The sequence below is a fragment of the Chlamydotis macqueenii genome, chromosome 12 (assembly GCF_036417535.1).
Source record: "Chlamydotis macqueenii isolate bChlMac1 chromosome 12, bChlMac1.mat, whole genome shotgun sequence".
NCBI classification, from domain to species: Eukaryota; Metazoa; Chordata; class Aves; order Otidiformes; family Otididae; genus Chlamydotis; species Chlamydotis macqueenii.
Window position 1 is genome coordinate 13,262,159 of NC_141567.1, and position 70,982 is coordinate 13,333,140.

The 70,982-nt window shown below is 46.1% G+C and overlaps 1 protein-coding gene across 5 annotated transcripts; it reads left to right on the top strand.

The window, feature by feature from the left end:
- Positions 1-5,526: 5,526 nt before the first annotated feature.
- On the top strand, positions 5,527-52,678 carry MAPK6 (mitogen-activated protein kinase 6). 5 transcript variants are annotated; one of them, XM_086757050.1, is made up of 6 exons: positions 5,527-5,643; positions 43,509-44,722; positions 45,455-45,599; positions 48,677-48,841; positions 49,500-49,701; positions 50,302-52,678. In XM_086757050.1, exons 2-6 carry the CDS (start codon positions 44,168-44,170, stop codon positions 51,398-51,400), a joined length of 2,166 nt encoding a protein of 721 aa, XP_086613176.1. In that variant the 5' UTR covers positions 5,527-5,643; positions 43,509-44,167; the 3' UTR covers positions 51,401-52,678. The 5 variants fall into 5 exon arrangements, with proteins under 5 accessions (XP_086613176.1, XP_086613175.1, XP_086613173.1 ...); XM_086757049.1 differs by lacking the exon at positions 5,527-5,643 and adding an exon at positions 21,635-21,772; XM_086757047.1 differs by lacking the exon at positions 5,527-5,643 and adding an exon at positions 37,870-38,003.
- Positions 52,679-70,982: the final 18,304 nt, after the last annotated feature.

Below are 70,982 nucleotides of genomic sequence, written 5' to 3' on the forward strand. Positions count from 1 at the left end.
GCAGGGAATGCGGTCTTCACAGTGTGTGCAAAGCATTGAATTCCTTCACCTGAGAAACGAGGCTAACGATGCTTCCTGCCTTGCATGCAAGTCTTTATCATGTGCGGAGGCCACGTGGGAAGAGCACTATACCAATGTCAGGTATGAAACCTGCGGGAGCAGGTCAACAGCAGAAGAAATAATGGCTGGTTTCTTTCATTCCAGCACTCCGCTTGTTTCTGAACTACTCGAGTGCTGTAGAGGTGGACGGGAGCTCAGCCAAGCATTGCACTTGAGTAGCAGCTTGTGTTTACGGTGTAAGGCTGGAGCTGGTGAGCATGTGTGCCCATGAGGAGCATGCGTGTTTGTGTGTGTGCACGCCTGAGCTGACAGCACTCCCGGCACACACAGCAGATGCTCCCTGCATGTACAGCCGCGCAAGCCTGGTGGCTGCATCCTGGAGAGCAAACAGAGAGCAGCCGGTGTTTTGCCTTGTGACTGTATCAGTGTGGCTGCTGGCATTTTCAGGTCTGTTTTAAAGCATGGCAGAGGGTTGGTGCTGTATACAAGAAGAATTTGATATTGTTGCCAGCAGGCTCCTGCGCTGAGCTCCTCAGGGCCGTGAGAATTTATGCAGCCAACATTGTCTCTTGTGTGAGTCTTGTGGATGATAGAAATAAGGCCCAAAGCAGGGATGTGGTTTGCCTTTCATCTCTCAGAGCCTCCTTAACCACATGCACAGGCAGCTTTATCAGCTCTTGAGACTCCATCATCTCACAATACTTGGTACCTTGGCAAAGAAATAGCTGTTTGATGCACAATATTTCAGCGAAACCCAAGTATATTTTTTAAGGGAGATGAGGAAGGGGGGATGTTTCTAGCTCCTGTGCTTGCAGAAAGAAAATGTGAGGGGGTGATAATCTCTTTTTTATGCTGAGCATTGGTTTTAAGTTCAGGTCTGTGCAAAGTTTCACACTGGTCCTGCTGCCTCTTGAAAAGCACCTAATTCAGCGTATTCCACTCCCAGGCATCATACAAGACTAATGAACAGCAAGGAAATTACTGCTGAAAGAAGAGCCCTTCATTAGGCTTGTCTGGCAAGCCAAGGAAAAGTGCTTTACCTGCCTTGTAGGCTGGCTGCAGGGTAGAGAAGTATGATGGGAGAAGGGATGACCGTGCTGGGGAGAGGTAAGAGCGACAGAACTGCCACTCTATGTTCCCGTATAATCACCCTCAGTTTAGGCAACCAGCAGCATGCCTGCAGCAAGGTTTGTCTGCGTGGGGCTCAGCGCAGTCGCCACGAGGTGAGACGCTGCTCGCCCGTGCGTTTGCTCTCTTTGTCTTTACCTGGGTGCTTGGAGTTGGCCTCAGCTCCCAGCAAAGGCCCCAAAGCCCTTTCAAGGTGGCTGGATTGAGTGCTTCTACCATTCTCCCCATGAGAGGATCTGAGCACCTCGGCTCTGAGGGAGTGCTGAGGTTTAAGCATTATGCCAGTGCTCCAGTTTGTAATTTCACAGCATTTTATAAATAGCAGGAAATATGGTTGTTTTCAGTGTGCTTTTCTAAAACCCTGATTACTCACCCTGCAGCACAGCATCTTCTACAGTTAAGGCCGTCTATAATTTCTAGCCTTGATTGTGACCTGGCTGGAGTCAGACCCCTCTGAGCACTGCAGGGCATACTGGAAGGATGCTTCAGCACAGGTCTGCTTCTGCCTGGATCTGATGCGCAGGGGAGCTGAAAGCTCTCTGTGCAGATTGCTCATTGAAATGCAAACCTCATCCCAGTAAAGCTTCTGTCTGCCAGCCTCCCCTTTGACAAACTGATAATCCATGATAATAGAGAATTTTATCTCCATTCTTAAACATAGTCAAGCATGATTATTAGTGTCTTCCTATTGCACCATAAACAACACGGAGCCCTCAGCTTTTCTGAAAGCAGACGGCATGCAAGTTACATCTGTACTGTGGGTGAGCTGCGCATTTGCTGCTTCTGCAGTCAGCCAACAAACCCCTCCAGATTTCCGAGGCCAGACTGTTGCTGCTGGCAGCTTATCTCCTTACTCTTGGGGTGAAAAGCTGGGCCTGTTGAAATCAGTGGCAAAGTCCTGCTCATTTTACTTGAGTCAGAATTTCTCACTTGATGTCTTCATTTCTGAGTGAGCAGAGGAAAAAGTCCTTTCTTCTGTGCGTGCCTTTTTTGGAGCGCAGGCTGTGTAGATGTTCTGGTTTTGGTCAAGCAGAAGGCATGCAAGGTGTTAGAGGTCCTGCAGTCCTGCCCTGCCCTGAGCGAGCTGTGCTTGGGAAGGCAGGAGCGGGAGGACTAGGTCTGTCTGTGCCCCCCGCACATGGCACACAGCTTACCAACCTGAATATGCTACCTGGTATTCACCCTGTCAGGATGGAGACACATCTCAACAACACAGCCTGAAGAATTCTGGTTAGGGTATAGGCTAGGAACTTCTCTTTTTGGGTCCTTTGGTAACTTGTGTGAACTCCTCATCTGATTGGGCAGAGTTTGCTTAGTGCTGCTAGAAACAAAGCTGTAATTCTCTTTGCCAAGCATGAGCTTCCCTACAGGCAGCCTTGACTTGTTCGTAAGTATGAGTGTAGAGTGCTGCTCTTGTGTGTAGTGGAAGTATGAGGTTTGGTGCCACCTTCCCGGCGGCTGCAGTAGGCAGTGACACAGCTGAGAGGTCCACAACAGAGTCTGATGGGAAATCCAGCAGCTGCAGCCCCACCATACACGTGTGTATGGTTAATTTTGAATCAGAAAAAGCCCTGCAACTAGCAGTTCAACCATGATTTCTGACCAAGTATAGATTGAATAACCACTATGCTAGATCTAATTGGGAACAGAAACATATCTAATTCTCATCTCTGTTGTTCCTAAGGATGCAGTAATGCAATGTGCATTGCAAGATGCCGTTGCAAGCACCTTGCTGCTTTCCAGCGAATACTCTGACCTGCCAACTGGCTGCTTCCAACTTCTGTGAACAGAGCAAAGTCACGGGAGCCAACTGCCCCAAAGGGCAAAGACCCCATGCCTCGCCTCTCAGGCACTGCAGCAGAATTGGCTTTTCTTTCGCAGTTCCTGAAACCTGCTCTGATTTGCTGTCTAAAGAGCAGTTACACAAGCCTTTATCTCATCTGCTATTTTTTGCTGAAAACCTCAACTGCACCTGGAGTTTTTTTTGGTTGGATTTTTTTTCCCCCTTTATCTCCTAGAGACTTTGACGCACCTGGCCTGTTGTTCTTAGGGCACCACCTTGATCACAGAGCACCTTACAGATAATTCTGGTTGTGTTGTTTTGAGGAATTTCCTTCCTTTCTTTTTGTGTAAACGTCAGTAGAGCTCTGCTGAAACACTGATTGAACCTCTAGCCTGGTATGAGATTTTGCTTTTGGATAAATCCTTTTAAAGTGTCTTTTCTTGTGTTCTAGAAGTGCTCATAAACAAAATCCCAAGTAAGGTGGAGGTAGAAGAAATTTATCAGTGAGTAACTGTGCTTGTGGTGACGTGGGGCTTGCTGGTTTTGACCTGAACGCTGCCCCAGTGCCTACACACCTGTGCTGCACCTCTGTAGAGCTGACGTGTGCTTGAGTCACCATTAAAAGCTGCTTCTGGCACAGCCTTTGTTAAACTTGATCAAACAAGGGAAAAATAGAGGTACAGGGTAGAGGCTGGCTTCTCTGCCAGAGACATTGCCAGGCTCTAAACTGCAACTGCAGACATTTTCTGACAGATGTCTGCAGAGGAAGGGCTTGGGAACCCTGCATACCAGTACCACAGAATGTGAAACTGCTGCTTCATGTTTTCTATTTTTCATTTGTACACCGTTAACATAAGCAGCGCCCTGTGGAGACAGCTCAGTTTGCAAAGTCGGCAGGAGGGTTCCCAGCTCTCCCCTCCGTGCTCGAGGGCCTGGTCTCTTCACCCCTCTTCAGCTCCTGCCGGAGGCTGGGCCTGCGCTGGCAGAGATCTGCAGGAGCTCAGCCAGGGAAACCTGGGGCTTTCTGTGCCTGTTCCTGGGAACTGGCGCGGGGCCGTGCTGGCTGTCGGTGCCAGGCTCCAAATGCAGGTGAAATGTTGGCTGTGAATCAGAAGGCAAGAGTGAATGCTAAGCAAAATGGTCGCTAGCTCCTCTGTAGGACAGCTTGTTCAGCAACTGGAACGGCAAGGTCTGATCTCTTGCCTCCAACCTCCCTGCTCAGGACAGAAGGCACGCTCTGTTCCCGCTCCCGCCGGGCAGGCAGGGGTCTCCCCCGGCCGGGCAGGGCAGGCAGGGGAGCTCCTGGGAGCTGCTCCAGGCCTGTTGCAACCCCATGGAGCAGCACGGCATGAGGGCCCCATGCTTTCAGGCTGAGGATATGAGGAGAATGGATTTTGGTTGGCATCCTTCCTCGCCAAGGGACTTGATTTAGCGGTTGCAAGTTATGATGGGCTTAGCTGTCAGCGGTGGAAAACTCCTCAGGAAGCAACAGGCTCCCACACAGAGCATTTCCTCCTCATCCAGCCAGGTCTGAGCTCCCTGGGACCAGTAGCCTCCTGGGGCCCTGCCTGCCCAGGCTCAGCAAGGCTGCCCACGCAGCCCCCGGTGCTAAGCAGGACCGGTATCTTCCACGCCGCTCCCCTGGGAGCAGCAGCTGCTCCCGTTGCTCCTTGCCCGCTATCCCAGAGAGGTGGTGGGATGCAGCAGAGCCCCTCCAACGCCTTCAGGCCTGCTGCTGTGAGGGAGCGCAGGGACGGGGCTGCTTTGCCAGCTCTGCCCTTGCCGTGGCACAGCCTCCTCTGGCAGGGCGTGCAGAGAGGTGGGCCTTGGTAGGGGCCTCACGCTCCCTCTCTCCCTGTGCATGGCCACAGGCATTGCCCCATACGTTTGGGCACTCGCAGTTGCCTAGCGAGCTTTCCCCAAGCCTCCTCCTCTTCTCAGAGCAGCCGGCTGTGTCCCCAGCCAGCTCCTGGTGCCTAGCTCTGTGCTGTCAGGTTCATATTTTACCCAGGGCTATTCACTTGCATGCCAGTTCTGCTTATCATCTGGCTTAGTAGCATGGCTGCTTTTTGGGGTATAAAAATCTTCCATCTTGAAATTTTATCAGGCAGTTTCCCCCACCTGATGTACTATAGTCTTTCCCCTCACTAAAAGCCACTGCTGCTTCAAGAATTCAAGGGGTGGTACATTTGCCCTCCAGACATGGTTGCGTGGGGGAAACAGAAGCAACCATGAACATTCATAGGACGGGAACGATAGAAATAAAGGATCAGCCTCCTCAGGGTCTCCTCTGGGCCCACAATAACAGCATGCAAACAGCCTTGCAGAAAGTAGTCCTCACCTGGGGTCGTGGTTTGGGTCTGAGCCCAACGCTGCACTCAGGTGTCATGGTAGGCTTTGGTGATGGGAAGGTAATGCCTGGGATCCCAGAGTACACAGAGGAAAAAGACCTGAAAACAAGCTCAGCTGAAGGCCTCATTTTGATATCTTCTTTTAATTTTTGTTTTCTTAGCAAAACTGATACTCGAAGCTATGGGACACACCAGCTCTCAGTCAGTTGTGGCTTGATGCAGTTCACACAAACTCATCTGGTCTTTGGCTGCAAGTGAAGTCTCTTTGTGCTACCAGAAGTGATTGCACCCCCGATATTTACAGCAACGTGCACCCACCAGGTAAGAAACTCAACTAACATTGGATCGTAGGAAAATCTTTGAGGTATTTCATTTTTGTGGGAAAAATGGAGAAGTGCACTTTCCCTGTCCTTTCATCTTTCACAATGGCCTGTGTTAAGCTGCTGTCTGAAGGAGCAGGGCTGGACAGGACTCTAGAGAGACAGTTTCTGTTGCTCCTCACTCAGCCAGAGGCATTGGCATTGAGCAACCCTGGGCACACCTTCTCCCCCAACCTGAACACACTGCCTGTGCGTGTGTCAGCACCCAACCGCAGCAGAGCCCTGCCACCGGCCCCGTGGTGCCACCGGCCCCATGGCCCTGGCAAGACAGCCCCCAGCAGAAGCGGGAGCAGCGGCGTTGAGCCCCTGCCTGGCTCACGGAACTGGGGATGTAAATCCAGCAGCTGCTCCAGCACTCAGGCAATCAAACCCTTAACACTGGGGCTGGATCCAATGCGAAGCGTCTGCTGGAGTGGTGCTAGACACAGCGTTAGCTGGAAGCAGAAGCTCCCTTTGCAGTGAAATATGGGTATTCACGTGTGTCTGTGTGTGCACTCGCATGCCCAAGACACCAAATTGGTTCATTTATATTTGGATTACCATCTATTTTCATGCATTTAAACATTGCCAGCTGTGTTAATGATGGCTGCGGCACATCAACCGCTTCTGTTCTCTCCCAGACTTGTTATTTTTCCCATTGGTTGTTCTATCTATTTTACAAGAGTGCTACAGTGCAGTTTCTTTCACACAAACAGTCTCAGGTAGGAAATTGTAGTGTAGACTATATATTTTCAGCATTACTTAATTTGGACTGGCAGGATCCCAGGTTTGCTAGAGCAGAGAGAGACGGCATAGCTGGGATCAGCTAGCTACAGAGGCTGAGGCAGACTGAAAAAAAAAAGTATATTATCATATTTGGGAGATTTTAAAAATATATGCCTCCCCTCCAGTATTCCAGACTATTGAGCTTTATCAGTTTTACTGCAAACTACAAATATTTTTTTTTGTGCAATGACAGCTCTTTAGTTAGAACTTGGAAGCAATAGCATCTGCTGATTATAGCATGGTCCAGCATGTTCATATTGCTCAGTTTTATTTCCAGCTCTGCAACTAAATTGTTGCTTGCCTCAAGGCAAGTGACTTCACTTCTCAGTGTCTTTGCTTCCACAAATGGGATTAAAACCTCTGCTGGAGATCCCCAGACAGAACCTGCTCAAAAGGCACAGTCTTGGGTTACTTTTCCATCCCGTGCATGTTTGGTTATGCATGTATCAGTCCACTGGATGAGGGTATGGGATTTGCCTTGTCCAGGCATACCCGGTGAGTTACTCCAGGTTTGAGCAATGGAAATTTTATAAGCTTCAGTTAATTGGCTGGGCAAGAAACAACAGCTTTGCAGTAATGAGTCCTCACTTGCATGGAATGCCATTTAGTGTCTGATCTCTCCTTGCCAAGGAGAGATATTAAAATCTGTCTATCCAGAGTGCATTTCTATAGTGATGAAAAAGGGGAAAAACCTTCTCAGTTTGAAGAGATCCTCAGTTTTGTTAGTAAAAGGGTTTGTTTCCCTATTATATTCTAGTGATTATGGAAAAAATGAACAAAGCAGTTCAGAGAGAGACAGCACGGCTAATTCTGCTGTCTGCAATCTTTCTCCCCCACCTTGGTGTGGATACCGGTGCAGATGAAGGAAGATGACAGTGGCTGCTGTGATGCCTCTCTTTAAACACTTCATTTTGGGATTGCCAGTTTGAACAACAGGAACAGACTATTTATCCTTACAGGCAAAGGTAGCAGAGTGCTGTGCATTCCCATACCAAGTCACTGCAGTCCCTTTCATTAGGGACTTCAAATGCAGGCAACGGAAGATCATTTTAAAGTAGCCCCAGTCACTAGATTAAACTGGGACTAAGTCAGAAAGGAAATACCCAAGGAAACGGACGTCAGATCAGTACTGGGAAGTGGCAGAAAGGACAGTACATTAGTGTTACATAGGCTCTTCTGGCAAGTGGTTGTGTAAATCACAACAAGGAAGTTGCAATTTTTTTCTAGTCTTACTTAAAAATGTTCCCAAAATCTGTGAGTACAGCGTCACGGAACGCCTGATATTTTGTAATGCCGCAAACGCTGACCTTAAAAGACACCAGAAATCTCTCTGGGAGTTTTATCCATTTGCAGTGGAAACACAAGCTCTTTAATAGTAAGAATGTTTCAATAACTTTCCGGGATTTTTTTCCACTTTGGCAGAGCTGCTCCCTGACAGATTGCAAAAGAGAGGAATTCAGTAGTAACAGCTTGATCCTGCAGGATGCTAAAACCTTTCTGCCCAGGGCCATGTGCCCTCAGCCCCTACCCAGAGCAGCGCAGCATCTCAAAGGATTACTCAACTTTTTGCAATGTGGAGCCTTTCTCACCCACTTGGCCTTGCCACTGACTTTTCTATTTCTGTGGAAATGAGGCAAAACTGGTGCCATTCTCTGAGGGGGCTCATTAGCCTTTCTGTCTAGGATAGGGCTCGGTATTGTTGCAGAAAAGCTGCAGAGCGATGATACGACTTGAAAATTTATGCCTGATTTTTCTCTGTCTTAGAAAAGCAGCATCTCGATGCTAGATTTAGTAACAACGGCAGCGTAACTGAATTGTTTATTACGTTGTATTAAGGTTATGTAGAGGAAATGTCAAAGCAAATGTCTTCCTCCTCCCATTTCTAAAACTAAGTATAGACTCCAGATGAGTGTTTATTCTAATAGAATTTAACAGTTTAGGAAGGGGTGATATTTTTTATTTGATTAAACAGAAAAAAAAATGATATCTCTGCTATGGCTGGCATGATCAACGCTAATTAAACCCCTTGTTCAGACATAAAATACCCACTATTGCATAAAGAGTCCCTGGGCTCTCCCCCTACAGCACTAATAGAGTCAATGGTAAAGTTCTTACCAGCTTCAGCAGGCCAAAGGGGTTTCACGCTGTTCTGGCCCTTCCTGGTATTTGCTGCCTTGCAGAGCAGTGCATTGCAGAATCCTCTGTGGTTCAAAAGAAGGCAGAAAATATGTTTTCCCTCTCTTCACCCTGGCCTTTCCTTGTCAGAACAAGGGAGAAAAGCAGGAGGCTGAAGCAAAACAAACATGAGCAGGACAAATGTCATGTATTTGGTTACTTTGGGGGCAATTTAGCTGGAGTGAACTGCTTACTGCTTTTAACACAGCTGTGCTAGTCTGTATAAGAGGAGGACGTCCCCACTTCCCACCAAGCACCCTCAGGCCGCTGCCGCTCTGCACTGGGCAGGGCTCCGCCCTGCACAAAGTGATGCTTTCCCCAGAAACAGACCCAAACTGCTGCATTGTGTTGTAGCTGGGAATGGCGATTTTGCTCTTTAGCCAGTCCAGCACCCAGAAATCCCACCTCCTTGCAGCACAGCACATCGATCGTTGCTTTGGCACTGGTGCCAAATTCACTTCTGCCAGAGCACAGCCAAGGGGAGAGCAGAAGACCAACTTCCTCCCTTTCCAGGTTTGGAAGTCCCATATCTTACGCTATAAGGGCTCCCTAGAAAAGCCTATGCTGCAGGCAGAAAGGATGGCCAGACCATCGCGGGTGAAAACCCTGCAGCGATAGGGAAGTGTTGACTCCCTTGGCAAGGACACATTAACTGACGTTGTTTGTGTTCCCAGTTTGTAATCAGACAGGACACCTCCAGTCACCTGCTGCAGGGATTTTAAACTGATCAGAGTGGTACTTTTCAGCTGCTGGAATGGTAATTTTTTTTTTAATTGCTCCAACTTGATTGCACACAATCATCTGCCCTTCAAGGAGAAAATGCAAGGAAGGATGTTTTAACACTGAGGTTAACCTCTTCTAATTACTCCTCTAGGCCTACTTTGCAAACTTCCTATGTCACCAGTGTTGAAACTCAGATGAGCATTTATCTGAATGGAAGCTGCTTTTGCTGTCCTTCACTAACCTCTCAGTCATTAACTACAGAAATTAATGTAAGGTTTCAGCTCATATATATATAAAAAATAGATATATAATACAATGTTGGATTACAATCCACTGAAATAGATGTGTAACTAAGTGGGTCACATCCTACAGTACTATCGTTCCTGTGAGGATTTTTAAAACATAAAGCCGTATGTAAGTAACTTCAAATGTAAGCCTTGCTTTGTTTTGTTTTGTTTTGTTTTTTTCCTTAATAAAAAGCTTCTCAGAAACATACCACAAAGCCTGGCTTTGAAGCCGTTGATCTGATGGGGCACAATGCTGCACTGGTTTGGTGAGCCAAGGGGCTGGGAACCCCTGGCTCGGGTGCTCCCGAGGACCTGCTGTCCTCACTGCGGGGTTTCCTGCTCCCCCGGCACTCGTTTCCTGCCTCTGAGAAGCAGAGCTTGTTCCTTCCCATCTCCCCACAGCAGCATGACCTTGCGTGTTTATTTTGAAAAGCTGTCTGCAAAACTCTTTAGAGTTGTTCTCTCATGTAAGGGGAAAAATTAAAATCAAGTGAACAGTCACCTCTAAAAAAAAACCCAAAGCAAGTGATTTTGCTTTGTGTAGCGGGGTGCACAAGCTCCTGCATCTGCAAAGGATAATGGTTGCACATTTTTCCAGCATAAAGTGACTTACAGCTTAAATTTGTCCCACAAGTCCCTAAGGCCAGGCCTACATTAGAAGCTTATGATAATAAGGAAATGCTGGTTAAAGAAAAGATTTCTTTTATGCCATTTCTGTATCATTAAAATCCCATTGTAGGTGTATTATTAAATCAACATGTTTTTTCTCCTGTTTACAGGAAATTTTACTTACTGAACTGGGACATGCTCTGCCAGCAAAAGTACCCTTACTAGGAAAGTTTGTCATTTTTACTGTATTGAGAAAACCTGGTGCTAGAGACAGTGCGGGTATGTCAAGACTCTTTTTTTCAGTCTAGACTGTGTCTTCAGACCAGAGATTTAAGAGTATTTTGGATAGTAGGTAGTTGCCAGACTGCCTTTAGCAGCCTGACTCCTGGGGACCAAAGCCCGTTGGCTGTCAGTGTCACTTCTGACAAGGTGACCGCCTGTTTGTCGGTCTTGCAGATGAAAAACTAATTCTGTTACAGACAGGATATGCAGTCTTTCCTACAGAAATATGAGCATCAAAAGCGCGGGGGAAAAAAAGATATATTTCACTTACATGTACTGCTTAAGTGAATAGCATAAGTGAGGTATCAAAGCAATTTTTGAGTGGAGAATCTGAGTATTCCTTTGATTCTGATTCAGCAAACTCTTTAAGCATATGCTTATCTCTGCTATGGATCTGTCTGGTTAAAAAACAAAAGAGAGAACTGAAGTTTAGTAGCCAAATCTCCAATGCTGATTTAAGGCTTTTCTTCCCTCTGTGGTTTTCTTCTGTCTGTGGTTTATAGGGAAAAAAGAAGAAAAAAAAAAATGCAGAGAGAAGCTTCTGCCCTGAATGGCAGCCGAAAGGTACAGAACGACCTTTTATCCAGGGAGGAGAGCAGCAAATCCAAAACACAGGAACAAAATGTTGTTCCCACATTCTCCAAGGCTTGCAATGGTGTTTGTCAAGCGAGGTTTGTCAAGCCGTGGTCCCACTCAGGCACTCAGGAGAACTATTCCTGACATCGCGGTCCCATCCAAGTGTCCTATGTTTTTAGCATTGCTGAGTTTATAACAGATAAAGAGAACAGGCTGCTAAAACGAGTAAGTGAAGTAGGCTCCCAAATTGGATTACAATAGAGAGGGAAGGCACAAGGTCATGGCTCGAGCATGAGCAGACTGCCAGGTGCTCAACCCACAGAGCTGCCACAAAGCCAGGGGAGCAGAAAGCTCGTCAAGCACCCAAGCAAGCATTGGAACGGTTCACGGTCCTTATTCCCAGTGGGCAGCAAACAGATGTGGTAGTTAAGGCAAAGAACCTTATTATCACGTACAGGGATTTACGTTCAGAAATGCTGGCAGCTCAGGAACAGGTTTGATGGTTCAGGTGATAGCTATGCAGACCTGCTGGGCTGCACTGGGAATGGTCTGCTGCTTGGACAAGCAGGGCTGGGCTCCTGACTTGCCCATTCTTTCTCTGCCTTAGTCCTTCCCCCTGGAGCCCCCAGCTGCTGTTTTCCCTCACCAGCCTGAAACCCTGTGCCTTGCCTACATGACAGATTTGAATTTTGAGCAAACTTGTGCTAAAGTAGTTATTTTGGGCGGAGATTCTGTAAAAGCCTGTGGTTTCAGCAGTTTTGCTTTGAGTTTTGGGTGGAAACCTGCACTCAAAGTGAGGTTCACATGCTGCAAAAGAACCAGTGTTCATACAAACTTCTGAAAGTTAAAGTTTCAGATTCATTCAGCCCCTGAACACCCTCTTTTCAGTTCCCAGGGCACTGGAGCAGAAAGGTGTCTCAGCAAGAGCCAAGAGGCAGTGTGCATCTTTCTGCTTCTCACCCTTCTTCCTCCCCAGCCTTGTCTCCAGGAGGTTTTATCTGAGAGGCTTCTGATCGGCGTCTGGCTGGATCATTCCACCAGCAAGGGCACCATAACCTTGTCCACCGTGCGTGGCAGTGAGACCCTGCAGCACATGCTGCCTGGTAATGCATTGACTGTCCACCCTCGCAGCGTGGCCCTGGCTGAGGAGATGGGGGTGACGGACCTGCTGCTCAGCCTGTGGAGGTTGGTGGTGGAGGAGAGAGGCAAGGCAGAGTGGAGGTGATCCTGCCAGAGGGGTTCAAATCTAAGGGCCTGCTGCAAACCAGGGCAATTGAATGGCTGAGTGCTTTAACAGCAAAAAGAGTGAGAGCCTGGTATTTCAGTTCCAAACTTCCTCTGATTGTTGGAGCCGTGAGTGGTAAAGGAGGACATTTGAGAAACACGGGAACAGTCAACTCTCTTTAGTGGGGATGATGATATGGAGTGGTAGCACAGCCTGCAGCAGTCTTGCTGCTTATCTGTATGGTCCTGCAGACTTTTTGACCCTTTTAGTTGTGTGTGTTGAATATAGTGGTTGAACCTCAGAGACTCTTGACCTGCTTCTCTTTGGCTGTAGACCTGTTGCTGGTTCCCAGGTAGTTACTGGTCCTGCTGTGTGGGCAGAGCTATCTGGGCTCCTATCAAGCCTAGATTTTGAGAGGGCTGTGTATCATTGAGTTCAATCTTTCTTTAAATGCTAAGCTACTGGCAGGTCACAGATGTAGCTTTCTTTCCCTTCCCTTGTCCTGTAAGCCTGGTTGGATGCCCTCACTGCATGCTGGAGGATTTCTCCGTGTCCCGTGAAGGACAAGGTTGTGGCTGTGCACTTTATGCTACGACAAGTCAGTATCTTTTGTAAGTGCCTGGGCTGAAGTTTGTGAGTAAGGAAAGAAGGGACGCAAATGCAGGCGGTGGGCTCCAGCCCTCCCTCCCTTCTCTGCCTTCCCAGCCCCAAGGGAGAAGCAGTACTGTCTCAGGACTCAGTGCGTCACCTGAATTCCTGTAATATCTCTGTTCTGCAATGGGTGAAACGAAGAGCCAACTATTAATACTACAAAATGTTGGCAAAGCCTGTCTAGTTTGAGATCCAAATGTGTGACATGTTTCTAATTGTCATTGCGTGTGTCCATCCCTAAAGCCATCCCTTCTCCAATACACAAATGGAGCATCTAGAGGAAAGGAGCTCAGTGACTTCTCAAACTGAGGACAGACACTGCTCCATTTGGCCTCCTCCAGCATGCTCTCCGTGCTGGAACTGGAAGTGCTCTGGCTGTGCTCTGGCATGCTTCCACGTACTCTGGACTCCGATCTAAGCTTGTTATGGCAGAGTTTTCTCTGTGGATCTGTGCAGTGCTGGTTTCACTGCTGCCCTACTGAAAGAAGAGCTGTTTGGCAGCTTAAACACTACCACTTTGCTTGCAATATGCCCTTGTGACCTGCTCAGAAGATACAGGCTTAATAAGGCAGGATCACAGGTACTTACAGTCCCACCTGTGCAGTGGGAAGGAAGCGGTGCCTCTTTAAATGGGAAGCTGTCTGGGATACAGGAAATCTGCTCCGGCACAGGCAGCACTGGAAGGCCGTGGCAGTATATAAGAGCCGTATGTAACCGGGAGCATTATTAAGTATGTTTCTTGTCCCCGGGACAAAATGAGGAAATGAGCCCCATTCATCTTTGCGATCAGTGAGATTTTGTCTGAGCAAGTGGGGTAGGACTCAAGATGTTGACTAACCTTATGGCAAAAACAAAGATTAAAATTAAAAAGTGTAATGCTATACCAGCTCTGCCTGTAGTGAACTCAGTAGATGGGGACAAAAGGCTTTAAAAGTAGGATATTAAAAGCAAATCTGTGACTAGGTGGTTCTGGAGAGATTTAATTGAGGGATATCTAAACTGTTTATCCTTTCCCAGGGGTAAGAAGAGTCATGAATAAACCGATGTGTGCTTTGATTGACAGTTAATGGCTGCATTCATTTCTGTCCCTTATCTCTCCACGAGAAAGGGTTATTGAACACGGCCCTATCCAGCCTGGGTGTATGAATGTATTAAACAGTTTCCATTTGAACTTGATATACTGATCCAAGAGTATACAGGTACATATATATACCTGAGTATACAGGTACATGCCACTAGCGATAGCATCTGGTTCAAAAAGGGAAAAATACAGCATCATTTTGGCTACTGTGATAATCACTGAGGGTGGCCATGGTTTCCCTGAGAATAGCTGCCGTTTCATTTTACTGGAAGAACATTTGTGTAAAGGATTTTATGGCACTTTAAGCTGCCTGATCCTCATGAACAATACAACCTCTATTCCGTATTTTCCCTTCCTTCTTTCCCTTCCCTCTTTCCCCTGTTCCCCCTCCCTGTAACTGTAGTTTTGTTCTAGAGTTTGCGCTCCTGAGAGGGGTTTTACTACCTTCACCAGCCTTAGGCACTTCATTTACAGGGTCAAGACTGAGCCAGCTACAGCAAGGATGTGGCAGGAATATTTCCATGGTTGGAGTGGTGTGTCTGTGGTGGATGTTATGCTTCTAGCCTCTGAATGTACACATCCAAACCTTCTGGGTCAAGTCAGTAGGCAGCAGGGTGAATTGTTTCTTATGGATTTACCTCTCCAGGTTGGGCATGTACAGCAGGCACTAACACCACCTATTACATGCAACCATCTACCTTCACAGAACTTGTAGGACTGTACAAGGTTGGTCGTGTCTATGCTGCCCTGTTACAGCTTCCTCCCAGCTGTGACCTTAAGGTTAAATAATTTGCCGTACAGGTTGCTGAGATGACTTTAGCTGGGCCAGGGAAGGGCTGTAAGGGAGGCTGAGCAGGTAAAGCAGGTAGAGCAGAGAGTTGGGTTTCTCAAGAAATATCTCAGCTTGCTTTAGCATTTCTGCTGAAAGTACGAGAGCTTCCAGTGCTGAAGGCAAAATAGCAAGAGTTCAGCCACAAGCTCTGGAGGGAAATGCCAGCCAAGAGAGTATGCCATAGATAGCTCCACTGACAACTCCTTCATGCTGAGCTGGCAAAAGGCTGAGGACTCACAGAGTGGCTGGCGCCCGGCAGGCAGAGCAGTCCACACAGGGGGCAGTGCCCGGGCCCAGGTGCCAAACCTGCAGTGTTATCAGCTGTGGTGGTGGTGGTGGTGGGTGCTCCACGCTAAAGCACCTGGCCTGGCAGTAGCAGGTCTCACAAGCAGAGGTGCTAACTGGACATCAAGACAGCCAAGGGCCAAATGGCTTTTACTTTGGATTTCTTCTGCTGATTGGTACTGGACACTCTTAATAAGCATGCAAATGGACAGCCCAAAACTTGAGTCTCATGTCCAGAAGCACAGGGCAGCTTAGAGCCCTTTGTTACCTTGTCCTTGGCAGAGCTTGGCCAGGACACGGCGTGTGCTTTGTTCCCTGTGTCCCTCAGGAGCCACCCAGGGACCCTGGGAGCACAAGCTCCAAAGAGAAGCCAAGGCACAAAGGGGAGCGAGGGACCTGCCCGTGCCAGGCTTGGCCAGGCCCGGTGAAGGCGTGGGGCCCTCTGGGAAGCCGTGGACTCTGAGCTGCGTGAGCTTGTTCCTGTAGATTGACCTCATCTCTCCTTGGCTGTCCTGGTGGTGCTGTGACTAGTGTGTGCAGGTTGCAGGCAGAGGGCTGACTTCTGAGTAAGAGTGGGTTTTTTGTTTGTTTGCTTTGGCTTTTTTCTTTCTCCCAGTGCAATATTGTCAAGTCTGGGCCAGCTAGCAGGGCTGGAACAGCCTTTCTGTGGGAGGCCGTGTGGCATACTTGTGCTAAAGGAAAAGTGGAGTTTGGTTTGGTTTTTAATGAAAAGAAAAATATTTTCCTTTTTTTTTTCTGGATCACTGCTCTTTGTGAGAACATTAAACTGGCTTACTTTTTCCTTACCCAGACTTTTCCACAAAGCACTCTTCTATACTGGTCTCTTAACAACTTCCTTTGCTTGAGTGAAGTATCCTAATTACAAAATAGCTCTGGGCTGCTGGCTCAAGCTTGGCAAAGCCATGCAGCCCTCCTGAGATGGATACCGGTGCAGGGCAATGCCACCGGGTGTGAAGCTTCTCTGGAGATGAGGCAGGGATGGGGATCTGGTGCTTTGCTTGGTTTGCACCCCAGGAGCAGGGCCTAAACAAGGCTGTCTTTTCTGGTCTTGCTAGCAAGAGTGAATAGTGTGGTGTTGGCTTGTCAGCACAGCCAGGCTGCATATTATGACAGGTGCAGAAGAGAGAAGTGTGGGTGTGGAGAAACTACTCAGTGGAGGTGTGAGGTTGGAAGGAGTAGATAGGGAAGAGCCAGAGGCCTAGGTGTCAGTTAGGATGCTCGAGAGGTGGCTCCTGTCCATGTGCTGCTCTGGCATCATGCATGACCTTCTTCTGGGCAAACCCTCTCTGGTGGTGTTAGAGTGAGGAGGGGTCTCCCAGAGCATCTCACCTGAAACCCTCAGGAATTTACCACAAGGTCCTAGAGCTCCATGGAACGATAGTCCTGGTGTCTCAGTGTCACAGTTCCTGCCTGGCAGCGATGGGTACAAATTTGTGTGCTGTCTCACTGCAGGCACAACCAAATGTGTAGTGGCATGCAAGTATGTGCCACCCATGTCACTCAGCCTCAGAGACCTCTGAGGTGACAGCAGTGCTACTGGACTTGCTGTTGCTGCCCAACAATGCTACCAACTGCTGGGCATGGCTGTGCTCTGTCAGGGACACATCATGGTGGGGTGGCCCCTGTGGTCCGATAGCCATCTGGTTCTGCAGCAGGCATCTGCCCTCACTCCCCTTGGCAGTGTATTTCTCCTCCTCCTCCCCAGCTCTTGGAGCTACAGCTCTTCTAACTGTGCTGGAGCCTCAAGATCCCTGGGGGAAGGCAGGCAGGGTGCCTTACATTAGGCAGCACCACTGCCAGGCTGTGGGGGGGTGGGTGTGTGTCCGGGAAATCGAGCATCCTTGGATGAAGAAGAGGAGGTCCTGGCATTACCTGCCCCCTCTCACTGTATATAATGGCCAGTAGAAACCAGGAAGAAATGAAAGTTGCTCTTTTCCCATCTGCTTCTTTAAATGTAAGTGCCGTGTAACTCAACCCCGAACCTCAAGGAGGTGTGCTGAAAATACCAGAGTCCACAGCGAGGTCACTCATGGGTCATGAAGCAGCAAAACACGGTCTCTGCCACCATGGGGCAGGGAAGGAGGTTAATGTTTCACGGTGTAGTTAGCTGAGCAGAGTAGCTCTGTCAGTGTTTCACTTGGTAGAAATTATTTATTGACAAGGAGAGTTCCAGACTGTCCCAAGAAAAAATCCTTGGGAAATTGTTGGGATTTCTTCCAAGTTAAGAGGAGCTATTTGGATCATGAGTTGAAAACTGACCCAGGGATGCACACTCCCGTCAATCAGTTACAGTTAGGAAAGGAAAGATTAAAAAACTCTTAGGCAGAGCCAAGCACTTAAAAGGCAGAAGTCTTTGCATCAATTCCAGTGGTAAAATACCAAGCCTTGTGATTTCCTGGACCAAGTGCAGAGAAACGAAAAATATGAATAGACCAAATACGGAGATCCTCATTACAGAAAAGGGCCACTTGAGAGTACCTAAGATCTGGCCTTTCGTCAGGGCCACACAATAATTGAGGGAGCTCTCATTGCAGTCCTCAGCCATAGCCTTGTATTTAGCATCCTCAACAGCCTTCTTTTTCCTCATGTGACAGCTTTCTTTTTGTTTCCATCCCAATTTAAAAAAAAAAGGAGACGAAACTACCTGCTCTATTTTTAATCCTATTTGTCTGTAGATAAACTGCATGTTAGATGATTCACAGATCTTTATCACTTCATAAAGTTTAGACTATAAAAAGCCTACCCCTCTTTTTTGACTGATAAACAACTATGTAAGCCTTGCTGCTATTACTCAAAATCTAAGTTAGACACAGCACTTCTGAGAGCATTTCTTAGTTCCTCAAGTGGGCCATATGGCTTTTGCAGAGCCAGAGGGGAGTTTGTCCACTTGTGTGGCCTTCAGAAAGCACGACTGCCATTTTCTTCCAGAAAGACCAATCCTGGGCATGGGCACAGACTGTGTTTGACCATGCCAGGGGCTACCTACCGTGCCACAGATACCTTTAAACCCAAGTGCTGCTAATTAAATCAGAATTTGCATGTCATGAGGTTTTGGGGTTTTTGGTGCCAACATGGCTTTTCACACTGATCCCTCTATTGCAAGTGCAGCAGCCAGCCTTGCGTGAACTCTTCTATGCCCGTGGGTTGCTGTATGGCTATGGTGGGGGCCTGATGCTTGGTTATAAGAGGAATGAATGAATGGTGTGGTATCTCCTGAGTTAGGACTTAGGTTACTTCTCTTGAAACAAGACTTGCCAATGTCTCTCCAACTGCCACTGACCAATCTTTGAATTTTGTACTCGATCCTTCTGTAACTGGCACGTCTTCTCCAAGGTGAATGGAGGCTACCCCCCAATCCACAGGAGAGGAATTTCAGCACAAAAGTGCACCCAAGGGGACTTGAGAAATTAGCGATAGCTTCCTTGGGCAGGATTTCCTTGTTCATTTTTTAGAAACAAAAGAATTGGGTGAATTTGTTTTTGTTTTTGGTTTTTTTTTTCCTTTTAAACTGAGAGCATAGGCTGCAATGGCATAGCATTTGGGCAGACATTGGACAAAGCCTGAAAAAGCCTTGACCTCAAAGGTACTTGTCAACAGAGGCTGGAGCCCCTTCTGAATGAATACCATGGATCTGGATTCAACTAGCCACTTCTTCTGTCACTGGAGAAGAACAAATCTGAGCCTGGGCTTCTGGGCCTCCTCAGACTTTGTACATTGATCTAGTTGCCACCAAGCTCAGCTAGAAATTGATGGTTGCCAATAAAGACAGTATAAAAACTGTTGCAATGGGGTATTTTATGGAAGCTATTAAATCTGTCAGCTGAGCCAATCTGTACCCGAAAATGTTTATCTTCTGTCACACATTCACCTTCAATTAACAGTTCAGTGGTTGCAAAGACTTTTTAACCTTTGACTGCAGTTTTTCTTCTGATTTAAAATGATACATTAGCTTTCTCTCCTTGTTAATGTGTATGACTAGGCTTCATGCAGTTGCTTTTTAAAATGCAGACCAAAAGGAAGGTGGCAATAGCAGTGAGACCTTTTCAGGCTACTGAAGATAAATGGGAAAACTGGGTCTGCTTTACAGATTATTTTAGCAATTGTATATGAATGCTTTGAAATCTGGACAACTGCTTGCAGAAGGAGGATCTGGGTTCTGAAATAGTATGTGTGTATATAGTGTGGAGGAGGATGTACAAGGAGGAAGGGAGAGAGTTTGACTTACCTTAAATCATGTTTGCTACTACTAGTAGAGAGAGAAGCAAATCTTTTGCATTCCAGTGGAGCAGACCCTACCCTTTCACATAGAAAGAGAGGTTTGGTACTTTAGGGACTCTTCTGCTTCTTCCAGCATTTCTCCTCAACTCTTTTGTGGCCAGCGACACAACTCAGCATCCAACCTGGTTCAAAACTGAGCCCTCCAATTGCTGAGATACTAGTGAGGGTGCAGTTTTGGGAGTGCAGTCTTCAGCCTCACAGTAATTGGATTATATTTGTTGGGGCTGGAGCTGTCACCAGAGGCTGACACCAAAGCTCAAGGAACTGGAGAATGGCTTCTGCCTCTGCATGTGACTGGGAACATGTGAGTCCCAGCTGGGAGTGCTAAAGGGGTAGGTAGCTAATTCCAGCCTTGGGTATCTGTCCTACCCATGAGGCAGCCACGGTGGTGGAGCCGAAGGGAGGGCTCTGCCAGGGATTAAAGCCAGTGTGGCAGGTCTGTTCTTCCAGCACTCCCAAAATCCAAGGAGAAGGAGCCCAACCTCTCCTTCATTAGTGTAATTACTAATACAGAGAGGAGGTCATCCTCCTGCAGACCCCTGTCTTCTATTCTTGTGAGCAGTCTATGATCAATACTCCCATTCCTCCAACACGCCCAGGAGTCTGATTTTGCTTTATGTACAAACTTTTGTAGCAAGTTATGAGACCAGTTTTAAATGGTCACTCTACTGGGACACTGACAATGGATATGGAGAAGATCTGGCAAGTGGTATTTTCTGCAATGTATTAATTACACAAATCCTGTTGTACATGATGCAGCAAATAAGACCTCCATATCAGTCAGCTAAAAATAATATAAACATTAACTCAGGCTGTTTGCAAACTTGATCTTGAACGATTAGGCTAATGAAATGAAGGGAAGGGGAGAATGTCTCTGCTTGAACAGGAAAAAAAAAAGCAAATTTCTGATGAAGAATTTACCTTGGTGTACTGAGAACTGATGTTACTGCATGACTTTGGCATCACTTAATAGTTGTACTTTGTACCTTGTATTTTCATGCCAAGCACTAAGCTGAACGCTTCTCTGTGGATTTGTTCTGTTACAGCCCATTCTGGAGTCTGTGCCTGTGTTTCTGGTTAAATGGTTACTTATTTCCTTTATAGAGTTATATAGCAAACAAGAGGATGCTCGGCCAGGGATGTCATAGTAACACTCTTTCTGCTACCAAGGAGGAGTTGTACAGAATTAAAACGAAAATCCCAACCCCCCCAGAAACTCGCATGTGAGAGGTGTGTTTATATTGAATTGTTGGATAAAGTTGTGCAATTCTGTATGCAACCAACCGTGATCAGGCTGCCTCTCCTGCCAGGGATGCCACCCACATCTGTCTGTGTTATGCCTGCATCAGCTGTTTCCTCCGGCCCTCCACCTTGTGCTGAGCCTGCTGTTGCTGGGTGTTGCTGCTCTACCTCCTGAAGCTCCCCCAGGCCCCCTGGGGCTGAGGCTCTGCTCCCCGCAACACCCACTCCCGCAGGCTCCTGCTCCTCCTCAGGTGCCACAGGTCTCCTGAGCCTGCCCATGCCAGAGACCCTGATGGGCCAAGATGATGGAACAAGCCTGGAGGGGGACGTAGGCCCTGAGTAAAGAAATTATTTTTATTAACATGTCTGTAGATAAATGGCAAAGTACAGCAGCGATTCAGCACGTCCCTGCGAGGAACTGCCAGGCAAGGCTCCCACGGGCAGCTCTTTGCAGGAAGGGTAGAAGCTTGCTGGAAATGTACTGAAATCCAGGAAACACCATGTACAGACCTAGAGGACTGGTTGTTGGATCAATTTATTCATTAGGTAATGGCTTCTTCTGAGAGTAGAAACAGAATTTAACTTTCAGTAGTAAAACCAGGATAATTTCTAGACTTCTTCAGGGACCTGTTTTCCCACTTTTATTCATGAGGTAATGAAAACAAACCTTCCCACTCCATAGCTCCTAATGCTCTTTCTGTATTGGTGGCCTATTTTTCTGCTTAAGGACAGGGAGGGACTGTTGAGTCACACACAATCTTGTGCCCTCCTCCTTCTCTCATTTAAATATTAATATGATGAATTATTACTAGAGTAACAGCTGTGCACTGCTCATATCACAGCAACATAACCTTCCCTCCTCATCGGATCACAGCTATTCCTGACTCGCGTTTTCTGGTCGACCTTCTCACTTCTGGATGACTTTTAAGAAATTACTTTGTTAGTTCTGGTGTGGTGTCATTAAGATAATTGTTTGTTCTGTTTTTTCTGCTTAAATATTAATGATACTGAGGAAGTCAAAAGATAGCTTCAGTAATGGTAAGTTAAATGTCTGTGTGTATTCTCCTATGAGATCTGTTTGTTCAGAGAGAAAGAAATATAAAGGATTAAGATCAATCTTTCTAACTAACACTTAGAAACATCTCCCTCTCTTTGACAGTTACCAAAATAATAATATTTTGTCTTCTATATAAACAAAAGCATTATATATTAGGCAGCTAGTGTCTCTAGAGAATTCAGAGGAATACCTAACATTGTACCTAGACGTACTAAAGTGTTGCATTCTCTGTAGATAAAGTACTATTAAGAGAGACTGCAAATAAAATAATGAGACAACTCTGTAAAGACTGCTGGAAATAAATATTTGGCATCACATAAAGAAGGGGAGGGAATTTGAAGGAGAGATAAAACACCGTGAGTTAGCTCAATACGATTGGAAATACCAAGGTAAAGCATTCCCAGGCAGATTTGGAAATGTTAGCAGATGTGAAGTTTTGTGGGTAAAGGTCCTCCTCTGCTGAGCACCTTTTGCATGGTTCTTGTGTTTGTGCATGCGTGCGTGTGTGTGTGTGGTTTACAAACCCACAGGTTTTTTTCTCCTTGAAAATGTCACTTCTTGGAGTACTTTCATGCTGCAGAAGGGGCAGCCTGGGTTTTTTGCTTTCTGGACCACTGTTGTGGAGAACTTAATGCCAGCAGGAGCGTGTAGAAATCAGGTTTACTGCATTTACCCAATTGCTCGTATTTAGCATTGGATTAAACTTTTCCCAAATTTCCTTGCATTTTAACTTGCTGCTCATGTCTCCTAGGGAGAAAAAAATCCGAACTGCTCTTACAAAGATTTTAAAATTAAATGTCCATATTTTGATTTGCATTTTTTTCATTTGAAATTTCTGTTTTAGTAAATCAGTGTTCTTAAATTTATCAATTTGAATACAATATTGTTTTATTGCTTTGTTGGGGTTTTCTAAGTAGCTTATACATATAATGGAGAACTTAAAAAAACAATCCCAATTTATAAATGATGCCCTTCTTTTCTCAATCCTAAAGAAATCGGTAGAAACTTTTTTCCCAATCAGCCTAATTAGTGATGACAGAAATGGAGGCGGGAGGCTCCTCCTGCCTGAGAACGCTTCCCATTCAAAATCAGAGTCTAACCCCATGCCTGGTTAGGGGTTGCGGAGAAGAAAGGGTGAAAAGGGAGTACTGCACAATGTGTTTCTAAGTCATTGGCTGCTCTGATGTAATGCTAAAAGTAGCGCTGTTACTTCTTGAATAATTTTTCCACTCTGCTTTTTTCTAAACAAGTACTGAGCTGGGAACAAAGAGCCCCATCCTGACTGTTTGCAATTCCCTCTGTAGCCAACAAGAGTAAACTCATGGATTGAGACATGCGCAGTACCACCTATATACATACATATACATGTATATGTTGGCTTTTTCCCCTCTGTGTTCTGTTCGTCCTAAGGTTTATAGGAGTAGGAATTTTTTTTTCTCAATTTACCATTCACATCAGGGATTTTTTAATTCTCTTGCAGGTTACTGTATTGCAAATTATTTGGCAAAAGTGCTGCTTTTATAAAAAGCCTTGATAAACTTGTAGCATGTTCCCCGGATAAAATCTCATTTCAAACAATCCCTTCAGATGATTATCTGCAGTGACTGCCGATGAATCCTTGTAGCAATCTCATAACAACGGTCCTCGTGGACGGAAGAGAAACCTGCTGTCAGAACTACAAATAATTTATGTAACCCAATTTAAAGCTCTAACAAAATGTTCCATTGTTAAGAGGATTGTTATACTTAACGTGTGAGATGAAAATACTTTCTGAAGGTCAGGAATGCACAGAAGATAGATTAGATCTCTCGAAAAGACAAAAAATAGGTTTTTACCAGAAGTTTTTCCTCTGTAAGACATTCAACTTGGCATTCTCAGAAGCTTATATAAACACAGCTTTATTCCTGCAAGCACTGTGTATGCTCTGCAGAGGGAGAGGAGCCTCAGAGCTTCAGCTCTGCACATGGAAAAATATAACTGAAGGTGGACTGGGGACTCAGGCTATTTTTGCCACCACCAGCAGCATAAATTAAAGTTTGTTTTAAAGAACACAAGGGCGGATTCGGGGATGTATTTCCTAGATTCTGTTTGCCGCAGCTGCCAGCATTATGCCGAAGGAGCCCAGGCAGTTTGCTGCAGGTGAGACAGCCACCCCGCAGCAGTGGGTGCCAGAGGCAGCTGTGGGGCCAGCCCGGCGGAGTGGTGCGGGTGGTGTGGGAGCAGGTGGGCTCACTGATGCGCTGCGGCATTGACGCCTGCAAGCAGGAATGGTGGGACTGAGCTGTCCCTTGTTGAGGTCGGTCTTCTGCTCGTGACCATAGCTTGGTAAAGATCCTGGGAGCTGAACTGCCTGCTGCTGAATGATGGAGGGGCGGCACAGACTCTGCTGAGGCTGGAGATGAAGGCTCTGAGAAGTCCATCTAAGCCAGGCAAGGCATCCGGGCACTGAATTATAGACTCCTGGTGTTCAGTGACCTGGTTGCTTATGCTCAGTCGGGAGTTAATGCTATCTTTGTACAACTGTCAAACAGAGCCACAAACCCTGAATTTGACATGTTGGAAAACAGCTTTGCGAGATCTAGCTTTTCATAATAGGATCTGGGGGGTTGAGCCGGTCTTGAAGTGCTTTTCACATAAGGTATCATGGAAATAAAAAGAAATTACAGCCTCTGTAACCATCAGAAAGTCAGGCTAATGTTGCCTGCCACCATCGCTCCCCATCCCTTGTGCATAGTCACACATAGTTTCTGTCTATCCCTGCAACCAGTCAAAACTGAGATTATGGAGAAGCTAACGATGGAGACTATTTAAACATTTTTCTCCTCTCCTCCTTCACTGTTGTGTTCCCCTAATTCCTGGGGTCCCTCTCTGCAACATCAGGTCTCCTGCCTGCCCTCTCCCTGCCTCGGCACTGGCTGCCTGGCAGCCCCGCTCATGGCAGCAGCATTGCGGGCACAGACACGGAGTGGAAGCAGCAGGGTTTACATGGTAGGAAAGGTTCTGTGTGACTGCGCAGTGGAGCAAAACAATAGGAAGAAACTTTGTCCTGGAGAGTGGAGTATTTTCTTGCATCCTCCTGCTTTCTGCTGCCGAGGGCCTTTTTCCAAAATACCATTGCAAGGGGAAGAGAAGCTTGAATAGGACCCTCCACATCCCAGCGGTGAGTGCCCCGTGCCACTCCAGTAACCTCTCACTGATCCATGGGGAGGACACCGACAGGGTCATATCCTTCTCAGAAACTCTCTGGTCTGCTTTTTATTTCCTCTCTAATGTGTTTCTGTGTAGGAAGGCCCTTTTACCACCACCACCACAGCTAGCAGCTTACGAGCCCTAGAGACGTTGGGAGAAGGCTGCCTGGAGAGGCACTGCAGCCCGTGTTAGCTTCTGCTGGGGGAGCAGACATTGTGAATGTGCCTGTTCCTTTGCCTAGGCAGAGGAGTGGTGATGGACAGAGGCTGTATGTGCAGGGAGAACGTGGCAGCCCCTTGGTGGCTCGGGCAAGGCTGAGGAGCACTCGTATGGGGATTGCCTTGGTCTCAGTGCTTGCCTTGGTTTCAGACCATGACTTTGCTGACTGCTCCTTTTTTGGATGGAAACATTTTTGTACCAGGTATATTTCCAATTCTGAACTTTGCTGGAACATTTTCAAATATTTTGTCATATTTTTGTCAAGTCCACCGAGCTGGAGGAGAGCATTGATTTTGCCCTACTTAAAAATAGGCAAACAAACAAAAAAGTTTTTAAAAGGCCCTTGCCTGCTCCAGAGAGGAGGGCAGCCTCAGAATCTGGAGTCAAAGATGCGTGTTTTATCTTTGTGGAAAATCTCTTGATGTCTATGAACCGGAGACCTCAGTTTTTGCAGACTGGATAGATGTGGTAGCAGATAAATTCCTACACAGTCTGTCAGTCCTGGATGTGCTCCAGCCCAGTCAACTTCTGAACAGAAATTTTCCTGTGACTGCATCCATGGACTGCTGCAGGCTGTGTTGGGTTTGGGCACCTTAATTGAATGTAAGTGGAGTGTTCCTCCCATGCACTGCTGTTACTGGCTCCTGTTGGCTCCAGTTAAGAAGCTGGAGGCAGCTACCGGACTCACATGTGGAAGAAACAAAGACTGAATAGGTAGGAAATTTCTAAGGAGTAGGTTGGGGGAAAAAGTTTGTAAAAATGAGATTTGAATTTGAAAGGAGAAAATAAAATAGAAACTGGGAAATGGGAGGAGACTCGGAGAAACTGGATGAGCAGCTGAGAGGCAGTGGGGAGGCTGCCATGGAGAGTGTGCAAACACAGCTACTTGGGGTGTACAAGCACAGCGACTCCGGTGCTTCTGGTGCTGGGGAAAATCAGAACTGCCTGGACAAAGCCTAGAATAACTTGCAGAAACTAAGAATTCAGAGCTTTGTGGATCTGCACTTGGTGCAAGAAGTACCAATTACTTTGAAAAGTTGAACAGTGAAATAAAGTGCCAGTCCCTTGCAAAATTTGGTTCTAGCAATCTTAAATTGTGCATCTGCTATTAAGGGCTGCTGTGACCTTGATCTTTGTGACTCAGATCAGAAAAGTGGAAATGATAATATCCTAACATTCTTGCAGATTGTAGAAATTAATGTAATGGGTATTTGCAGAGCCCTTAGACCATGGTGGTTCTGTCCTCAGACCCAGGCAATATGTGATGAGTAAGACATAGGGCAGTACACTGATTTTATTTTTTCTCGATATCCAATTACTGATAATCAGGTGAGCACAGTCTGTCTTGTGTGATGAATGAAGCAGAGCACTGAGCACTTGTGAGGAAAAAAAAAGGAGTATCTGCTCATGCAGGAAAGCTGTATCAGAGCAGACAGAGCTTGCTCTGATTACTATGATTGTCATGTCACGTGGAGGTCCCTTCAAAGGTCAGAGAAGGTTACTCGCTGACATTAAGGCCCATATTCCCCTGTTCTCCTGCTATCTGAAACATTAGAGCAATCGGGAACATAAATCTTGTTCCTCTGTGTGAAAAGGTTCAAAAGTTTCCATTACTACCCTGCTGTTTCACTTGATTTTGGCTGTTACCGCAGGTTCTTGGCTGAAGTTTTACTACTTGACAACAGCCTGTTCGAGCCTTGTCACTGATTTACCATTGCCTAGAAATTATTACATTTGTATTGTTTACTAACAAATATCATTGGACCTAGGATAATAAACATGGGTTACAGGGTAGTACTTTGATCACAAATTGGACGTGTAGTCCTTGAATCATTTTTACTACAAGCAAATGAATTGCCTTGATTATTTAAATGGGGATATTATCAGAAATCATAATAACGTCACTTTACTCTGTATTTCTAGGAAGTATTTAGATAGTCCATGCAGCTGTGGAAATACCAGCTTGGGTAGTCTGTCAGGAAAAAAGAAACAGCTGACATCTTGAAACCTTTGTTGGGTTGAAGGGAAAACCACCACCTTGGTTTTGATGAATATTGCACTGTCTTGTGAAGTCTTTGAGAAGCATCTCTGACAGACAGGCTTGAGAGCGTTAAGTCCTCCTTGGGGTTGCCCATGGAGCAGGATAGTTTGGGCAGTGGTAAATGAGACTCTAGTCCACCCTTGGCAGGATGGTTCGGCTCTGAAAGCAAGGGCTGAGACTTGTGTCCATCCCTGATTTCTGGGATATACCTTTTCCAAGAGAGTCTGTAGCTAGAGAGGCTGACTGTCCTGGAAAAGTTAACAAGGAAAAGCTGAGAGGTTTGCGAGCTGCAGTCTTTCCCCTCTGGGCCACCATTTCAAGACACAGACTAGCAGGAAGAGTTTGCCTACTGTTGTCTGGTGGCTGAAGCCTGATTCTTCATTACTTTGGGCGGCCAAGTGAAATCTCCCACAGCATAGCCCAACATAGTCTCCAGCTACTGAACACAAGTGAATGGATTTGTGCACTTAACTTCTGTGATAATAGATGCAAGAGAACAGAAGAAGGTCTTTCAGCTGGGTTGTGGTGCTGTGAGCCACAGACATCAGATTACAGATTGCAACCATGTGGCAACTCTTGCTGTCATCCGGGGCAATGCTGGAGTAAATTGCGGAGCACACGTGAATACTATGATCATGTTGGAGTCTGTTGAATTGCAGCAATCATGAGAACTAAGTTTTGCAATTAGAGTTGGTCCAAAGGTTGAAACTCCTCTTCTTTGAATCATATTGATTGTTTTTGTTTTGGGAGTGTCCAGATTAAACAATAAGAAGAAATTTGAGATAATGGTTAGCAACTTCTTTTGTTTACTAAAATAGGCTTATCAGCAAATGATTTCATTTTAACTGAGGCTTAAACAGTTCTCCAGTGTTTCATAAAACGCAAAGAATGATGGAGGAATACCTTTTTCCCTGTCATGAAATATAGCTTTATATGTATGTGGTTTAAGTTTTGGTTTAACAGGTTTTGACCCAATGCAATTGAAAACTGTTTAGAGATATGCTGGCGATAAGAGAATGCTGATGCACTAAAAAGCAGAAGGTTTCTCTACGTCTTTAATCTTTCTTAGTTCCAGCTCACTTGCACAGTAAATCTCACGATTCAGGTCATGAAAAAACATCTAGGCATAACTATATACTGTTTATATATAGAGAAATGTTTACCAATATGAGATAACTTTCTGGTTTTAGGGCTAGCTTCTCAGCGATTTCTCAGCAGCAGAAATACCTGTGGAGGTATTTCTGAGAAGTAGTCTACATGAGCCCTGTAGAAGAACAGCCTGTCTCTGTGGAGGAGGCTATCCAGTGCTGCAGTGAATAGACCTGTGAAACACATTTCCTTGTAGGTCAAGAAGCAAAAAAAAGATATACAGGATTTCTTTCCAAGTGCAGAAAAGAATGAATTCTAGGTTAACAATTTTAGAGGTTTTTTATGCTTGTGGTCATTAAGGACAGTTGGAGCTCTCTGCAAAGGCTGACAGCCTTGTCTACCTTCTCTTGTACCCTTCTCTCCTGCACAGACACAGTGTGCGAACACTCATGTCCTGGTTTCAGCTAAGCCACCACAACTCACTAACAAGTTTGCTTTTCCATCATCCAATGTACACATGGACAGATGTATTCCATTTCTGTTTGCACAGCCTTTAACCAAGAAAGTTTGGGATGGTCCAGTTTCAGCACTGTCTGTCATACCTCTAATAGAGGTAATAAATCTTTTGTTTCCAAAATATCAAAAATTCAAGCAGATTTAATGTCTTTAATGAAAAAAAAATCAAGTTCTTCTTTAGACTTACAGAAAATTAGATCATGGGTAAAATCAGTTACTCAGTGCAAAGGCTCAAAAAATGTGTTGTGTATTATTTACTCCTTTCACAGGTAGGAGTGCTTCTAGGCTCTTCTAGAGCCTAGAACAGACAACTGTCATGGGAACAGACAACTTACAAATGATGGGAAGAAACCATACACTAATGAAAGCAGGATTCCTCTGAGGTACGGTCACGAGAGGGATCAAATACGTAATTCTCCATTAAAGTAGAGTGTTCTTAGCTGAAGTCTCAGGCGAGCCTGCCCAGTGCTGGGTCTGCAGGAGAAAGCGCCATGGGTGGTTATGACAATGCCCCTGTGCAGAGGAGTTGTGTGCCTACACACTTACACACTTCTAGTGCCCAGCGCAGAAAGGAGACCAGCCCATGGCTGCTTCAAGGCCAGCTCTTCCAGCCCCGTGTGATGCTTAACTGCAACATGGGAATGTAGAGGACTCAAGTGCATCACTCTCTGGACTGAATGACTCAAAAAGCACATCTGCTGGGGAAATGCACTCTCTATTTCTCATTAATACTTGTAGTCTCCCATGTATAGCATGCTGTTCAGTCATCAGTGGTGTGAAAGCATGATGAGGAGCAGGCTGAGAGATGCTTGCTGCTGTTAGAAAGAGAAGCAGCTTGGTAGTGGGGGAGAAGGCTGGAGTCACTGCACTGAAGTTAAATTTGTTAATACTTTTGCCATGGCCTTAAGAGAGCTGAGAGTTTGCCCCTGTTCCAAATAAAGCATTTATTTATTTAACTGAGCTTTATCTTCATGGAAGCTGACAGAAACAAAATGAGAGTGAGTTCATTCCGCATTCTGTATTACTGTTGCAAAGAGGAACAGAGTTCTTGGGTATCGTAGAATCATAGAATGGTTTGGGTTGGAAGAAACCTTAAAAATCACTTAGTTCCAACCCCCCTGCCATGGACAGGGACACCTTCTGCTAGACGAGGTTGCTCAAAGCCCCATCCAGCCTGGCCTTCAACACTTCCAGGGATGAGGTGTCCGTAACTTCTCTGGGCAGCCTGTGCCTGTGCATCACCGCCCTCATAGTGAAGAATTTCTTCCTTATATCTAATCTAAATCTACACTCTTCCATTTTAAAGCCATTACCCCTTGTCCTATCAGTACATGCCCTTGTCAAAAGTCCCCTTCCAGATTTCCTGTAGGCCCCCTTTAGGTACTGGAAGGCTGCTGCAAGGTCTCCCCAGAGCCTTCTCTTCTCCAGGCTGAACAGCCCCAGCTCTCTCAGCCTGTCCTCATAGGAGAGGTGCTCCAGCCCTCTGATCATCTTCGTGGCCCTCCTCTGGACTTGCTCCAACAGGTCCATGTCTCTCTTATTTTGGTGGCTCCAGAGCTGGATGCACTACTCTAGGTGAGGTCTCATGAGAGTGGAACAGAGGAGGAGAATCACCTCCCTTGACCTGCTGGCCACGCTTCTTTTGATGCAGCCCAGGATGCAGTTGGCTTTCTGGGCTGCAAGCATACATTGCTGGGTCATGTTGAACAGAGACAGATTAATCTGTAAGCAGCTATTATTGGAGTGCATTTAAAGCAGTTTGAGTTAGAAGAGCCTTTGCTGAAGCTGATGGAAAATGCCAAAGTAAGAAGATGATCCCAGTGCTTGACACCATTCTGGAGTCTGGAGAACTTCCAGTGTACGTGTTGGCATTCATAGCATGTTAGGAGGGGAAAGCTCCTCCTCAAGACTGAAAGACAAAGTGAATTTAGACAATTCTGGTCAGTTTTTCCTCTTCAAAGGAAAATGTAATTTTCCTGGTTTTCATTGTCATGTAGTTGCACGCAAATAGACTTTTTCTTGAGCTGTAAAAAGGAGGATAGAGATCTTGTGTTTCATAAGGCTGATACTGCCTGCAGTAAATGATGCTTCTGTGCATTTTTTTTTCCCCTGTGTAGTAGTCAATGGTGCAAGTGCCTCTTTCCTGAGCACTTCAGACAGTTGCCCTCTGTGGAGTGGCCTGACATCTTGCATCATTTCCTGTCATCTGTCTAAAGCTATTTATAAATTGTCTGCTGATTCTGGCACACAGGCAAAACCCGGTTTTCAGGAGAAAACAAATAGTTTGGAAATGTATTCCTTCCCAGTAAGTGTCTCAAAACTGTTGAGAAAAGCTGAAACATCCTAGTAAATCTTAATGAAAGCTAAGATAGAATTGAGTTGGGGAATACAGGGAATTGCATAGTCCCATATATTTGTACTGGAAATTTTTAGAAATAGATGTTGCAACATGTACTGAGAAAAAGTTAAGGAGTATTAAGGGAAAGGAGGTGGTTCCAAAATTGATTTGTTAGCAAAATAAAAACTTTGGGTTTTGATGTCTGAAGAAATAATAAAAGTGACTCAAGGTAGCTTTTGCAACACTGAGTATTTGCCATATAATTTGATGGTAGATGTTCTATAAGAAGTTTCAATATTTCTTAGGTTTTCCATCTCTCTAGCTTCAGGAGACTGACTGGGGTAGGAGTCTGACAGGGACAGTAGGAGGCATTAAGAGAAGCAGCGTGCTTCCCAATCAATCTGCTGTTTATGATAAGTGCTATTTTGGGAATTCTGAAAAAGCGTGTTGGCCACAGCCGAAACACACCCTGAGCAGCAGCACTCACATCAGCTTCCCACAGGCCTGCCTTGACCCCGCTGGCACCGTGCTCCTTGCCTCTTGATCTTTAGCCATCCAATGTGCTGCTTGCTTGTGAAACAGCTGCATCCATGAGCTCTGCGTGTGTTGGAGACCACTGTGTGCAGGGCGAAGTGAATGGAGGAAGGCCTCTGCCTGAGCAGTCACAAAGATACGATTTCTTAATGTGTCTCACAATCCAGCTTGTTTCATCCTGTTTTCACCAACCATCATAAGTACCACAGTACCACAGATGGCCTAGGCAGGACTGGAGTCCATGTCCCACAGATGAAGGCCTCTACAGGATACAAATCTAAGTAGCAGTAGAGATCTGAGACTCTTCCACTATGACCAATTAGTATTGTTTTTCCAACCCTCAAGTTTCCTGTGGCAGCAATGGATCACCTTCTTGATGGCTGACAAAGATTCGCTTCTGGCCATGCACCAGTTCGTATATAGTTTATTGCAAAATACTATTTGAAAGTGTTTGAAATGCCCCAACTCACTGCACCTTTCTTCTCCCCTTGTGAGCTTGTTGATGACACTTGTTGCTTTTTGATATGTAAAAGCTGTGTAGCCTCAGGCGGCTAAAGCAGCGTATTAGCTGCTGCCCATGTATTTGTGTTGAGCTTTGCCCCCTTTAAATGTGTTTCAAGAGGATTCTGGTGTTGGTGAAAATGTTAGCAAATGTTAGTCTGTTTTTTTTGTCCTTCTCTGTAAATGACAAGCTCTGGAGCACCAGCTGTATTTACAATTGCACAGCAGAGGCTTTATCTCTGTAATGCAACAGCAGTGAAAATGCTGCATGTTGGAAGGTTTGCTGTTCTACAGGAATGAACAAGAACAGTTCTACACAGCAATATGTATAGTTCTGCAATTAAATTTAATAGTTCTGCAAAAATGTATAATTGTTCTACATAAATCCATCATCAGGCCTTTATAACTTCTGCTCAAGAGCTGATGTATTTTCCAGTAGGTTTCCAAAGCAAATACATTTTTTGCTGAGAGCACCCCGCCCTGCTTCCAGGGCATCTCTCCACATTGGAGTACTCAAGGTATTCCAGATATTTAAATAAAATCTGTACAGTAATATGCTGCCCTAGAACTCTAGCAGCACTACAGCCAGTGCAATAACGAGCACAGAGATGCCTCAGACAATTGCTCTGGTGTCACTTCAGTGGGCAGACATGTTATAACTGCTTCATTCGAGGTCTTGTAGGTGGGGATGCGAATAGTGCCTTCCTGCAGGTCTGAACGAGGGAGAACTGTTGCACACAGAATTCTCTTGTACCTGAAGTGCTGGGGGAAAAAAAAAAAACATTTGGTGCTTCTTGTTTCCACTTCATCCTATGCTTTGCCTTGTCACAACAGCCCTGTTCCTCTTTCTGTAGAAAGTTTTTCATCTGTGGATTCATCCACTGACTGGATCTACAGCCTGGCTCCAGCACACCTCCCATGTCCTGCGCCACTCAGGTCACCTGGAGCATCCGAGTGGGAAAATGTTGATACTAGTCATCCTTTCAAAGGTGACTAAACCTAACACATACTGCTGTAATTGCCTACCTCAGTAAATTTTTCTACATATTTGCTATTCTGTGCATGAAATACAAGTGAATTTCACACACAGAGGACTGATGCTTTCAGTGATGACCCAGCTATAAGGCAAATTTTCTAAGCTTTTCTCTTCTCTCTTCTCTATGGCTTTGCCAACTCCTGCTTTAGGCAGCTGCTCTGTCCCTGTGCTAAGTGTTGGTGAAGACATAGAAAAAGTAGGCAATGGAATTGCCTGACAGAATAAAAATGTGTGATATTAAGCGGGGAGCCTGCATGCAGGGAGCCGTACTGAAGTGTCCTAGATTGCTGATGATCTACCAAGGGAGAAGAATGACTTGTTCTGTTTTAAGTGTTTAATGACTTTTTTTCCTGCAGATTCACAGAATTTCCAAAGTATGTCACAGAACCCATTTATTTCTAACCTCAAAAATGAACACTTTCTGTGACTTTCTCTTTCCACTTTCATCTGCCCTTTGTACTTTGCTGCCTTTAGTTTGAATTGGTCGGTGTTAATAGTCTGTTCTTTTCCAGTCTTTCTATTGTTTCACACGGGGATTAAAATCTTAGGGTTTGCCTTTTTCTTTTCTTCTAAGTCCCCTAATATTGTCTTAGCTTCTTTCCTGATCAGAATGTCGTGGGTACAAAGCTTGCTCTAGCAAAGTCCAGTTCCACCAAATGAGTGCAAACGAGGTGATAGCATGCTGTCTGTGCCCAGGCAGCTTTGGCTACCACCATGTAGACTTTAATTAAAAAAGGAATTTGACACAAAAAATTGTTAAAAGTTTTTAAGATGGCAACTGCTATGTGGTTACCTACTGATAATACTGGCATGAACTATGCTTTAAGATTTCTTGGGAAAACTTCAAAGTCTGCAAACCTAGAGAGCATTTGTCAGGAAATTAAATAAGCGCTATGTCCAGTATGGAAAGGTGTAGTCTGACTTTTTCCACGAAACAGAGGTACCCAAGAAGTGAAGCTACCTGAGCTGTTGGGTTGTCAGTGAAACTCAAATTTATCTGGACTGTTTGTGCTGAATGTCAGCACTATGAAACCGTAAGCTGGAAGAACAAGTAATTTGTAAAGGCTTTGCTTAACACCTGCAGAGAACTAGGCTAATTGGAGAAGGCAGCAGCTAACGGAGACCCAAACAAACTATTAAAAACTCTTGGGAGCTGTGCCAGGAAAACTAGGTCACACTTCAGGGCCCAGATCACCCTGCATAACACAGGTAAGCAGGAATAGGCCAAGGAGGCAGCAGAAACTGTTTCTTGAACAGTTTCCCCATCCCCTTTTAGTAAGTGGGATTTTCTCTCTGAACTCATCCCTATCCTCATGCAAAAGGAATCCTAGACTTTGGTAAGAAGCATGATCAGTCCCTAGAAATGTATCCTAGGATGCATTTCCCATCCTTTGGGAGGATGTGCAAGTCGTGGTAGCCCAAGAGGTGCCCCAGGTACTGTCTGCTGTCAGAGTCTTCCCCTGTGTGTCTTAGCAAATTCAGCTCCCCAGGGTACTGGTCCTGCAGGACAGGCCAAGAACCAGGTATCACCTTAGATATCTTAATCTTCACTGCGGGTGGAGGCTGCTTGATGTGAGGTACACACTTAAGTGGAGCCTTTTCTGAAAGTACCTGAAATCATTAGAGAGCACTGCATAACACCAGAAAAGAAAGATTTCCCACAGAAAAGCCCAGCCGAAGCAGTGAAACTGAGACAAAAGCCTGGAGCTGCCAAGTCACCTTGGGCAACCTTTTCAAACTATCTCCAAATCTTTCTTCTCTTGCCAGTCGTAATGGGTGTGGACACTTAAAAATACTTCATTGCCTTTTATGCAACAAGTAACGATTCACACACAGGACTGAAATATTACACTGGAACTTACTGTTTGATCTTTTTGAAGTTGGATGTAATAAATGAACCATTGCTTTAGTTCTAATTATTTTTTAATTGCTGGGCTTTATGACCTTCAAAGTCCAGTTCCTTTCTTACTCTGCATTTTACTGACAGTTAATATCTGCAATTGTGTTAGAGTGGGTTGGTATCATATAGCATCATCTACGTGCTATGTAATTGCATTCTTGTCGGGAACGGCGAAACAATTTGACACAGTAATTTATAGCCTAATCAATAGGATATTAAAAATCTGAGAACAGATTAGCAATTTGCTGGATTAGATAGCTACAAATTGCCATGTGACAGACAATTAAATTCTGAGCAACTCTCTTACCTTCTTAAGTGCATTGTAATTCTATAAATAGTGAGACTGACGATAAGTAACGTTCCTGCACCATGCTCTTCCTTGTTGCATGATTTTTCCTCTTGATTGAAGGATCTTGTTCACTAGATCCTACCACAGACTATGCTTTTAGAATGGCAGAAAAGAATGTGGAGCCAAAAAAAAAAAAGAAAGTCGTTATTGATTTATTAATTAGGAACCCAGAAAAATGGTGGTATATCTGCACTATGTGAGATTTATAAGTGAGCATGTACTACCCAGGCGAGGAAGCTTGCCACTTACTCCAAGCCCCCTCTGTGTTTGCTAAACTACTTTTCAAACAGTCTGGGCCGCTGCAGAACAGACTCCATGGATGTGCAGCTTCTCCACCATTGAAATGGCAATGTGGGTACTGGCAAACAGTATGACAATGGGCTCTCCCGGTGCTGTTGCAAGGCTGTAATATGAAATTTTTCTTACTGCAGTATCCTAAGATCAGCTTGCTTTTTTTGTCTTTCATAATGAAAGTACTTTGTATGGGTGGAGGATTTTTTAATTAACTAAATTGCTCTGGATTTAGACATATAACCACTGCTGCTCCTGCCTTTTTTGAGTCCCAAATCTCTTCCTTTAATGCAAGTAAATACTCCTCTGTGGCTTGGCTCTGGTTGCTGTCCTAACATCACCTCTTCCAAATATGCACTCCTGCAGTTTTTTTTATAGACTGTATTTAAACACAGGCCTTCTGGAGCAGCCAGTGCTGTCATCTTCCAGCTCTTGTTTTACTGAGTGGGCAGAAGAACTGCAACTTTGTTTCTGACTTTTCTGCACTGTTGCCAGCATTGTTAGCTGCCTATAAATTAGGAAATATTGTAATGTAAAGTGGCAGTTTAGTTACTGACTTCCTTACGTGTGCTACTAGTACAGTGCTCTATTATCAAATGCCCCAGCCACCTCTCCTGCTAGTGAGGTCCGTGTCAGAGTTAGCAATGCACCTGGCTAAACTCAAACAGTTAATGCTTGGCTTCATAATTCATAGTAACTTTTTGTTTTAAGAGTTATTTAGATAAGTTTACAGAAGCTGGGTAGGGAGCTCCTTGGATGTTGACGTATGACTTGTTTGTTAAAAAAATTAAGTTATGTGATTTAAAAGTGCAAGGGTCAGTTGGATGCTTCTGTCCTGATGCCAGCAGAGCAACCCATAGGGCCCTACGCAACGTCAGTAACTTCTGTTCTAGCACTAACTATAAATAACCTCTGCGTAACCAGTAAAAATCAGTATTAATTGTTTTATCTTCTTTTCAGTCATCCATACAAGGGACCTAGGGAAACTGCATACTGTATTGAGTGTTGTACTGAAACTGTGTTAATGGAAGAGTAAGGCTCTTCTGATACCTTTATGCCTCTCTCTCCCCACTAAGGCTGCTATATAAGAGGGGAAAATAATAATGTTGTTTCTCTACCATGAGGGACATTTAAAGCCAGGATGGCTGTGTCCGTGCCGCCGCTTCCCGTCTGTCATTGTTCAGACCCCATCACACTGACATGGCAGAAGCTGTGCTTGCCCAGCAGCGACGGACGCTGGACCTCCTTGTCCTGCTCCTCTTTTCCCCTTCCTCCCCGAGGCCGTCACAGGGCCTGTGACCTGGGCATGGAGACATGGCCCCTCTCTCCTCCCCACATCCCCCCAAGCCGTGGAAAACCCGCATTCCCGCTCCCTTCTCCGCCTGTGGGGTTTCTTTTGGTGTGCTGTGTTGTGACAAGAGGCAAAGGGTGAAGAAGCCAAGTCCTAGGCCTTGCTGAGTGAGGCACTCGCTGCCAGGGCTCGGGTCAAACGCAGGTTTCAGAAGCAGAAATCTGACTCTAGGGCAGCTGTCAGGAGGCAGCGGAGATCAAACAGGAGAAGGAAGCAGCAAATGGTGAAGCCTTGAGCACTAACACAGGACCAGAGGGCCACCATTAGTACCTGTAGGCTCCTAGTTTGCGTTAACTTCAGTGGCAGTGCACAGCCCTGCACACAGCTCCACCAGGCCCATTTCTTTGAAGTGTTTGACTCAACCCGACTTTGAGACTCTGCCAAATTCCTCTGGCTAACTGGACACAGGGGCTACGGGGAGCTGCCACGTCCCAGGGCTAGGCTGTGAGGTGACCGCTCAGCAAGAGCGTGCCCCGCCGCGGCCCCCGCTGGGGGATGGGGCCGGGTGCTCCTCTGGACTGGAGGGCGCAGGCCAGCCTGCGGGAGGGCCCTGCAGCGCGGGCAGGCCTCGGGAGCGGCCCAGCCTCCCCCATGCACACCCCACGCTGTCCCGGCACAGCGCGGCCCCTGCACCGTCCGGCCGCTGCTGCCCTGCCCAGCCTTAGGGCCGCCCCGCCCCGTCGGAGGCGGAGCCGGCTGCCGGCCCGCCCCCGCCTGCCCTCCGCGCCGGGTTACATGGCGGCGGCTGCGGCAGCGGCAACTGCGGCGAGGCGGGCGGGCGCCGGGTGGGCGCCGGTGGCGGGGCCGAGGGGCCCGGCCGTGTGAGCAGTGCAGTCCCCGATGAGCCTGGGAAGGCCCGTGAGTGCGGCGGCGGCGCGGCCGGCGAGGCGGCGGCGGGGGGAGAGCAGGAGAAGGGGGGTCTCGGGCCGCCGCACGCGCGGGCCCGGCCCCGCCGCACAAAGGCGCTTTGTTCCCTCCCGCCGGACGGCGGCGGCGCCCCCCGGCCCGGCCCGCTCCGCGCCGCCTCGCTCCGCCGGGGCCCGGCTCGGCACCTCCGCAGTGCGGCGGCCCGGGGGGAGCGGCGGTCCCGGGGCTGAGGGGGGCCGAGCGGGCGCTGACAGGGCGGGCGGGGGCAGCCGCGAGGGGGGCGCTCCCGAGAGCCTGCGGCCGCGGCCCGGGCCGCGCCCCGCCGGGCCCGGGGGCCGCATCTCACGCCAGAGCGGGGCTCGCGGGGCCGGGGGCGGCGGGTGGCGGCCGCGCCCTGAAGGGCGTTTGAAGGTAGGGCTCCTCCGCGCTGCGCTGCGGCCGGGCTGGCCGCCCCCCTCCGCGGCCGGTGGCGTGGCGGGGGTGGGTCCCATCTGCCTGAGCGGTGGCCGGGGTCTGGAGGGGGTGTACGGGGAAGGAGCGGCGCTGGCGGGTGAGGCGGGCTCGTCCCGGAGGGGCGGCGGGAGGAAGGGTGGCCTTTGCCGGGACGGCTGCGGGCTGGCGGCAGCCGGCCGGCGCGGGGGTGGGAGGAGGGGGGGCGGCCTCTCCTTGAGTCGGCGGAAGTTTGGCTGCGGCACTGGCGGACTCGGCGCCGCTCCAGCGGCCGTGCGGGGAGACGCGGGCTGCTCGCCGCTGCTGCCGGGGCGCCCGCCGGCTCCCCGTGACCTCGGGCGCCTTTTGTGGAAGGAGTAACTTAATACTTCTCATAAGTAGCTTGAAACATTCAATGAAAGTAGCTTGAAGAGAGGCCGCTCGAGTTTCGGAATTGGGAAGAACAGGTACTCTTGGCTAGGCAGGCAGGATGCACGCATTTGGCATCTGCGTGATGCGTGTTTCTTTCTCTAGCTAATTCAGTGCCATTTTGGATCAGCTTGACAACGGTTAAGTTAATTGTGTGTGGTAAAAGAAAGCGTGTTGTCGTATGACCGGTGCAAACGTTGATAAAAGCGCTATTGCCGACAGGCTTTTTTATGTATATCGATATGGGTGCGTGTGCGTAAAAATAACATTGTGATAGCATGATGTGTTTATAAACCAGTTACAAATTCCAGAAAGTGGTCGCTCAGAACAGAGGTAGATTTTTAGTTTGGTAATCGGGTTTAGAAAATGTGCTGTAAAGCTAAAATGGGAACTTTCATTTCAGGCTGTCTCTCAGGCTCAGTCCTTGTTTGTGCGGTCGTTATCTTTAATTCACTCTTGACTGGTTAACTGTTCAGTGGAACAGCAGGCGGTAGCAGATCTGCCGCGGTGCGGAAGGCTGTGGTTAGCTGGTGGTAGGCTTCTTCAGTGGTGAGTTTTCATTGAATTTTCCGAAGGGAGGACTGAACCGGTTTTGTTTATGATACAGAGAAACGCAGTGGATTTTTGTGTGCTTTTACAGATCCGTCGGATGATTTATAAACTAATAGTAACATTTGCTGACTGCCAGCACAGAGTTCCCTAAACAGTGTGGGGAGCAAGTAGGAGGCTTTAGAAAAGCGGCGGTTTCGTGAGTTGGACGATGACTCACTCTGCCTACTGACTGCAACGTGGCTGATCTTAAAAAAAAAAAAAAATACTTCTGTGCCCCGTATTTTTATAGTCAAAGGGATAGTACTTAGCAGGTTGTATAATATGTTATTAGTCATTCTTGGTCTTTCTCTTGTGAGTAATGATTTGATCATTATGTGGTCTGCATGATCAAGTTAACTGATATCTTTCAGTCTTATTTGTATTTCTGAAAAAGTAAATGTCTCGTACTTGACTGTGTTTCCGTGTACATCCTGTTTCCTGAAGACTGTGATAAATCCACATGCAGAAGTTGAGCAGGAATTGAAGGGACCGCTTGCTTAATGCATGAAGCTGCTTGTGTGCGGTCATGTCTGCCAGCTGTAGGAATAATTTCAAAGACACAGCCCTTCTGTGGGTCACTTCTGTTGCCCTCTCCCGAGAACTGATCTGTTTTAAAAGCATAGTTGTAAACCACTTAAGAAATTGGTTTCTTTGTGTTTCCCTCTTTAAACTTTGTGGGAGGAAGGGAATGAAAGTACTGCTTAAAAAAAAAAAAACAACCGGTAGTCTTGGAAAGGTGACAGCCTAAATGAAAACATCAGTGCCTGTGTGAACAGCCTATTTGGCACAAATTGGGGTGATAACCGCCCCCTTTTTTTTTTTTTTTTTTTAATACTGTAGTCCATCATGTCTTTCAAGTGGTTAGAGCAGCTTACACAACTGAAGAGGAATTTGTAATTTTTGTTTATTTAGTGTATATTTTGAAGAGATGGTTGGACTCATGGTTATGACTTTCATTGAAACTGAAAGTGTATAAACTTAATGGGTTTTGGTGTTGCTCTTTGTAAGTATTAATATTTTTAAAATCCCACGTTGTTATTTTCCAAAGTTGAAAATTACTATAAAATGCAAAGAAGAAAATTCATTACTTTGAACTCATTTTGGTTTGAGAAAAGCCTTGATTTCCTCTAGTTGGTTACCCTTTAAGTAATTATTCTCTTAGTCTGAGTGAAAGAAAGCTTGGGGTTAACTTTTTATTTTCCGTCCGTCCTATCTGCTTCTGGTCCACGGGACTATTTGTTTTAAATGTTTGTTTGCTATTAACTCATAGATGGGAAAACCAGTTCAGCTGCTTCCCTGGCCCCTGGATTGAGCAGTGCTTGGGGGCTGCAGTCGTGGCAGAGGGGCCAGCTCATGGGTGATGGCGGCGCAGGGGCTGTGGCGTGTGAGCAAAGGGCTGTGCTAGGTGAGAGATCGAACTGGCGCAGTGGAAGATGTCTTTAATGTGAAAGAGGAGATAGGTGTAGTCAATGCATGAGGTTTCTCCAGAAGCGTGGGGGTTTTTTGTTGTTTAGACAAGGATATATGAATCTGCCACAGCGTTATTATGTTACATTATCGAGGTGGAATTTTCAGTGGCAGTAAACAAAAGATCACTCTCAGTTACTGAGTCTTCTCTTCATTTGTTTTAGTAGTGGGGCATTTTTGGTAGGACAGTCTCTGTGTCCTCACCACACTCATGTGAGGTGCTGTATCTGTTTGGTAGCTGGGCTGCCTCCTGGTCAGCTTCCTAGGGCCCTGCTTTTTGTGCCTTTGAGATTAAGTTATTTGCTCATAGTTACACAGGAAGTCTGTAGCAGAATCGGGTGAAATGGAAGACTGCAGTTGCTTATGTTGTCAACACTTGTTTTCTTTGCTGAATCAGTCTGATTCCAAAAACCGTTACATACCTTCTGAAAATGTTGCAATTAGTGGTCACCTCGTGGAAGGATATAGTGTAAGATGATGATGCATCATTTCAGGGATACAGAATGAAAACTTTAAGGCTCCTACTTGAGTAAGCAAGTGAGCCATAACTTGCTTTCTTCTTGAAGCAGTAATGTCATAACTGCTGCCGTGCTGTAGCACTGCTGCTTTCTTTTAGTTGTGGCAGTAAAGGTGAAGAGTTACGGTGAAGAGATCAGCAGATCTTACACCTTGCTACTGATGAGCATCTCTTCGAATCTGATCCTGTGCAGTTTAATGGAGCTAACTAACAGAGAGGTTCCAGATGTGTCACCCAGCTGGTGTGAACCGATTGTGTATGGCTGCATATTGAAGACATCAGCAATGTGAAACAATAGGCCTAATTATGGGGAAGAATACAACTGGTTTTAGGTGGTCCCAAGGATATAAAATATAGCTTATTGCATGGTATTTGAACAGAGGCCTTGGACTCTGAGTTAACATGAAATTTAAAGTGTAAGTATAAGCTACAACAATGAATTTCCGTAACAATTTTTGTAGGGAGGTGGGAAATTAAAGAAAAATGGTCTGGGGTGATCTAGACTCTTTTACAGGCAGCAACTCGGAATGAGTGAGGCTGAAAATGGTGCATGCAAATGACAAAACATTTTTAGATTTAAAAAAAAAAAAAGTTAAAAATCAAGGGGCTAGACTTCTGGTTTTTATAATTGTGAGCAAAGAGTTGGGTGGTCACTGATGGTATTGTAATTAACTCTAGGATAAATTTTATATTTGTTCTTTTAAGTATACTAATGGGTATTATCAGAAGGAACCTCTTGTGATGTCTTAATATGGTATAAAATCAAGATAGTTCTGGGAAAGTAACAGTGTTACTTCATTATGTTTGTTCGAAGGTTATAATAACCCTAGCAAATAAGTACAGAATACCTGGATGCAGGTGGTGTGTGGCAGGAGGGAGCAAGCCAGGTCACTGGGGCTGTGTGTCTTGGTGGCAGTCCGGCTTGAGCAAAGGAATGGTAATATTTAAATGTGTTGAAACAGTCTTGTTTCTGTTTGCAAGTGTGCCTGCCTTTTTTTTTCTTTTTTTTTTTTTTTTTTCCTGCATGCAATTCTGATTACTTTAGTGAATTGAAAACATTATTTAGAATATGTTAACAATTTGTCAGCTGCTCTTGCTGCCCTCTTAGGAGTGGGGAGACTTATTTTGCTTGGTCCTGGTTGTCCCACTGAAGTGGTAGCGTTGTTTTAAGGGAAAACACTGATAGAATTAATTCTAAAGTTTTGGGATAGTTTGGAGAACTTGAAATTTGTTTAGAAAACTGGGTGAAGAGCTGAAATGTGTTAATCTAAAATTGAAGAGAAGACATTTAGTGGTTTGATGTGACGTATAGTTACTGGAAGAACATACAAGTGAGTTGTAATGGAATTGCCCAAACCTTACCACATTGTGTAAGGTATACCTTTGACTCTTCTCTTTGTGGCATCTTTGAGCTTTTAAAAGAAATGAGGATGTTGTGCAAAAATGCAGTGTGGTTCTTGTGACAGCATGCTGCTGCTGCAGACAGGGAAACTTACTGAGAAAATGACCTCTTTTGCTTTCATAAGTAGTAGTATATTCTGGAAAGTCAATTAATACTGGGAGTGCACAACCCCTACCCTTTTCATGTGAATGGTACCAGTTATCTCTTATTATGGTGAAATAGTTAAAACCCTGATTTTTGTCTTTGACTAAAAGCTTAGTGGAATGAATTATTCCAAAATTTGGTGACTGAGGTGCAGGACGTTATTGTTTCTGACTTGTCTTTTAACAGCTGTATTGGAGAATTAAGAAGTTTTCTGTGATATTCCCTTCTTTATTAAGATTCAGTAGGATTTTTCATTGTGTGCCTTATATGCTCAGTAAGTTAGATCTAAATCCTTCACAGCCTATGTTTAGAAGTAATGGTTGGTGATTATTGTCAGTTTTTGTCCACAAGCCTGAGAAGTATATGTAATTTCTAGTTAGTTTAGATTTTGTGATGGTTTCTTATTTTATAACTGGACAGTAAATAAGTTTTGTATTTACGACAGCTTAAGGAGTTGGGGGAGGATGAAGACTTCTCTATATGCTGGAATACTGATGCATTTTTCTCTCGTTTTCAGGTTGTCACGGAGTAAAATGGATGGTAGCTTTGATTGTGATTGTGGTGAGCTGGAGCCACCTGATCATTAACAGAAGGCATCTTTTGTAAATCAAGAGCTGCCAGTTTCCCGTTTAACTAGACTGTAAACAAAGGAGAGAAAAAGGAGGAAGAAGGAAAAAAAAAAATAGTGCTTACCAGCACCATAGAATGACGCTGCTCAGGACCAGTCCAACACTGAATGTATCTGCACTGTGAGGAGGAGGATGTTCATAGAAGCCTATTACGTGCATATTTATTCACATTTTTGTTAAATGTTAACCAGTTTAGCACAATAGAGCTGAGTGCATAGTATGTCATTTCATTCCGTTTGAGTTTCTTGTGAGTATTTTCTTTAATGTCTGCAGAAATGCTGCACCTTTCTTGAACTATGAATGCTGCAATCTTTCTATCTTACGCTCAGTTTGAGTTCTAGAGCTCACGGGCTCTAAATTCAAGGGGACACAGCAGGCCTGGCTGGCTCATAATGAAATGAGAGTGTCAAGAAACCATCTTGCAGTCAAAGCCAAGTGTTTCTTCTCCCTTTCTGTAAGACCTTTCCTTCAGATACCAGTGGAAGTGTCTCTGCGTGTTTACAGAAGCTTAGTAGTTTGAGGAAAAAGAAACGTAAAGAATTTTAAAATGGCAGAAAAATTTGAAAGTCTCATGAACATTCATGGTTTTGATCTGGGCTCTCGGTATATGGACTTAAAACCACTGGGCTGTGGTGGAAATGGCTTAGTTTTTTCTGCTGTCGATAATGACTGTGACAAAAGAGTGGCTGTCAAGAAAATTGTCCTTACAGATCCCCAGAGTGTTAAACATGCTCTACGTGAGATCAAAATTATTAGAAGACTTGACCACGACAACATTGTCAAAGTATTTGAAATTCTTGGTCCTAGTGGAAGCCAGTTAACAGATGACGTGGGCTCCCTTACAGAATTGAACTGTGTTTACATTGTCCAGGAATACATGGAGACAGATCTGGCTAATCTGCTAGAGCAAGGCCCTTTACTGGAAGATCATGCCAGGCTTTTCATGTACCAGCTGCTACGTGGGCTCAAGTATATTCACTCTGCAAATGTTCTGCATAGAGATCTCAAACCAGCTAATCTTTTCATTAATACTGAAGACTTGGTGCTGAAGATTGGCGACTTCGGTCTTGCACGAATCATGGATCCTCATTATTCCCACAAGGTATGTGAAGAGTGGGAATATAAGTGATACACTGGCAGCTGTGCCTTCTTAAAATAGCATTGTTCTCCCTTTCACAGAGGTAGATAATTTGTGGAAGGCCTTGTTAGCAAGTGGAACATCATGTTAGGGATCATAGGGTAGAATTGGAATGCTTGCAAATAGAGTAAAACAGGGACGTGTTTTGTCTCAGATAGGACTACTGCAAGTATAATATAAAACTTTTTTTTTTTTAGCAGATCTGTTCAGAAAAGCAGATTTTTAACAGTGAATACCGAACCTGAGAGTAAGAGCAAGGTTTAGGGGCGTAACTATAGAAGCCTTAGATAAGTTTGGGAGTGATGCACTCATGGCGCACAAGTGCTGCTACTTCCTGGGATTAATTTAGGTACTGTCTTCCTGGTTTAGATGATGCTTCACAAGAGTTAATTATTATCTCTACATTTATTTGGCATTTGACACTAAAAGTTTTGCTGCAGTACCTCATTTAACTAATATATAGTGTCATATTTCTATATTGTTGCTGTTCACTCATAAAGATGTCACTGCTGTTCCATTTTAAAATGTAGAAAGGGTTAGTAGGGGGCACATGGTACTATTCCTAGGACCTTGAAACAAAAAAAAATTTTGTAGTAGTGCATTAAATAAATAAGAAACAAGTAATTAAAAAACCATACCTCTTAAAAATCTATAAGCTTTTTTTCTTGTTCCTTTTTTTTTTTTTTATTTAATTAGGGCCATCTTTCTGAAGGATTGGTTACTAAATGGTACAGATCGCCCCGTCTTTTGCTTTCTCCTAACAACTACACTAAAGCCATTGACATGTGGGCTGCAGGTTGCATCTTTGCTGAAATGCTGACTGGGAAAACCCTCTTTGCAGGTGGGTAGAATAAAAATGTGTGTGTATAGTCCTAAAAGGAGTGGTACTACTTGATTATCTTTCTAAAGAAAGTCAGTGACTATTTGTAGTAGCCATGAGAATCGACCTATCATAATATGCTGTATTCTTGTGCAATTATGTAATTACATTATAAATTGATGTATTTGTAAATTAAAAGACATTTCCATTTTTGTTACTCATACTGGTGTATATTTAGATAAGTATGACAACTTAATTTAGTACACACATACATGGTAAATCTGTCTGTAACTTGATTAAGCTAAATTTATTGGATGCCTAAGAAGTGTTCTAAATAGATGTATTTTAGTGAATTGATGTATCCAGGGAGTATTTGAGGATTTTGAATGCCCTGAGTATCACATTCGTAAAGATTTTTGTAATGTAGTCAACCTAGTCACTTCTTGCTGGTTTATATTTTAAATTATGAAAGGGCAGCCCTTTTTTCCCCATTCCCAATTTTTTGTCACCTGCAGACTGTTTGGACTTAACCATTGTTTCAGTGCTACAGGGAGGATTCTTAAGATTAAAAATTTAGTGTGCCTTTCTATGGAAATGTGTAACCTCCAAGTGTTTCTGGTAAGATGGGAAGCGGTGCTCTCGTCTCATTGGTGCTTTGGTTAGGACTAGGAGCAAATTTTTGAAGCAAATCTCTTGATGGCCATCCTGTACCACATTGCTGATTTAGCTCAGTGTACAAACTGGAGTCTTTTTAGATAAAACAAAACTGCTATTTGCACTGTAGGAGATGACCCAGTGTGCTCCACCTGCTGATAAGCATTCAGTCTATAGGAGCAGATGAGCTGGTAAACCCCTGAAATGCGTATTTTGTGTGCACCCTGGGGCCTCAGCAGCAGCTGTCTTGTTCAAACTCACTCTTGGATTTGCTCCTGTTAGCCTAAATTACTGGGGTAATACAGATAAAACCTCTAAACACTGAGCTTGCGTTTCAAAGTTCGCATTCCTTTAGAGACATGTGGACTAAAAGCACACCTCTGCAGTAAATTCTTATCTTTGTACGTCAAGGTAATGAAATAGAGAGCTTTTTCCCATTAAGTACTATTAGTGGAGTACTGTCACCTTGAAATCATTATTTTATAGAAACTGGTGATTAATATGTGAAGAGGCTTTTCTTAACTTGCAGTGAGTTGCTAACTCTTGGAGTTACTAACTGTTGGAGTAATTTCCCCAGTGTATTAAATCCTTGACTGATAAGAGATTTATTAGGTTTCCATTGCATCAAGCACTTCTACTGGAAAATAGTGAAATAGTGGGAGAAAGTCTGCAGATTTCAGCATAGATTAATTGCAACTGCTAGCATTTTGGCTTTTTTTTTTTTTGAGTAGCATTGGTATTTGCCAAAAACTTTTATTGGTTTAATATCTGTTTAGTGAGTTAGTTTTTTGGGGTTTTTTTTAAGCTCAGAAACCAAAATCCTGAGTTTGTAGGCTCTTTTTTTTGTGCGCTAATTGCATTGTGTAGATACCTAGAAAAATATTTTTAAATGTGGATGTGTCCCTTTGATAATTTAGCGCTGCCATAGTTTTCTGATCTAGCCGGTGCACTTCTTGATGTAATGCATTTGGAAAGTGAAGATGATTGGAGATATGAAAACCTGTCTTGAGACTCTGAATAAAATTCTTTTGCAAAGTTGTTTGGAGGGCTTGATTTGGTTAATTTGCAACTTTCTGCCTGTTTCTGAACTATCCATTGGGAATCCTGCAGTGTAGAAAGCTGAGGGACATGGGAAGGAAGAATGCAGATTAAAATGGCAGAATACCTGTTCAATAGCTGTTCCAAACAACTTCTGTAATTCTTTCTTCTAAATAAATATTTTAAAATGCTAATTTTATTTATAATGGGAAGAAAGCTGATGAATTTTAGGATAGCTAGGACATGAAATAATGATACAGTAGAACCTGTTTTCCAGAAAATTAGAGACAATATAACACCTGATAGATTATATTAAGTGATTTGTAGTTGTGTGAAGTAGGAGGACAAAACAGCTTTTTAATTCCAGCAAATAACTTAACATGAGGCAGGGCTGATTCAGTTGGGAAACTTAGGTCTCGGTCAAATTTTCTGTAGTGACTTTGCCTCAGCTTTCCTTGAAGTCATCTGGCAGATGTGTGGTAAGATGTCCAGTGCAAACCGCTGAAGTGAACTGATAGCTTATAGATTTTGAGATAGTACAATCTCTGTCTGGCCCTACTTATTTTTGTATTTAATATCACGTGCATCAGTATTGCTAATGATTGCCCAGAGCTGGTTGGTGAAACACTGACATGCAAATAATCCTATCTAGTTTCATCTGCTAGTTGAATCTATAGGGTACTACGTGTTTCCTGGAGCTAACAATAAATTGAGGTAGACAAGCTGTATTCTGGGTACTTCAGCTACACTGGTACTGAATATAGATGCCATTCATTATTCAAAGTTCACCTGCTGTATAGACTCTTATAGTTCTTTACCCAGGGAAGCTTCAGATAGTGCTAAAAGTGTACTATAACTTCAATCATAATAAGGTACTTTTTAAAACAAGGTTACACTGCTTAACCGACAAGTGATTTTTGTCTTGCACCTGGTAATAATACCAGGGTTTCAGAATAGAATATTAATACACATGGTTGTGGCCTGTAAGATCTCTTGTTTTTATTAATAAGGGACATATAATTCAAAGTGAGGTCAAATATTGAATTCATTAGGTGGATCAGTTGAAAGGGAAGAATTGTAGTGTGTAGTATATAACAAAAACAAAAAAGGTAGTGTTGCTGCAGAGTACCTCGTCCATGATGAAACATCCTTGCAAAAAGCTTATGAGTCACTTTATCTGTGTATAGCAGCTCTGTAATTCTTCATACGCTACAGCATTTTTTGAGGGCTCCTCAGATTTATTATCATTCAAATTTAGAACTTCAGCCTTTCCTCTGTTCTAGGAGATAATAGTCTTCTACTGAAAATAGCTGCTCAGAGCACAAAATTTTGACATGCCTTTCATATACTGGGATCAGAAGTGTTTGAAGCTGAAATGGCAGCTTGTATTTTCTCTTGGTGCTTAGGTGCGCATGAACTTGAACAGATGCAGTTGATTCTAGAATCAATTCCTGTTGTACATGAGGAGGACCGTCAGGAGCTTCTCAATGTAATTCCAGTTTACATTAGAAACGATATGACTGAGCCACACAAACCTTTAACTCAGTTGCTTCCAGGCATCAGTCCTGAAGGTAAGTAATTAAGAAAAAATACTTCCTGTATTTCGAAATCGTAAAATAGTGAGCAACTTTACAGTGCATGTGTGTGATTGTTAAAAGAAATTTTCAGTTAGAAGGATTTGTGCGTTCTCTGAAGAACAATTGTCTTCTGCTGTTACAAAAAAAAAAAGATTTTATTATATGATAGCTGCTTGGTTGTCTTTGGAGTAGAATTGTGAATCTCTGCTGGATCTATTTGCCCTGGAAGACTGATTGAATTGCTCTATTTTGAGACACTGGCCTTCTAAATATAAGGGAACATTGGAATGGAGTCAGTTTAAAAAAACCGTCTTTCAAATGTTTTTAAAAGAAACTTCCCAAACCAAACTGACAGCAGTGTTTCATGATAGCAGTTGGTGGATACTGATTCAGCTTCAAGCATTCTGCCTCTTCATATTTTTTCCTGCTTAAGTTAAATTATTGTTGACAGTGGATTTGACCTCTGCTCTTCCAGCTTTCCTATGGCTACAGAATGCGTATTTGGCAGTATAGTGTCAGTAGTTGGTACTTCACAGGTGGCTACTTTTAAGTAAATGCACACGTCTAGAGCAAAGCACTGTATCGTAATCTTAAATTCTAGGCATCTGAAATGTCATTTTTTTCCTGTTTAATAATAACTTTTTCTCCACAGCGCTGGACTTTCTGGAGCAAATTTTAACATTTAGTCCCATGGATCGATTGACAGCAGAAGAAGCTTTGTCCCATCCTTATATGAGCATTTATTCCTTTCCAACGGATGAGCCTATTTCAAGTCATCCTTTTCACATTGAAGATGAGGTTGATGATATTCTGCTGATGGATGAAAGTCACAGCCATATTTATAATTGGGAAAGGTAAATTTATCACTTACTGTGGCATGTAACATAACTGAATGGTTGTGTCCTTGAAGTAATGTTGCTTCATGGGCATAATTTCCTTTTCTGTTTGTTTCTTAAGTTGACTGGAGAATAAACTTTTCTCTTATAGGCAGTGTGGTGTCAGTGGGTCTGTAATTCATTAGTCTGCCTTGGATATGCTGAACCATTCTTGAGACGCGCTCATAGATTCTAAAGTTAATGTCTCCATTACTTTTTTTCCGAAAAGTATTTCTAAAGCATAAACTTTAAATGAAGAGAGTTTTAAGTATGGATTGTCTCTTCCAGTGCTTAGTAATAGTAAAGAGAATAACAGTAGTCATTTAAAGTCAGAGTTCGGTAAATGGAGTGAGCTATTGTATATAATTTTGGACATAAATGTTTCAGATGTGCATATGAGGATTGCTTTATGCCAGGTTAAAATAAACCTGGAAAAGGTACCTGACTGAACTGAAGAAAAACTTTTATCTGTGTTGAATTGTCATTATTCTGTAAGGGAATTTCTGAACTTAACTGTCTCTGTCTTGGGAGCCAGAAAACTGTTTTTTAGCTGCTAACACTTGGGAAATTGTTTTACAGATACCATGAAAGTCAATTTTCAGACCACGACTGGCCTATTCATAATAACTATGAAGCTGATGAAGTTCAGCGTGATCCAAGGGCTCTTTCTGATGTTACTGATGAGGAAGAAGTGCAAGTAGATCCTCGCAAATATTTGGACGGCGACCGTGAAAAGTATCTGGAGGATCCTGCGTTTGACACCCACTTCTCTACTGAGCCTTGCTGGCAGTACTCAGATCACCATGAAAACAAGTATTGTGATTTGGAATGTAGTCACACTTGCAATTACAAAATGAGGTCATCTTCATACCTAGATAATTTAGTTTGGCGAGACAGTGAAGTTAACCATTACTATGAGCCCAAGCTTATTATAGATCTTTCAAACTGGAAGGAACAGAGCAAAGAGAAGTCTGATAAGAAAGGCAAGTCTAAATGTGAAAAGAATGGGTTGGTGAAAGCTCAGATAGCACTTGAGGAAGCATCACAGCAACTCGTTGAAAAAGAAAGGGAGAAGAATCAAGGATTTGACTTTGATTCATTTATAGCAGAAACCATTCAGCTTAGTTTACAACACGAGTCTACTGATGTTGATAAATTAAATGACTTGAATAGCTCAGTGTCTCAAATAGAGTTGAAAGGATTAATATCAAAGTCGGTAAGCAGAGAGAAGCAGGAGAAAGGAATGGCTAATTTGGCACAGTTGGAAGCTCTGTACCAAACTTCTTGGGACAGTCAGTTTGTAAGTAGTGGGGAGGAGTGCTTCCTCATAGACCAGTTTTGTTGCGAAGTAAGGAAAGATGAACAAGTTGAAAAAGAAAATACTTACACCAGTTATTTGGACAAATTTTTTAGTAAGAAGGAAGATGCTGAAATGCTAGAACCTGAGCCAATAGAAGAGGGGAAGCCTGGGGAGAAGGAAAGAGAAGAGAGCTTTCTCAGTAACAGTGGAGAGCTCCTCTTCAACAAGCAGCTTGAGGCTATAGGTATTCCTCAGTTCCACAGCCCTGTTGGTTCACCACTGAAATCAATACAGGCCACGTTAACGCCTTCTGCTATGAAATCATCTCCCCAGATTCCCCACAAAACGTACAGCAGCATTCTGAAACATCTAAATTAAAACACTCAGCAGACATTTCTTTTATATTCATGAGATGTGTTTGTCTTTTTTTATTACTAGTGTAAGTAATTTTTTTACTTGAATCAGACGGTGTAATTTTGGTATGGATTTCATTAGTTTTCTGTTTACCATTGTTTTTACAATCCAGAATTACTTTCTATACATGAGTTAGTTTTGTTTTTAAACTGGCATGTCGTTTGCACACAAAATTAAAGAATAGAGCAAAATAATGCAAAATGCAGGAGGTAACAAAAAATGCACTAAACCAAGTAAAAAACATTCTCTCAGTAAAACAGTGTCCATGTTTTGCAGAAAAAGAACCTTGCCTTGAAACTTACACAGTGAGACTGTACATAATTGCATGAAAATATCTATTTTTCCCAAAACATTTTTTCATTCATGCGTATTTCAGAGTTTTTCATACTGTACACATTTCTTAGACACATGATACCAGCAGCAACTGAAACGAATGCCGAATTTGGTACGCATGTGTTATCTACCTCAAGGTAACAGCAGTATGTGGCAAAACATTAACCACCCATAGTGCTTCTCATTATGCACTTCTATTTAGCCAGCATTATTGTAGTAGCTATTCTTATTGAAAATCATTCAATATTTATAAATGTTCTGGTATGCATTCTTTATAGTGAAGTGTTAATATGCAGCACTTTTATTTATTTTAGCAGATAAGTATATTTCTGTAATTATAGAAAGTCAACTTAATTTTTGAGTTACTTTTCAGATAAAAGTTTTTGTTTAGCACTATGGTTTTATTGCCTACATAGCTGGATATATATTAACATCGGCTTATTCTGAGGCTATCCAATACATTTTTTATTTTTATTTTTTAGTTTTCATTTCAAGTAAAGCACTCACTGTGTATAGGAATTTGTAATTGGAGGTGCTTGATCTCTACAAAAGAAATTAGGAATTGCTTTATTATCAAATGCTCCTAGAAGTCTTAATTGTGTTCATTTTAAAAAATTTGTAATGTTAGTTGTGTGCATGGAAATAATTGAGGTACAACATTACTGTAGGTTAAAGTTCTGTATGGTGAGACATTTTGTTTTTACTGTATGTTTTTACTGAATGATTCCTGTCCCACTCCCAACCCCTCTCAAAAGCAAGCATGAATAAAATTAGGTTAAATATAGCATGTAGCATCTCAGTCTTCTGAAAATTTGTTTTACCTTCTGATTTTTTTTAAAGATACTGGATGTATCATTGGCTCCCCTGTTTAAAATGAAAAACAAATAAAAACATGGCCAGCAAAAATGACTATTGTTTGTTGGTGATTTGTACAGTGAAAGGTAAAGAGCTGCTGCTGTAGTGCAGCAGGCTGTGTTGTGAAGGCAGGCCTGCTTGCCTGCGCTCCTTAATACCAGGTGCTCAAGGAAGTGTGAGAAATTGTCTTGCAGCCTGCCCTAGAGGCGCTGCTGATGGGGGTGCAGTGCCGTGGAAGGAGACTCTGGGTATAGATTTCTATCCCAGAAAATCTTGTGTAATGGTATGGCTACGAAAGTGTAAGTGTATAGCAATGTCAGTAACCATTTTTTGTTGAAAATACAACTGACTTCTAGAGTATAAGTGAGCACTGCTACTTTTATCAACATTTTAGACAGAATACTGTTAAAGTGGAAAAGCTGCTGCGAGCATGTGTGAGCACCTTTGTGTTGGTGGCAGCCTGGAGTGAAAGTAATCGTGCAGGTCCCTCTGCCAAGAGCCTTTCTGGAGCACTTTCACAAGATTGCAGGAGCAGGACCAGGTAACCTCTATGGGATGTTTCAAAATGTCCAGATGGGGTCTCTGTTGCAGCAAGCTGTAAGAACAGTGTGTATTTCTCTTCCAGTTCCTCCTATCAGAACCATTCCTGAGGGAGCTAATTAGTGGTACAATAAAGCTGTATCTTTTGGCAAACTCCTACAACTTTTTCCATGACAGCATCTTAGTTCCTCCAAATTTTTCCATCCCTCCTGTGCTCCTCTGGCAGGTAGCACAGCTGCGATTCGCCTACAACAAGGAGCTGCCCTTTCAACATGGCAGAAGATGATCGCTTGAGGAGGTGGGACACAGTGTATGTCCTTGGGCATGGTATGGAATGTTTATGTAGCCACGTGTATTTGTATGTATGTGGCTGTAGGGAGGAGGACGTGGCTGGTTGCCCTCCCTTCTAGGCAAGGGACTGTTCTGAAGTGGTGGTGTAGTTTGTTTTGAGATTGGATGAAAGCAGTGGGTGGGAAGTGCTTAGAAACTGGAAACAAAATTCAGCTTAAAAACACATGGTGTGCAAATGGAGTTTTTTGTTTGTGGGTTTTTGTGGCTTTTCTTTTTAATGAAACTCAACTGTACTTAAGGAGCTTGTAATGGCAGAAAGGGAACATTTTACACTCAAAAAGGAAGGGGAGAGTCAAGTGTTGAGCGTAAATCCAGCGTGGTGCTTCACTGCCTTTGACTTCTGGTTCTGCTGGGGGAGCAGTGCTGTACAGGCATCACTGGCTGCTTCGGTGAAAACCCTGCTCTCGTAACAGGCTCCATCCGCAGATCATTAGAGGGTACAGGTTGTCAGTGTGGCTTATTAAGTAGAATTCCCTATGTGGAGATGATTAAAGAAAGTAAAAATGCTTCTTAAGGACTGCAAAAAGTGAAATCTACTGTCAGAAAGTGAAGATAAGCCAAGTGTGGTATCGGGTTCTCCCTTGGCAAACCCCAACAGTCCTACGTTGGGAGAGCAGCTTGCAGAAAGTGTGGGGTTTCAGACTATTCCTAGGGGGTGGAAGGTGATTTCTGTCCCACAGTCACCAGCCATACCCATCCCTGCAAGAAATAAATAGGGCAGTTCCATGTGTAGCCCTTTGGCTGTGACCTAGCAACTGAATTGTCTTTAAAAACAAATTAAAGAGGCTTAAATTATAAGCCAGATAAAGGGACCACTGTTTCGTGCCAAGGTGCTTGCCAACTAAAATGGAACACCCTTATTTAATAAAAAAGCAAAGAAGAGATGAGGATGTTAAACTCCTTTGTAAATTACCTTGTCTTTTCTATGTGGTCTTTGGTTAAAAGGCAGCATTTTAAAATATATCTTACAGGAACTTCAGCTAGAAGTGGTGACGTTCACCGTTACTGAACAGACCAGGACAGAGCATGTTACGTGCACTGTCATCACAGGAGATCGAATAATGGCAGACTGGCCCAATGGTGAGCACTTGGTTTGGATCAGGAGCTCTCGGTCATGGTCAGTTAACTTTCTCGCTATTGTACTTTGTTTTAATTAAATTAGAGTTACTATATATGTCAGCTATTTATAGAAGACTGCTGCTGTTAGTGGTATGGTTACAGCACAAGTAGTGTGTCTTAGCTGGTCTTTGCCTTGCACGCTGGTCTGCTGGGGCTGCAGGCAGGACATCGGGCTCTGCGGGCCGGCTGGGAACTGGGCAGCTCTGCGGCCCCTGCTGCTGCACCTTCTCTGCCCCGGTCCGCAGGATAGCTGTATCTACAGCGATGAGTCTGCTGCCTTACAGCTACATTTGGCTGCCTTGATTCACTTTGTTTTCCCGTCACCTTGCTGTTGCTTTTTCTGTGCTGTAGAAGTTTTTAGAAGCGTGTCTTGTACACACATTTAAACCCTTGCTTAAATTCTCCCTTTGGTCAAGCTTATTACCTGGAGGCATTAGTTTACAGACGGGTTTTTAATGCCTTTTTTACAGGGAGGGAGGCTTCCTCCCAGAGGGTTTTTCTTCCATGTGCAACTAATGCTGCTCTGGAGTTATTTTTGCTATTTCTTTCTGTCCCCTTCTAAGCTCTGCGAGAGTCGGAGGTAGCACATTTTTCCACATGTGGACTTTTCATCCCCTATTCCATAGCCATGTTATACTACAAAACGCAGAGAACTGTAGTTAGGGTCCTGAGGAATTCAGTGACACGCTGTGGTGCAGGTTATTTCTGGTGTCAATAGAGGGGAAAGCATCCTTGAACTAAATCTGCTTTTGCAAGTCTGCTCCCCTCTATACTCGTGTTGCTTTTCTGTGGCTGAGACTTAGAAGTGGTTGTCAAGCCTTCAGTTAGGTTTTACACGTAATTCAAGAGTAAACTGTCCTCGTTCTTCCAAAGATGCAATCCTGAGCAACAGCAGCCCTGAACCAGTTTGTTCCTTATTCCTTGAATTATCCCAGTGCTTACAAAATCCTGCAAATTCTTGTTTGTTGTTCTGCCACTGTTTGCGTCAGACTTGAGCAGAACAACCTGGGAAGTAACACTGCAGGGTAATTAGTAACAAGCAAATAATCCAGATCACTGCTGGCACCCAGCGCTCGGGATTCCATTCCGGAGTCCCTATATTTAAAATGGTTATCTGCTTACTCCCGGTGCTATTTGAGAGCTCCTTAAAATACTGACTGTTGAGAAGTTCAATGGCTTCTTTCGACTGATAGCGTCGCTGATAAGGTGATTTGCATGCACCAGGCCGTGCGTGGAGGGAGCTCTGCCCCGGTAGCTGGTGTGGACGTGGTGGTCGCCGGGTACGGCCGTGCTCTGCGAATAGTTGTGTCAATAGCTGGCAGCAGCCATTGCATAGTGTCATTGGCTTTCCTCTGGAATCTGTCTGTCGCATCCTGACTGCAAAGCAGCCCTTCTATAGTGAACTCTGCTAATAAAATTCCTCTTGTAATCTATGTGCTGGTCTACAGCAGCCAAAATTACTTGTAACCTTTATGTCACCCAGCCTGGATGTTATGCGTGGTATGAAATACAAAAGTGTGCTTTTTGCAGTTGGATGCAGGACAGGGAACTTATGACTTGTCCGGCTTTGGAGCCAGCGATACCACTGCCTTTCAACGCTCGCCCTCCCTGGCTTTGGTTCCCGTGTTGACTACGTACGGGCGCTGGGCTGTGAGTACCCGCGGGGCTGCGGGCGGAGTGGCTGGGCTCCCGCTCTGGCTCCTGCATCCTGCGCTGCATGGGGGTGGGGGTCCCTTGCTGTCCCTGGGGTGAAGGGCTGCTGAGTAAGAGCACGGCTGTACAGAAAGGGACCTGGGAAGGACTTCTCCTTCTGCGTTAGCGGGGCACTTGGGTTAATCTGCCCTTACTGATAATGCACTCGATCGGTGTTTCTAGGGTAGGGACTCATTACTGAATTGGTGGCTCATGGTTTGTTGGTTTTTTTTTCAGTTTTAATTTTTGTTTCCTAATTGGTAGAAGGCTGATATATTTTGCCTTCTATATATATAAGCATAGTTCCACATTACTTGTGCCTTCACTTATACTTTTGATTTTTCAAAATTTCTTGTAATCTCTGGTTTAGACTTATTATATTCTTCCAGCAATTATTCATGGCTGAGTACGTTCCAAGGCCTCTGGGTGATCTCCTGACTGTTTGGTTAAAGATTACTGGTCACTCCGAATAGATGTGAGGCCTAACAAAATACAGGCTTTCCTTTATGTCTGAGTTTTGCTGCGTTCCTCAAGCCATACCCCAAGGCTCCGGTGCAGCATGGAGGTTTCTTTGCTACATCAATCCCACTGTGGCTGGTGCAAGGTGAGTATAACTTAGTCATTTTTCTGTGCCCTCATCTCCACAGCATCTTCCCAAAAAGATGTCTCCACACCACAAGTGTAGCCAGGGTAGAGTTCCTGCTTTACAAGATGGTTGATCCTTAGCCACACTTGGACTTTGCAGCTCAGACTTCAGCTATGGATGCTCCAAACCCGGACTCTGGCGAAAAAAAAAAGGACATTTTCATTCTTGTCCTTGGGGATTCTGTTCAGACTGGATTAGAGCTTAAGTCTTCAGTGACAGAGGCTGTAGAGAGGCAACATTTCCATTTAATGTCTGTCTTGAATTTTATAATTTTTAATGATTTGAAGTCATGGAACTGAATAACTGAATGACAGATTTATTGTGACTTCTGTGTTTGTTTGGATATAGATTTAAACAGTACAGTTCTTGAAATAGCTGGATAACTAGCAGAGACTTTTTTTTAAAACCTATGATTAAGAAAGCGGATGGATTTGTGTTTTATTTTGTGTTATGTCTGCCTCTCAGATTTTTTTTTTCTGCTAATTCTACAGTTTCCTAGCAAATTTGATTTTGACATGTACTGAAAGGTTAAGTTACTTTATTTTCTTTGTACTTATTATTATGCAGAGACACCCTCAACTGTTTGAGTCTCTCAGTTTTACATCACACCTAGCCGTGTGAAGGAGCAAAGTGCCAATCTGTACAGCCACTGGAGTGCAAAGCAGAGGAGAATGTCCTTTGGGGATTGCTGGCACTTAGATCCGTATTTCTATTGACCTTGCTAACTGCGTCATGTGGGGTACAGCATCGGTTTCCAGCGAGACAAGGTACAAAACCCACCACGACTGGCGTAGGGACCTGTACAGAGCCGGGGGATTCATCATTCAGAGCAGAGGAAATCCAACAGTAAAGGAAACCCTGAAATTCAAGTGGAGCTGTGGCAACCTGGGCAGCAACTGGGTGGCTCACAGTTCACACCTGCACACCAAAAATTCACCGCTAACTAGAGAGAGCATGGAGGAGCCTGGCTGCCCAAACCTGTGTGGCCCTTGCTTGGGTAGTTACTCGTTGCCTCTTTTCTTGTCTTGATAAAAACATAATTTGTGTCAGCAATAAAGCAGGTTTTTTGGTTCTTCATCTTTCATGCAGCAAAATATGGAAGCATGGAGTTGCTTGAGCAATTTAATGGCTGAGTGAACTGGAAATGATTTGATGTGAAGCGTGGGGTTGGCCGTGGTGGGTGGCTGGGGCCAGTGGCAGATACCAGTGCCGGCAGCAGAGAGGAGCCAGGGCGCGACCACGGGAGAGTCCAGCTCATCCTCCCAAACGCTGGTGCAGCCTTGGGAGGAGATTTCCACCCTGCCTGCCAGGAATTACAGCCTGCGTTGGCATGGGCAGGAGGAAAAAAATGATGGGAAACAGGGAGATTAAAATAACCCTGGTGAAAACAGGATGTTGGAAAGCTGGTAAGGGAGCGGGGCTGCGGGGGTGGCTGGCTGCAGGAGGCTGCTGGGAGCAGGGAGGTTCTCCCACAGGGGCTGTTTTGGGGGAAACACCCAGTTCCCACATGTTTGTAGGCCCACACCAAACCCCCGAGGCAGAGGCAGCGTGACTGCTGACAGCAGCCTGGCGTCTTGTGTTCCCCAAAACATGACTGATCAGGATTATTCACACCAATGTGTTCGCTCACCTTCTCTCAACACCTGTCTGCTCTCTTTTGATCGGATGAAGGTCATAAACCATCCCCTACAACACATCAGCCTGGCATCATATTTATTTAACTGGTGTGACCTCACCGGCACTGCCAAGCAGAGAAGCGGAGCTCTGTTTCGCAGCCCGGCTGTCACTAGGGAGCTGTATTTCTCTCCAGCTGATCGCAGCCTGCTCTCCGAGCTGTGATCCATGGCTTCCTTCCAGCCTAAGACAAAATAAAAACCACACCATGTTTTTCTCTTGCTAGCTGACTCTTCCTTTCAGGGGCTGACAGCAGCAGTTACCGACATGGATTTACGGCAGGAGTGGCGGGTCCCTGCAGACAGGGGAGCTGGTTCCCATCACCAGTAGCTGGTTTGTGAACCCTCAGAGGTTTGTGCTGCAGCTGGCGATGGGCTGCTGACCCAGCTCATCAAATCCTTTGCACGCCCATGGCCAAGGAGTTTCTGCTCCTTTGTGACTGGGGAGAGCTTGGCTGCCAGAGGCTGGTTTCAGCCTGGAAGAGCATGGAGGGTTCATAAGAGGGAAATAAGGGCTGTACGCTGTAGTCCCGCTCTCCAGCACACATAGGCCATGCTCAGAAGCAAGCATGAACTCAGCTTTAACCCTGTAATTTATGAGTTCATTGAGCCGTTAGAAAACGCATACTAAAATCTCTGAGTCTGAACCCAACTGGTTTATTCGTTAAGGTAAAATAAACATTACTGTTTTCCATGAGTCCAAACTGCTACCCACTTATTTACCATCCATAGCCAAATTTAATCTGCTGTCTACACTGCAAGTCACCAGTGTTTGTCGATACAATGCAGAATCAGATGGATGCAAAACTGTCCTTGGGTGAGAAGCGTATCATCAGTTTTAGTCAGCTGGGCTGTGGTTATCCCAGAGCAATTCTTCTTGGTCGTCTGGTCTTCTCCCAGTTGGACGTTACAGCTGGACAGGCATCAGTCCAGTCTCTGTGACCTTTCAGCAGAGGAGGGAAAGCTCACTGAACGACGGGCTCCCCCAGGCTCTGCCTGGCACCGTGCAGGTCCCGCAGCAGTGACCAGGCTCTGCTGGGTTTCCCTGGTCTGTCTGCAAGGTGCTTTTCTCATCAGCAGTGCAGGTGATCGGGGTCCTTAGGGTGCCAGCGTGCCTGCCATTTCCTGTAGCCTCGGTTCCTCCTCTTCCATGCTCGATGAGACAGATTTGCTCTCCAGGTCTATAAAACAGTCAAAATGCTACGCTCGTCCATGAACATCACAGATGTTCACTACATCACTTGACTCTTATGACAGGTGAGAAATAACAGAAGGTGATGGACTGCGTAAAGTGAAATAATTAGCTGGAGTTAGCGGCCTGCCTGCCCCGGGAGTCAGGCAGCTCCCCGGAGCAGGGGAATGCTCAGCTCCTTTAACAATCAGCCCCAGTACAAATTTTTCCCAAGCAGAAAAGAGAAGATACATTTTTAAGCTGAACTTATTCACTGTTGCAGGATTTGACATGAATTTTGGCATCTGCAGGCAGTGTCACATGAGAGCCGGCTTCAGACCCGTGGAGCTGGGGAGCCCCCAGCGCACTGGGGAGGAGGCAGGGTCACCCCTGTGCAGGCCCAGAAAACAGTTCAAATTCATGTTACTTTTAAATATTTGGCTCTAGAAATCTCTCCAGGCACCACTTTAATCCAATTTACAGCGTCTGGCTCAAGTGAAGTATGAGAAGAATTTGCTTAAGCTGTTTGAGCGGCGATGTGTGGCGGTGGAGAGCTGGGCAGGCAGAGCAGCTGCCTGGCACCGAGCCCCTGTCCCCTGGGACCGTGGTGGCCCAGCAGCCAGGTGGGCTGGGGCAGCCCGGGGTTGGGAAAGCACTGGCCCCACGGCTATGGGCATCCCACGCACCGGCAGCAAGGACAGAGCGACAGCAGGCCGGTGGCAGAGCGCCTTGGTCCTTCCCCACCTTCTCCTTCAAACACTTGGGAAGCTGCTGTAAAACCAAGCTGGAGACCTCACTGCTCATGCCCTTGACTAATTTCCCAGTGGGACATGTTGCCTCCAGATGCCAGGGCACCCCATTGCCAAATCGCTGCCATGCACCTCCCCAGCCCTATCGCCTGCCCAGCTGAGCTCACAGAAATTTGGGAATGAGATTGTTTTCAAATAGTTTAAGCCACCTTTGCTTCCTGGTGAAGGAAAGAAGTCTCAGAAGGCTTTGCAACAGGCTCAGGTGTAAATTGCTTTCTTCCTGCACTGCTAACAAATGTATGTGTTGTCTTTTCCACTTCACAGCAGGGAAAAGGGAAGACGGAGCAGTTAACCCTCGCCCCGACGGAGCAGGGTGCTGGCTGGGGTGGGACAACCCGGGCTCCTCCGAGATGCCGGAGTCTGAGTCACGATGCAAGAAACCTTAAGGTAAGGAGAAAAAGTCATTTACAGCTTTAGCTCTTACTTTGTCCCTGAAATCCGTGCAATGTCCTGGCCGTTTATAGCAACTAATGAACCATGTCATCTGAATATGGAGCAGTTGCAGGGAGAACTGGAGCGGCGGTGGTGATTAGGGGTAGAGTCCAGATGGGAAAACGGTGGGAGAGCTCAGCGCTGTGCTCCTGTCGCAGAGCAAAGTTTGCCGGTGCTGGGGTGCGGTGCCGCTTGGCAGAGGTAGTGCATCCCGCCAGGAGTCAGCGCTGTGGTGGTGCTGCCTTGGAACGGCGGTACTGTGATACTGGGCTGTACTGGGGTTCACTGGCTGGCCTTTGCAGCAGGAAAGGAGCGGGGCTCACTGGGACACGTGCTGCTAGGCTGGGCAGCACCCGGCCTCGGGGTGGACGGAGCCCCCGCTGCACGCCGTGCCCAGCCGTGGGGGCGATGCTGGAGGGCAGAGCGGTGACCATGTCTCTGCCCGGGCTCTCAGTCGCTCATCATCCCCCACCACCCCTGCGGGAAATCCCACCAGCCCCTCCTCCCCCAAATTCCTACCACTGGGGTTCGTGGGGTTCCCAAGTCCAGCCAAAGTGACAGTGGCGTGCCGGGGAGCTTGAACCCGGGATGCACAGCTGGCTGCCCCAACCAGGTGACTCGGTGCTGCCACGGCAGTGTTTACCAAGACTGCTTACCATTTTCGTTTTGGTGTTTCTGTGCCTCTGCCCGGGCCCAGCTGCACGCAGCTGCTGCTCCCGTCCTTCTCTGTGGCTGGGGGTTGCAACACCAGAGTGGTTCCTGACCCTGCTTTTAGGGACAACATGAAGGGGGAAAAGAGACATAAGGTTTGGTCCAGCTCGACTGGGAGGGAGGGAAGATCAGGTAAGCCTGTTACTACTGAAATTGTGCTGTTTGCTGTGGTAGTGTTCATGTCTTGGGCTAACAAAGAGGTCTCAGGGATGGCATCATCACTGCGTGGTGGGATCTTCCACTTCTCTGTTTTTGGAGTTTCTCACACTGGGAAACCGAGGTGGGGCCAGCATCCAACTGCTGCCTGAGGACTTCTTTGCCACGGTGGCGCTGGAGCCCCCTCGTTGCTGGTGGTGGCCACCACAGCAGCTCTGCCTGTGTGGGCAGAGACTGCCTTTCCCCAGGAGCCGTGTTGTGACACTGGGATGAAGCTGGACCGTACAGCCCCCCTGTGCATCCATGGCCTGACAGCGCGGCACGGTGCAGTCTTGTCCCAACCCTGTAGCAAAGCAGCTTGTTCTGGCACAGGATGGGAAACAAACCTTTTCGTGGCCGTGCACAGCAGTGTGAGCTGGCCCCAGGGTCAGCTTCTGCAGTCATGTGCCCGCGCATCCCAAGTGGTTCAGGTGCCTCCGGTGAGTTGTACGTCTATTTTACGGACACCATCACCGTCCTTCCTGCCTTCCCTTCAGGGGAGGGCTTGGGGAATAATTAATTCATTAGAAAATATCGCTGTACAAATGCTGAGGTAAGTCATTTAATATTGATAAATACTCAGTTCCAGTTAACGCTTTTTTAAAACTTCTGAGAACGGCGCCGCAGTCACTCGGGTGATGTCAGCAGCGCTCCCGCCCGCTGCAACGTTCCGGACGTTAGGAAGTTGGCCGGGCAGGGCTGAGCTGCGTCTCTGCGATGTTGGCAACACATCCACAGCATTACAAATGAAAACTTCCGAACACGAAGGCAGCACGGAGGGAGGGGAAAGCTTCCCTCCAGCAAAATATTCTGCTATTGTCGGGGCCGTGTGGAGCAAAAGCAAAAGGATTTCCAGAGCGGCGTTTTCAAGGCTCTGATTATAAAATACAGCCTGAATGCACCATGCCTGAACCAGCCCCTCCCCCTGCCCATCCTTAAGCCAAGGATTTAAACAAGCTCTTACGTAACATGGTTTTAGTGTTTCCAGTAGAAATAGGTGTTCTAAATATAAATGATTTGCAGATAAAATAGGCTTATATAAAATTCTTTACTTTTATATAACCCCATGTTGGCATTGCACCCGACGCCTCCGTCAGCCACGAGCCCCGTGGGAGCGTGCGCGGTGCCGGCGGGGCCGGGTGCGGGTGCCTGCCTGGTGGGGTGCGAGCTCAGGACCACACTGGCACCTGCAGTCGCAGGCCAGGCCCCGTCCTGGCCCCAACCCACCAGCCAGTGCCCCTCCGGGGACGGAGCCCGCTGGAACAGGGGTGCTTGGGTTGGTACGTTTCACGCTGAGGTCCCTGCCTGGGGACTCGCTCGCAGCAGTGATCGCAGGAGCCTCCCATGGTGTTCCCCCCTCAAGCGTTGGCCCCTGCAGCAGTGGGGACACCCCCAGTTTCAAACAGTGGCACTGTGGTGGTGGTGATCATCCAGGCCCAGCAGCTGGAGCTGCAGGTGTTGTCCCTTGGGGTCAACTGCTTTGGTCCTTTAGGCAGAGAAAGTTTTTTTGAACATTGAGAGCTGGGTGTCTCCTTCATCCCTACATGCAGGAAGGAACGTGCATGCATGTGTGTGCATCTCTATATGTGTGTGTATGTATTTATATATATGTACGACATAGTAAAAGAGCATGCTGATTGCCTCCAGCTGAGGGTTTGCAGCATGGCCTTGGGCTGTGAGCTCTTCCTGAGCTCTGACCACAAGGCCAGTCAGCAGCCAGCGCAGCTTGCCATCCCAGCGTGGCCGTCTGAACCCTTCAGGCTCTTAAGCGAAGTATCTCCCTCACCACAGAGCGTGCTGTCAAAGGGTGAGCCCTCATTTGTGATGCTTCGTCTCCATGGCCAGCTTCATCAAGACTGTCGTTGATCAAAGCCACTGTGCATCCCGTCCAGCTCAGTGCTGCATCAGGAGCCGTGACAGCGGCCACGAACAGGGCTAGCGGCAATTAGCCTGGAAAGGGTGTCTTCTGAGCAGAAAACAATGGTTGCTACGTTACAACCTGTATGTATGGGAAAGATACTCAGTCAAATCTTGCGCAACAGCCTTCAGTGCATCTCACCAAGTGTTTGCTTTTAGGGGAGGGGCTGATTACAAAGTATTTTTAGCTGCTGACATGTGTACAGCACATGCATAGAATGCTATATAAATATATAGAGGTATGTACAGCTACACATATCTTGTTTATCCACATGTATATAATTTCATAAATAAGAGAAACAAGAATGCATTTTTCAGCTGCAGTGTATTTTTACAACAGACCAGTATGATTTATATCCCTTTGCCATTAACAGTTCCGTTCAACAGACGCCTTGTTTATGCCCACTCCAGAGAAGCTCTTTTGACAACGTGGGAAGATGCTTTTTATTGTGAAGCCAGAACTGTCAGCAGCCTCTATTATTTCTGGTGGGACTGACAGTTCTCCAAGTAACATGACTTCATTTTTAATCCAGGTCTGTTGGAAGACATTTGATCCATCCTGCTTTTGTCAGTCATGGAAGGCAAACTTGCCATAAAGGGATGCTATGTGTGACTGTCGCCCTTTCCATCTCGGTCTGCGCTCTGTTCTTCAGAAAAGCCTGTTTCTGTGGTGTGTTATGGGGGAAATAAGCCATCCATCTTTGTCTCTGCTGCCCTGACTTCTGCTGGCAGAGTCACTCCTCGCAGGCGTGTGGAGAACACTGGGTCACGCAGCACATGGGCATCTTCTGGAACTGGGCTTGCAGTGATTCATCAGTCACTTCCCTTTTGGAAATCAGTGGTTGTCTGTAGTACAAATGCTTCTGACCCCTCTCCTCTCCGCACCTCCCCTCCCCTCCTCCCCAGAGGTACAATGTGTTTTGCATCTTCCAGGGGGGGTCTGCAGACCTTTGTAGTCAGACAACCTCGACACAATACGCTTAAGCTCAGATTTTGCTGTACTCCTTATCAGTTTTTGTCTCTGTGGTTTGCATCTCCCAGCCTGCCGTTGGCTTTTAGGCATTTACCCCCATACGAATGGCCATTGCTGATGCACCGGTGCTTCCCTGCCCTTGGAGCTGCCAGCGCCCTGGCGTCCCTGGGGCAGCAGGGTACAGGCTGTACCCCTAAAGCCTCTTTAAAACAGAGCTGTGCCTCTGCCCAGCCAGCCTGCCGCAGCGCCAGGTCGCAATCCACTGATTAAACTTGGCCAGTCTAATTGCAGTCCTCCACTACACAGCTCCACGAACATCCTTAGCTTAGAGAGAGGCTTAACGCGCCTGTTCTTCAGGAGGGGGCTGTAGATGGGACTGAGGCTACGCTTTCTGCCCAGTGTGGGTGGCCTGACCTTCCTCCCAATGATCAGCGTCCCGGGGAAGGGTGATCTCGTGGCGAGGGGGGCACATGGCAGATGGGGGAGCCAGAGCACACTGGCAGCACCAGGCTCAGAGAGGGAGGGTGAGCCTTCCTGTGCCCCCCAGAATGAAACCTGGGTGTATATATATAATTATACATGGATTTATATATACCTATACATATGTAATATGTCTATATGCATCTATGTGTATATATGTAAAATGTATACATATACAAGGTGTCTATATAGATATCTGTTTATGTAATACATACACATACATATATATTATATACATGTATGTGTAAGTGTATATATGCACATGTATAAGAGTGTGTGTATATCTACACAGACACACACGTATATATGAAGTGAAGCTCAGGCTGTGCGGGGCCCTCGCAGTCCGTAAGCAGGCGACCCAGGCAGTGGCATGCGGCTCTGGTACTGCCAGGGGCAGAGGTTGTTCTTACAGTCGAATGATGGCGCTTGACCCTGAGCCCCTGCCGTGGACAGTGAGTCCCAGTACCTTGATCCAACATCAGCCTGCATCTGCACTAATGACGCTTTTCTCCCCAGCTTCCAGCTGGTGTGACCACTGGCAGAAGCTGCCGGCGTCTCAGCACCGAGCTTGGGCAAGGTGCTGCAGAGCCCCGTGGGGTGAGAGTGGCCCTGTTTGCCCTGCTGAATCAAGGGAATATGGTACAGTTCCCACTCTACAGCCTTGACTGTTTAGCGTCCCAGTACACAGCAGCACCTATCTGGTCTCTCTTCCAGAGGCAGCTGTCGCTTTTCTCTGAGGTTTTTAAAACAAGGTAAAAAGGCAGCCTGAAGTGCAGCGCTTGCAAGCTCTTTCCTTACTGGGATTTGTGTTTACAATTCATTACAGAAATAAAATTTTGGTTGCAGTGATTGACCCACAAAAACTAAGCTGTCACTAAAAACCCACCCCTTCCCCTTATACTGTTTTGCTATATTTCTGAGAAGACAGTTAGTAACGTGCCATCTTATTTTTCCAGTAAGTATGAAAAAATAAATGCTAAGAAAACTGCTAGAAGAATTTTGCCTTTTTTTTTGTGATTCGAAGCTGGGTGATAGGACACTCAGCATGAAGATGTACCTAAGACTACGAGCCGTGCTCATTAAAACTTCAGCCAAGTTAAGCAGCGGCTCCCGGCAGCAGCGCTTGGCAAGCCTCGGTCCGCCTGGGTCGGCATCGCTTCTTCAGACACGGCAGAGCCTGTGCTAGAGGCCACTGTGCGAGCACTGCTGGGTGACAGCTCAGGCTAATGAGCACAATTTCCTGCATTTTTAATGCTGTGCTTCTTTCCCAGCTCGCTTTCTCTTCCATACCCCGAAACTACGAAACATGCTGTGTATTTGCTGCAGAAAGGCAGGGTCGGAGGAGGTTGAACGGCACAGGAGAGATTTGCTCCCAGCCTTTGCAGTGCTGCGCTTGCAGCTGCGTAAGAAGCACAGAGCTGGTAAACTCCGGCTTTAATGTCTAAAACTGCAGATTGAAAAAATAAGTCGTTTTTACCGGCCACAAAAACAACTCGGGTGAGTATTTTTGCACGCACCCACCGAGCAGCTGCTTGGAGGCCAGGTAGCACGTGGCTGGGAGAGGTCTGTGTGTTGCTGTGGAGGGTGCTACCGAATTCACGCTCATGGAAAGCTGACAGCAGCATTTCTGAGCTAGATAGACATCTCTGTGGAGAGGAAGGCAGCTGGAAGCAGAGCTCTCCCTTGTGAAGGGAGCACGTCCTATCTGTTTGTGCAAGAGGCATGACATGCATACTTCTGTTAAAGTAACAGCACAAAGCACCAAGAACAACCACTGGAAATTTGGCAACGTCTGATTTTCAGTGTTGAAAACACGCCAGCACCCTCAGGCAATGTGGGACAATTTTAGGAGATGAAAGACAAAAGCTGAAGCGGAGCTACGCCCTCACGCTTTCTGTCTGGTGTGGTGAGCGGCTGGCCACCACGCTCTGGTGCTCGGCGGGCTGGCTGGCAGCCTGCTGCCGTCTGGGGTCAGCCCCGCCGTCCCCAGCTCAGGACCGAGCCATGCGGGAGATGGTGCCTCCGTTTGCAGACAAGATGGTCCCTTCCTCGCCAGACAGCACCGCTTGCCCTTGACCAGCTCAACTTGCATTTCCATCAGCCAGGAGCAGTCCCAGCCAGCAGCACCTGTGCTGCAGGACTCCATCCAAGTTTGCTGAGTAGCAGCAATATAAATAGCTGAAAAACAAAAAATGGGATCAACCTCAGCTTGTGCTTGATTCTGGCTGCTTTGGTAGTTTCTCCTGAAGGATGAGATGAGGTCCCGGAGCTCCCAGAGCATCAGCACCAGCGGGGCTCAAGGAGTTTGGCCTGTTACCAGCTTTGCCCTGGGAGCATCTGGGGCTGCAACAGGACTCGGCGTTACAGACAGGGCTGGATTTATGGGCCTCCTTCACTACATGACCTTCACGTTCCACTCTTTGAGGCTGTTCCTGAGGAATTTAGATTTAAAATAATCCTTTTGCACCATCGGGTTCAGGACTTCCACCTTGAAGACTAATGAGTTGCATTAAGATTAAATCCCATCAAGGAGAATACCAATGTCTTTGCTCCTCAGGATTCATTCAGATCCTTCCGAAATCACTACCGCAGGGCCATGGTTCCCACAGTTCAGGCTCAAGGGGCTCGTTGGCCGCTGAGCAGCCGGATGGAGCTGGACTCATGCTGAGCAAGAAGGAGGGCCAGACGGACACGGGAGGCATCTTCCAACCCAAGTGCTGTGATAGCTAAAGCCATCTCACGGAAATAATGACAAACTGACAAGAAAACTAGCCATGGTAGAAGGAGCTTCTCTCTTCTGCCATTGTTTTTATGTATAACATGGTCACAGACAGCACTTTCTTCTGTACCTGTCTTGTCAGGAATAAAAGTGACAGAGAAAATGCACAAGAAAAGAGTATTTTTCTAGCAAAGTCTCTGGCGTAAATGAAGCTGTGACTTGCAGGGCTTTTACTTGGACTCTTGTCTCTCACCTCCCTGGCTGAAGTCCCTGAGAGCAGTAAACCCAGCCACGCTTGCTACAGACCAGAAGCACCCAAAACTCACGGCCGCTTTTGCAATAGCACCTGTGTGAAAGAAGCTTTAAGAGAAAAATGAAGAAGCAAACCCACACGATGCTCAGGCGTCACCCAGATAACTGAAACCCTTGGTCTGCATCTGCCTCTTGAACTTTGGGAAGCTTGTCTCAGATTTGGGCACAGATTTGTGCCTGAACTTTGTGCCTCTCAGCCATCGCAGTTGAAACTCCTCGGTAATCTCTGACCTTTCAGGGTTAATGATCAGATGCAACTTTGAAGCCACTGAACTTGTGAACCAGGGTGTGCTGGGAGAGGCCGCGGCACGCAGAGATTAGCTCTTTCTCAGGAGGAGAGTGTTAGCTGAAGTGACAGGGAGGATTTGCATTTGGCGGGGATTTCGCTCATGGCGGGGATAATGATGTGGCCCTGCACATCCATGGCAGTCCCTGAGCTTCAGCGCGCACGGGAGCTCCAGCAGCTTTTCCATGCTCGTACGGTGCTGTGAAATCAGCGGGGGTAAACCCACGGCTGCTGCGTTCTGCTGTGTGGGGTTGGGTGGTTTTAGCTTGTTTCAGTTCAACTGAGATGAAACTCACTCATTTATTGCCATTTTTCTGCAAGGCAGTGCTCTCGTCACCCTGCAGCTGCTCACCCAAACCAGCCTAAACCATCACCTTGTGCACAGTTCAGTGATGGGATGGTGTCCTGCCTCAGTCAGCCCAACGCTCAGGCCTGGAAGGAGGCGAGCAAGGGGCAGCTCTACAATCCCTGCTCCGGGCTGCGTGGCCATGCCCGTACCCACCAGCTGCTCCAGCCTACCACCACCCTGGACCAGTTTGCTGCCAGGCTGTGGCTATGGCGTGTGGGTCCCAGTCCAAGCCAGGCCAACCCCTGCTCTACCTCTGGGTCTTTTACCCCTCAGTCCTCCCAGGCACAGCAGATATTTCCCAAATGACTTTAATTTTACAAGTTGTTAGGATATTATCTGGTATGATGGCGTAAGCAGAGCAACTCTAATGGGATGCAAGGTGTGTGTGTGAAAACTGCTTTCTAAAAGAGATAAATGTGAAAATTGTCTACTTCTCCAGGAGAAGGTGTTTTCTTCTCATTTCTCCATCACATATTTTAAAGCTGACTCATGAAAGATTTTAAAAGCGCTACCTGACCTGGCATCACGCTCATGCTGTTACCTCCCCTACAAATCTGGATTTCACCGTGGAGCAGCCTCAACAAGAAGGGCGGTGGCTTCAGGGCTGAGCACGGGCTCGCACCGACTGAGATTGCGGTATTAGGCATCCGCATCCTCTCCTCAGGCCTCTGCTGCGGCGGGAGGTGTCCTGCTGCCCCAGCGCAGGTGTAGCTCTCCGGCCAGGTTTCGGTGTCCTCCTCCCGCAACGGCCAAGCGGGGGGCGCGCGTTCCGCCTGGCTGCGGGGGCCCCGGCGTTTTGCGGTTCCCCTCACCGCACCGAAGCCGTGCAAAGGCGGAATTCCCGCCCCTCGGAGAGCAGCGAAACCCGCAGCCCTCGGCCGGGCGGAGGTTGGGCGGGCGACAGTGACACCCCCCGGCGAGAGGCCGGCCCTGCACGGCTGCTGCCGCGGGTGCTCGGGAGAGGGCGCTGGGACCCGCACACGGCACCGCCGCGCTGGGGCGCGGTAGCGGCGTTTTAACCGCGTCAGGGATTACACAGAGATCCGCGCCCGTGGGCGCGGGGTGCGCACAGCTGTGCGGGTGCAGACGGCTCAGCTGTCCCTGCTCCCTCGTATGGATGCGCATCCCCGCAGCCACCGCGGGGTGCGCGCCCCGCCACCGCCCGAGCTGCCGCGGCGGGGGGGCCGCCCGGGGACGGAGGCGGGGAGGCGAGGATGCAAGGATGCAGGGGTGAAGGGACGCAAGAATGCAGGGATGAAGAGATGCAAGGATGGATGGAGGGACACAAGGATGGAGGGGGCAAGGATGAAGAGATGCAAGGATGGAGTGAGGCAAGGATGGAGGAAGGCAAGGATGCAAGGAGGCAGGAATGGAAGAACACAAGGATGGCATGAGGCAAGCACGAAGAGATGCAAGGATGGAAGGAGGCAGGGATGAAGAGATGCAAGGATGGAGGAAGGCAGGGAGGCAGGGATGAAGAGATGCAAGGATGGAGGGAGTCAGGGACGCAAGGATGGAGGAAGTTAGGGATGGAGGGATGCAAGGATGGAAGGATGCAAGGATATAAGGATGGATGGAGGGACACAAGGATGGAGGGAGGCAGGGATGGAGGCATGGGGAGTGAACATAGCCCGCAGGAAGCCATATCACTGGGGAGCCGGATCCCGAGGAGGCCAGTTCCCACCCATGCTGGGGCACCTCTGCCAAGAGCAGAGGTTTTTAAAGCCTTGTAATGCCATCACTCAGCTGCTGCTTTGGCTGGCTGAGTGACGCCAAACAAAATACTCTCCTCATTTGTTATTGTCTGGTGTTGCGGAGAAGTGAGCTGACATAGATGACTGGTGTGAATGGAAATATAAGCCTCAATGATTAGCCCAGTGTTCATTTAGAAACACAAATTGTGTCACGGCAATGTTGGTTTCTTCCTGCCCTGTGCGGTGTCTGCATCCACACACCCAGTCAAGAGGCTCAGATGCCCCAGCC

Bases quoted from the DNA above. Each gene is read 5' to 3' on its own strand.
- MAPK6 (XM_086757050.1), top strand. From the start codon at position 44,168: ATGGCAGAAAAATTTGAAAGTCTCATGAACATTCATGGTTTTGATCTG. The intron at 45,600-48,676 runs GTGGGTAGAATA...CTTGGTGCTTAG, and splicing joins TGGGAAAACCCTCTTTGCAG to GTGCGCATGAACTTGAACAG. The intron at 48,842-49,499 runs GTAAGTAATTAA...TTTTCTCCACAG, and splicing joins TCCAGGCATCAGTCCTGAAG to CGCTGGACTTTCTGGAGCAA.